At 42.6% G+C, this 72,089-nt stretch overlaps 1 protein-coding gene across 1 annotated transcript; it reads right to left on the bottom strand.

The window, feature by feature from the left end:
• Positions 1-31,357: 31,357 nt before the first annotated feature.
• Positions 31,358-61,906, bottom strand: LOC129868033 (globoside alpha-1,3-N-acetylgalactosaminyltransferase 1-like). Its single transcript, XM_055941605.1, has 11 exons — positions 61,052-61,906; positions 42,006-42,054; positions 41,826-41,861; positions 41,061-41,093; positions 39,476-39,511; positions 38,786-38,920; positions 37,656-37,707; positions 37,087-37,242; positions 35,990-36,114; positions 32,182-32,344; positions 31,358-32,089 (listed from the first exon to the last, which is right to left on the bottom strand). Exons 1-11 carry the CDS (start codon positions 61,134-61,136, stop codon positions 31,889-31,891), a joined length of 1,071 nt encoding a protein of 356 aa, XP_055797580.1. The 5' UTR covers positions 61,137-61,906; the 3' UTR covers positions 31,358-31,888.
• Positions 61,907-72,089: the final 10,183 nt, after the last annotated feature.

Raw genomic sequence — 72,089 nt, 5'->3', positions numbered from 1 at the left:
AGCATTACAGGGATATGGCTCTGAATATATACAGCAACACCTCCCCCATAAGCCTTACAGGGATATGGCTCTGAATATATACAGTAACACCTCCCCCATAAGCATTACAGGGATATGGCTCTGAATATATACAGCAACACCTCCCCCCATAAGCATTACAGGGATATGGCTCTGAATATATACAGTAACACCTCCCCCATAAGCATTACAGGGATATGGCTCTGAATATATACAGCAACACCTCCCCCATAAGCATTACAGGGATATGGCTCTGAATATATACAGTAATACCTCCCCCATAAGCATTACAGGGATATGGCTCTGAATATATACAGTAACACCTCCCCCATAAGCATTACAGGGATATGGCTCTGAATATATACAGCAACACCTCCCCCATAAGCATTACAGGGATATGGCTCTGAATATATACAGTAATACCTCCCCCATAAGCATTACAGGGATATGGCTCTGAATATATATAGCAACACCTCCCCCATAAGCATTACAGGGATATGGCTCTGAATATATACAGTAACACCTCCCCCATAAGCATTACAGGGATATGGCTCTGAATATATACAGTAACACCTCCCCCATAAGCATTACAGGGATATGGCTCTGAATATATACAGCAACACCTCCCCCATAAGCATTACAGGGATATGGCTCTGAATATATACAGTAACACCCCCCCCCCCCCCCCCCCCCCATAAGCATTACAGGGATATGGCTCTGAATATATACAGCAACACCTCCCCCATAAGCCTTACAGGGATATGGCTCTGAATATATACAGCAACACCTCCCCCATAAGCATTACAGGGATATGGCTCTGAATATATACAGCAACACCTCCCCCCATAAGCATTACAGGGATATGGCTCTGAATATATACAGTAATACCTCCCCCATAAGCATTACAGGGATATGGCTCTGAATATATACAGCAACACCTCCCCCCATAAGCATTACAGGGATATGGCTCTGAATATATACAGTAACACCTCCCCCATAAGCATTACAGGGATATGGCTCTGAATATATACAGTAATACCTCCCCCATAAGCATTACAGGGATATGAATATATACAGCAACACCTCCCCCATAAGCATTACAGGGATATGAATATATACAGTAACACCCCCCCCATAAGCATTACAGGGATATGAATATATACAGCAACACCTCCCCCATAAGCATTACAGGGATATGGCTCTGAATATATACAGCAACACCTCCCCCATAAGCATTACAGGGATATGGCTCTGAATATATACAGTAATACCTCCCCCATAAGCATTACAGGGATATGGCTCTGAATATATACAGTAACACCTCCCCCATAAGCATTAGAGGGATGTGGCTCTGAATATATACAGCAACACCTCCTCCATAAGCATTACAGGGATATGGCTCTGAATATATACAGTAACACCTCCCCCATAAGCATTACAGGGATATGGCTCTGAATATATACAGTAACACCTCCCCCCATAAGCATTACAGGGATATGGCTCTGAATATATACAGTAACACCTCCCCCATAAGCATTACAGGGATATGGCTCTGACTATATACATCAACACCTCCCCCATAAGCATTCCTGTCTCTTCTATAGATGTTATATCCTTGTATTGCTACTGATGTATGATCAAATTAATTATCTAAGTGACGCTCAGAAATGGCTAATATATGAATGTTATCTGATGTTAGCAAGTTATTGATTTCATTAACCTTATTTCTAAGGTTCCATATATTAATATGGGCTGTTTTCAACCCTTTCCTGGGTAGCTTATCAGAGATAGACTTAATATGGAAAAGAGCAAACAAAGCAAGAGAAAATAATATAAATTCAGCCGTCCACTAATCAATTGGTGTGTGTGTGTGTGTGTGTGTGTGTGTGTGTGTGTGTGTGTGTGTGTGTGTGTGTGTGTGTGTGTGTGTGTGTGTGTGTGTGTGTGTGTGTGTGTGTGTGTGTGTGTGTGCGTGTGTGTGCGCTGCGGGGTTGAAGCTATGAGGGGTTGAAGCCTGGTTCTCTCATCCCTTCCAGGCTTCTGGGAGGGAGGGTGGACAATGAGTCTGTCATAGCAGATGGAAGCAATGTCCCCACGCGCTCTGGCATCTTTCATGGCTGGGATCAGTTCTTTCCTCTTCTGGCGCACAGCTTCAGGATTAGTCCTCGTTGAGGAAGATATACGTTCCTCTCAAGTTCTTGGCTCTTTCCAGAACAGCTACCTTGTCCTTGAACCTCAGGAACTTGACCACTATTGGCCTGGGCCTGTCACCTGGACCGGTGGTGGGTTTTCCAGTCCTGTGGGTGACCTCCACCTCAATCTTCCTGTGGTCCATCTTCAGTTTCTCAGAGATCCTTTCTCTCACTTTTTCCTCAGAATCCGTACTGGTCTCATGTGGAGATTCTGCAATTCCCTCCACAACCATGTTGTTTCGCCTTGATTGTCCCTCCCAGCCACAATGGCTAACCGCGTCACAGGTTGTGTTCAAGAACACCTCGCTAGCTTGATGTCCAGCTAGCTAGCAGCTAGCGTAGCTGTGACACCAAATAGCTCCTCAGACCAGTCCTTGGACGGCAGGATCACTGGAAAGATACAAGTTGTCCCAGCAACTGATGCCAGCTACGTCGCGGGATCCAACATAAGAAGCTAGGTAGCTACCAAGAACTTTCTAATATGGAGTTGGTTCTCCCCTTTGCTGCTATAACAGCCTCCACTCTTCTGGGAAGGCTTTCCACTAGATGTTGGAACATTGCTGCGGGGACTTGCTTCCATTCAGCCATAAGAGCATTAGTGAGGTCGGGCACTGATGTTGGGCAGTTAGGGCCTGGCTTGCAGCCGGCGTTCCAGTTCATCCCAAAGGTGTTCGATGGGGTTGAAGTCAGGGCTCTGTGCAGGCCAGTCAAGTTCTTCCACACTGATCTCGACAAACCATTTCTGTATGGAGCTCGCTTTTGTGCACGTGGGCATTGTCATGCTGAAACAGGAAAGGGCCTTCCCCAAACTTTTGCCACAAAGTTGGAAGCACAGAATCATCTAGAATGTCATTGTATGGTGTAGGGCCCCCAAAAAGGCTAAGGCCGGCTCTGACTGCATTTGTGGGTATAGATGTGGGTATAGATGTGGGCATGAATGTGGGAACGGATGTGGGTATGGATGTGGGTATAGATGTGGGTATAGATGTGGGTATAGATGTGGGTATAGATGTGGGTATAGATGTGGGTATAGATGTGGGTATGGATGTGGGTATAGATGTGGGTATAGATGTGGGTATGGATGTGGGTATACATGTGGGTATAGATGTGGGTATAGATGTGGGTATAGATGTGGGTATGGATGTGGGTATAGATGTGGGTACACAGACCCCCAAGCCACTGTGGCCCCTCATGATGAGTTCATATTTTTTTGTTGCCCCCACCCCCACCAAAATTGCCCTGATATGAATGTATGGTTGAAAATTTGACAAAAAATACCTATTTTCAACGTCCATAAATAATGTATTTTCAACATCTGGAAACCAAAAATGTGCCTAAATTTGAGGTGTTGGAAAAGACATCTAAAGACGTATTTTCAACATAATTTATCTCACTGTGTAGCTTATATTCAAACAGTTCCGTAGTAGAAATATAACTTCCTTACCCTCGTTTGCATGGTGACACAAATAGATATACCGTTTGCCTTTTCCATTCCCAGTATTTAGCGACTCTGGGATGCTGGCCTTCTAGGCAGAACGTGCAAACCTTCGTATTTAACCAAGAGTTGCAAAGAAAAACCCATATCTCAGACTGGCCAATAAAAAGAAAAGATTAAGATGGGCAAAAGAACACAGACATTGGACAGAGGAACTCTGCTAAGAAGGCCAGCATCCCGGAGTCGCCTCTTCACTGTTGATGTTGAGACTGGTGTTTTGTGGGTACTATTTAATGAAGCTGCCAGTTGAGGACGTCTGAGGCGTCTGTTTCTCAAAAACTAGACACTCTAATGTACTTGTCCTCTTGCTCACTTATGCACCGGGGCCTCCCACTCCTCTTTCTATTATGGTTAGAGCCAGTTTGCACTGTTCTGTGAAGGGAGTAGTACACAGCACTGAACAAGATCTTCACTTTCTTGGCAATTTCTCGCATGGAATAGCCTTCATTTCTCAGAACAAGAATAAACTGAAGAGTTTCAGAAGAAAGTTCTTTGTTTCTGCACATTTTGAGCCTGTAATCGAACCCATAAATGCTGATGCTCCAGATACTCAACTAGTCTAAAGAAGGCCAGGTTTATTGCTTCTTTAATCAGGACAACAGTTTTCATCTGTGCTAACATAATTGCACCAGTGTTTTATAATGATCAATTAGCCTTCTAAAATTATAAACTTGGATTAGCTAACACAACGTGCCATTGGAACACAGCTGATAATGGGCCTCTGTACGCCTATGTAGATATTCCATAAAAAAAATCTGCTGTTTCCAGCTACAATAGTAATTTACAACATTAACAATGTCTACACTGTATTTCTGATCAATTTGATGTTATTTTAATGGCTGAAAAATGTGCTTTTCTTTCAAAAACAATGACATTTCTATGGTAGTGTGTGTATAGATAGAATCTGTAGAGAGTGTGGTGATCACAAATATGTCACATCTTCTGCTTCTGTCACTCACTGCTGTACCAGTTGCTGTAGATCCCACTCTTTGAGGGCTTGGTATCTGTAAATTAGATTTCTACACTGACTTGCCTTTTGGACCATGATATTTGATAAGGACCGAGAGAGAGGAGGGGGAGGGGTTGAGAGAACATTCCTATCACTTGTTGTGAGCTCAAGTGTGAGCTAGAGGGATAGAAGGTTAGAGGGATAGAAGGTTAGAGGGATAGAAGGATAGAGAGATAGAAGGTTAGAGAGATAGAAGGTTAGAGAGATAGAAGGTTAGAAGGATAGAAGGTTAGAAGGATAGAAGGTTAGAAGGATAGAAGGTTAGAAGGATAGAGGGATAGAGGGATAGAATGTTAGAGGGATAGAAGGTTAGAAGGATAAAAGGTTAGAGGGATAGAAGGTTAGAGGGATAGAAGGTTAGAGGGATAGAAGGTTAGAAGGATAGAAGGTTAGAAGGATAGAAGGTTAGAAGGATAGAGGGATAGAGGGATAGAATGTTAGAGGGATAGAAGGTTAGAAGGATAAAAGGTTAGAGGGATAGAAGGTTAGAGGGATAGAAGGTTAGAGGGATAGAAGGTTAGAGGGATAGAAGGATAGAGAGATAGAAGGTTAGAGAGATAGAAGGTTAGAGAGATAGAAGGTTAGAAGGATAGAAGGATAGAAGGTTAGAAGGATAGAGAATGAAGGTTAGAGGGATAGAAGGTTAGAGGGATAGAAGGTTAGAGAGATAGAAGGTTAGAAGGATAGAAGGTTAGAAGGATAGAAGGTTAGAGAGATAGAAGGTTAGAGGGATAGAAGGTTAGAGGGATAGAGAGATAGAGAGACAACAAAAACTTAGAAGTATAGGTAAGAGGAACGAATGGAAGGGTGGAGAAAAATGTAGGAACCATAACAACTAAAACAACCATAACAACTATAACAACCATAACAACTATAACAACCATAACAACTATAACAACTATAACAACCATAACAACTATAACAACCATAACAACCATAACAACTATAACAACCATAACAACTATAACAACCATAACAACTATAACAACTATAACAACCATAACAACTATAACAACCATAACAACCATAACAACTATAACAACTATAACAACTATAACAACCATAACAACTATAACAACCATAACAACTAAAACAACCATAACAACTATAACAACCATAACAACCATAACAACTATAACAACTATAACAACTATAACAACCATAACAACTATAACAACCATAACAACCATAACAACTATAACAACTATAACAACCATAACAACCATAACAACTATAACAACTATAACAACCATAACAACTATAACAACCATAACAACCATAACAACTATAACAACCATAACAACCATAACAACCATAACAACCATAACAACTATAACAACTATAACAACTATAATAACCATAACAACTATAACAACCATAACAACCATGACAACTATAACAACCATAACAACCATGACAACTATAACAACCATAACAACTATAACAACCATAACAACTATAACAACTATAACAACTATAACAACCATAATAACTATAACAACCATAACAACTATAACAACTATAACAACTATAACAACTATAATAACCATAACAACTATAACAACTATAACAACTATAACAACCATAACAACTATAACAACCATAACAACTATAACAACCATAACAACCATAACAACCATAACAACTATAACAACCATAACAACCATAACAACCATAACAACCATAACAACTATAACAACCATAACAACTATAACAACCATAACAACCATAACAACTATAACAACTATAACAACTATAACAACTATAACAATCATAACAACTATAACAACCATAACAACCTAAACAACCATAACAACCATAACAACTATATCAACCATAACAACCATAACAACCATATCAACTATATCAACCATAACAACCATAACAACCATAACAACCATATCAACCATAACAACCATAACAACCATAACAACCATAACAACCATAACAACCATAACAACCATAACAACCATATCAACCATATCAACCATAACAACCATAACAACCATAACAACCATAACAACTATAACAACCATAACAACTATAACAACTATAACAACTATAATAACCATAACAACTATAACAACTATAACAACTATAACAACCATAACAACCATAACAACCATAACAACCATAACAACCATAACAACTATAACAACCATAACAACTATAACAACTATAACAACTATAATAACCATAACAACTATAACAACTATAACAACCATAACAACCATAACAACCATAACAACTATAACAACCATAACAACTATAACAACTATAACAACCATAACAACTATAACAACTATAACAACTATAACAACTATAACAACCATAACAACCATAACAACTATAACAACTATAACAACTATAACAACTATAACAACTATAACAACTATAACAACTATAACAACCATAACAAGTAAAACTTAGAAATGAAAACAATTTCAAATCGTTGTATTTTATGTACTCTGCATACCCTTATACACTTGCTCTCTTAATTAACCCTCGATTCTCTGTCTCTCTGCATCACTCTCCTCCATTTCGCTCTCCCTCTTTCTCTCTCTCTCTCTCTCTGATAGCAGCTAATGAGAATGATTAGAGGTTGCTAATTAAGCTAAATCCCTCCTCTTCCCCCTTTCATGTAACTTCTCCACTCTCCCCTCATCTCACATCTCTTTCCTTTCTACATATTCACCAAATCTCCCTCGATCTGTGCCAGAGCCTGCTTTCCCCACCCCCCTCTCTATCTCTCTCTCCTCCTCCCCACCCCTCTATCTCTCTCTCTTCCTCCCCACCCCTCTATCTCTCTCTCCTCCTCCCCACCCCTCTATCTCTCTCTCCTCCTCCCCACCCCTCTATCTCTCTCTCTTCCTCCCCACCCCTCTATCTCTCTCTCTTCCTCCCCACCCCTCTATCTCTCTCTCTTCCTCCCCACCCCTCTATCTCTCTCTCCCTCCCCACCCCTGTCTTTCTCTCCCTCCCCACCACTCTGTGTCTCTTCCTCCCCATCCCTCTCTCTCTCTCTTCCTCCCCACCCCTCTCTCTCTCTCTTCCTCCCCACCCCTATCTTTCTCTTCCTCCCCACCCCTATCTTTCTCTTCCTCCCCACCCCTCTCTCTCTCTTCCTCCCCACCCCTTTCCCTCTCTTCCTCCCCACCCCTATCTTTCTCTTCCTCCCCACCCCTCTCTCTCTCTCTTCCTCCCCACCCCTATCTTTCTCTTCCTCCCCACCCCTATCTTTCTCTTCCTCCCCACCCCTCTCTCTCTCTCTTCCTCCCCACCCCTCTATCTCCCTCTCTTCCTCCCCACCCCTCTATCTCTCTCTCTTCCTCCCCACCCCTCTCTCTCTCTCTCTTCCTCCCCACCCCTCTCTCTCTCTCTCTTCCTCCCCACCTCTCTCTCTCTCTCTCCCTCCTCACCCCTCTCTCTCTCTCTTCCTCCCCACCCCTCTCTCTCTTCCTCCCCACCCCTCTCTCTCTCTCTTCCTCCCCACCCCTCTCTCTCTCTCTTCCTCCCCACCCCTTTCTTTCTCTTCCTCCCCACCCCTCTCTCTCTCTCTTCCTCCCCACCCCTCTCTCTCTCTTCCTCCCCACCCCTTTCCCTCTCTTCCTCCCCTCCCCTATCTTTCTCTTCCTCCCCACCCCTCTCTCTCTCTCTTCCTCCCCACCCCTCTCTCTCTCTCTTCCTCCCCACCCCTCTCTCTCTCTTCCTCCCCACCCCTCTCTCTCTCTCTCCCTCCTCACCCCTCTCTCTCTTTCTTCCTCCCCACCCCTCTCTCTCTTCCTCCCCACCCCTCTCTCTCTCTCTTCCTCCCCACCCCTCTCTCTCTCTTCCTCCCCACCCCTTTCTATCTCTCTTCCTCCCCACCCCTCTCTCTCTCTCTTCCTCCCCACCCGTATCTTTCTCTTCCTCCACACCCCTACCTTTCTCTTCCTCCCCACCCCTCTCTCTCTCTCTTCCTCCCCACCCCTCTCTTTCTCTCCCTTCCCACCACTCTGTGTCTCTTCCTCCCCACCCCCCTCTCTCTCTCTTCCTCCCCACCCCCCCTCTCTCTCTCTCCCTCCTCACCCCTCTCTCTACCTCCTCACCCCTCTCTCTCTACCTCCTCACCCCTCTCTCTCTCTCCCTCCTCCCCACCCCTCTCTCTCACTTCCTCCTCCCCACCTTCGCTCTCTCCCTCTTCCTCACCCCTCTCTCTCCCTCCTCACCACTCTCTCTCTTCCTCCTCCCCACCCCCTCTCTCTCTCTTCCTCCTAACAGCCCCTCTCTCTCTCTCTCCCTCCTCACCCCTCTCTCTCTCCCTCCTCACCGCTCTCTCTCTCTCTTCCTCCTCCCCACATCTATCTGTATCTTCACTTCTCTTCATAACTCAGAGACAGAGAGGGTTCTGAGGGCAGTTGACTGACAGCTGTATTCTCTGTTCTGTCATATGAAGGCACACATGCACACGCACACGCACACACACACGGCTGACGCTTGTGTCATATGTGTTTTCTTGGCCATTATCTACCTCTCCTTCCAGGGACAGAGGGCCAACTCACAGCTGAGTAGGAGGCATCGAGGCTGAGCTGTGAGTGGCCATGTCCCCCACCCTATTTGGATAACTGGGTCACTGGATTGTAAGCTCCATAGATAGAAGTGTGTGTCTGTGTCTGTGTCTGTGTCTGTGTGTGTGTGTGTGTGTGTGTGTGTGTGTGTGTGTGTGTGTGTGTGTGTGTGTGTGTGTGTGTGTGTGTGTGTGTGTGTGTGTGTGTGTGTGTGTGTGTGTGTGTGTGTGTGTGTGTGTGTGTGAGAGAGAGAGAGAGAGATAAGGAAGGGAGAGGAGGGCAAATTATTGTCGAGCAACGTTTCGAAGAGGAAAGGAGAGTTGCTTCACGTTCGTTTTCTGTCAAGGTTATCTACTTCCTCCTTTCACTCCCTCTCTTCCTCCCTACTTCCCTCTCTACTTCCTCCCTACTTCCTCCCTACTTCCCATTTATGTGGCTAGGGATCAAGTTAATCAAGGGCCAATAATCACCAATGGATACATGAGTTCCCCCACACAGACACAGACACAGACACACACACACACACACACACACACACACACACACACACACACACACACACACACACACACACACACACACACACACACACACACACACACACACACACACACACACACACACACACACACACACACACACACACACACACACACACACACACACACACACACCCCTCTGGTCCTGGCTGATTTTTTGCCTCCCTAAGAGGCAAAATTATGTTGAAAAAGACATCAATGTGTCACGCCCTGACCATAAAGAGTTTTTATTCTCTGTTGGTTAGGTCGGGGTGTGATTAAGGGTGGGTTATCTAGGTGAATTCTATTTCTATGTTGGCCTAGTATGGTTCCCAATCAGAGGCAGCTGTTTATCGTTGTCTCTGATTGGGGATCATATTTAGGCAGCCATTTCCCCTTTGTGCTTTGTGGGATCTTGTCCAGGTATAGTTGCCTGTTAGAACTATTGTTAGCTTCACATTTCGTTTTGAGATTTATTGTTTTGTTTTGCTGTGAGTTTCACTTTAGTAAATAAAGATGTGGAACCCAGATCACGCTGCGCTTTGGTCCAGTTACTATGACGATCGCGACACTATAATACATATTTTTCCAAATATTGGAGTTAGGTTCATTTTAGGTTCTGATTGAAAAGTGAAAAGATGTTTGGAGTACATTAGAGTAAAGTAGGGTACAATACAATACATTATACTAAACTATACTTTACTGTACTGTGTTCTACTGTATTGTATTGTACTTTTATGGACTGCACTCTGCTGTGATTTACTTCCTTGTGAAATATAGACGTCTATGATTGGTTCAAATTTGGTCCAGTCAAATGTTTGGGCCAAGTCAAGGCCGGTCCGAACCGGATCAAATCTAAACCAATCATAGACGTCTATATTTGGGTTAAATATATAGGCCTATATAGGCCGGACATAGCCGGACATAGATATAGGCCGGACATAGATGTCTATGATTGGTTCACATTTGGTCCGGTGCGTGGATGTTGAAAATCAAGGCCGATCCGGCTCGCACCAACAACAAAAAAGACATCGGCCCGTGTTTACTGGGGTTTAATCCTACAGTGTCGGCTGCAATGGAATGTTCTGAATGTCCAGCCAAATGGTACCATTTCTAAAACAGCCAGTTGTATTGGCTTTATTAGTTCTGATTCCTGTGACTAATCATTTTGTTTATTTTGTTTTAGTTCTGAATATCAGGCTACCCAACTTTATCAGGAGTTATCCTATTGGCAATGAGAATCCATGTGCGTGAAATGCAGAAGTATAAATTTTTTTCTCTCGCTATGATCATCTCGTAAAAATTGAAAAATGGATACCAACTTGAAAACACTGAATATCATGACAGTTTAGCTCACGCGGTGAAACTCCTAGACAGCAGGTGTGAGTAGCCTGATTTTCCATTTCATATTGGCCATTTCACGTTTGTCCTGTCCTGTTGACCTGTCCTGTTGACCTGTCCTGGTAACCTGTCCTGGTAACCTGTCCTGTTGACTTGTCCTGTTGACCTGTCCTGTTGACCTGTCCTGTTGACTTGTCCTGTTGACTTGTCCTGTTGACCTGTCCTGGTAACCTGTCCTGGTAACCTGTCCTGTTGACTTGTCCTGTTGACTTGTCCTGTTAACCTGTCCTGTTTTTAGGATGTGATGTTTGTTAAAGTGCCACATTCACATCAAAAGCAAATGTTTTATTTGACCGGGTGGAATTTAGGTTAAGCTATTTGATCGGAGAAACGTGTATGATGTAAAAGAATGTCTGTCATGACATTGTCATAAATGTGATGTCAACTGCGGCCTGTAGGCTACAGACAACACCGTATAGTATTTGTACCATAGGCTACATGCTACAGGCTACATGCTACAGGCTACAGGCAAGACCGTATAGTATTTGTACTATAGGCTACATGCTACAGGCTACATGCTACAGGCTACAGGCAAGACCGTATAGTATTTGTACCATAGGCTACATGCTACAGGCTACATGCTACAAGCTACAGGCTACAGACAAGACCGTATAGTATTTGTACCATAGGTTACAGGCTACATGCTACAGGCTACATGCTACAAGCTACAGGCTACAGACAAGACCGTATAGTATTTGTACCATAGGCTACATGCTACAGGCTACATGCTACAAGCTACAGGCTACAGACAAGACCGTATAGTATTTGTACCATAGGTTACAGGCTACATGCTACAGGCTACATGCTACAAGCTACAGGCTACAGACAAGACCGTAGGCACTGTGTATGAGTGAAGTACATTGGTTTGATTTACAGCGATTTGTGTTCAGTATTGGACTAATTATTTTTAACAACCTCTGTCTCTCTCTCTCTCTCTCTTTTCCATTTCTTCTCTCTGCCCCCCCGTCTCCCGTCCCTCTCTCAATTCAATTCAATTCAAAGGGCTTTATTGACATGGGAAACACATGTTTACATTGCCAAGCAATATTCTATGGAATAGACAATAAAAGGGAAATAAACAAGGGAAACATTAGTAAACATTACACTCACAAAAGCTGTAAAATAATATAGCCATTTCAAATGTTATATTATTGGTTATGTACAGTGTTGAACAATGTGCTAGTAGTTAAAGTATGAGAGGGAAAATAAATAAACAGATAAATATGGGTTGTATTTACAATGCTGTTTGTGCTCCACTGGTTGCCCTTTTCTTGTGGTAAGAGGTCACACATCTTCCTGCTGTGATGACACGCTGTGGTATTTCACCCAGTGGGAGTTTATCAATGTTTGATTTGTTTGTTTTTTAAATTATTTGTGGGTCTGTGTGATTTGAGGGAAATATGAGTCTCTAATGTGGTTATACATTTAGTAGGAGGTTAGAAATTGCAGCTCAGTTTCCACCTCATTTTGTGGGCAGTGTGCACATATCCTGTCATCTCTCGAGAGCCAGGTCTGCCTACGGCGGCCTCTAAATAGCAAGGCTATGCTCATTGAGTCTGTACATAGTCAAGGATTTTTTTATTTTAGGGTCAGTCACAGTGGTCAGGTATTATGCCACTGTCTTAGGGCCAAATAGCATTATAGTTTACTCTGTTTCTTTCCCGTGTGTCAAATAGTATCTTTTTTGCTTTCTCATAATTTGGTTACGTCTAATTGTGTTTCTGTCCTGGGACTCTGTGGGGTCTGTTTGTGTTTGTGAACAGAGCCCCAGAACTAGCTGGCTGAGGGCACTCTTCTCCAGGTTCTTATCTCTGTAGGTGAGGGCTTTGTGGTGAAATGTGTGAGCATTGCTACCTTTAGGTGGTTGTAGAATTGAACATCTCTTTTTCTGGATGTTGATAACTAGTGGTTCCTAATTCTGTTCTGTATGTTTTGTTTTGGAGTTTTACACCAAGTATTATTTTGCAGAATTCTGCATGCAAAGTCTCAATTGGATGTTTTGTGAATTCTTGGTTGGTGACTTGACCCCAGACCTCAGAACCAATAGGTTTTAACCTGTGGTGTTGATGTTAAGACCGAGGTAAAAAAAAAATAGTATAATTCTTTGTGTGCTCTAGGTATTCTCAAACTGGGGTACGGGTACGCGTAATTCCGTCGGGGGTATGCCAAATATAAATGTAATTCACATTTGAATTTAAAAAAAGATATAATAATAATACATTTATTTTCTTCACATTTTCAAACATTTATATTTTCCAACGGGTCTAAACATTTGGGTGAGTTTTTTTTACCTGACCTGAGTAGCCTCGTTTCACTGCCAAAAATGTAACCATCTAGTGTTCAGCGAAATAACAACACAATGTCAAATACAGGAAGTCTAGTCAAATAATTAACATCCAATCACATTAACCGTTACTCTCTCGTGGGAATTCCACTAACGGTCCATACGTAGCCAAACGTAGCTGCTGCTCATGTTGGTATCTGTACTGATGGAGCAAAAGCCATGACAGGGAGACACAGTGGAGTGGTAATGCGCGTACAAGCAGTTGTTCCCGACGCCACTTGGGTACACTGCAGCATCCACCGAGAGGCTCTTGCTGCCAAGGGAATGGCTGACGGCTTGAAAGACGTTTTGGACACTACAGTGAAAATGGTTAACTTTGTTAAAGCAAGGCCCCTGAACTCTCGTGTATTTTCTGCATTATGCAATGATATGGGCAGCGACCATGTAATGCTTTTACAACATACAGAAGTGTGCTGGTTATCAAGGGGCAAAGTATTGACACGTTTTTTTTAATTGAGAGACGAGCTTAAAGTTTTCTTTCCTGACCATAATTTTCACTCGTCTGACCGCTTGCATGTGGACGAGTTTCTCACACGACTGGTCTATCTGGGTGATGTTTTTTCTCGCCTGAATGATCTGAATCTAGGATTACAGGGACTCTCCGCAACTATATTCAATGTGTAGGACAAAATTGAGGCTGTGATTAAGAAGTTGGAGCTCTTCTCTGTCTGCATTAACAAGGACAACACACAGGTCTATCCATCATTGCATTATTTTTTGTGTGCAAATGAACTGAAGCTTACGTACAATGTCAAATGTGATATAGCGAAGCACCTGAGTGAGTTGGGTGCACAATTACGCAGGTACTTTCCCGAAACGGATGACACAAACAACTGGATTCGTTATCCCTTTCATGCCCTGCCTCCAGTCCACTTACTGATATCTGAACAAGAGAGCCTCATCAAAATTGCAACAAGCGGTTCTGTGAAAATAGACTTTAATCAGAGCCACTGCCAGATCTCTGAATGCGCTCAGAGTTTCCTGCCTTGACAAATCGTGCTGATAAGACACTGATTGTCACGCCTGCTCCTGCTATTCTCCCCTGGCGCTCGAGGACGCCAGGCTCCCCAGCATTACTCACTCCTGCCACCATCATTACGCACTCCTGCCTTCCCCTCGTCACGCACATCAGCAATTATTGGACTCACCTGGATTCAAACAGCTCTGTCATTACCTCCCCTATATCTGTCTGTTCCCCCGCTCTGTTTCCCGGGCTTCAGCATTGATTGTCATATGTCCTTGTATACCCGTGTGCTGACACTGTTCCTGTCTTGTTCCATGTTTGTTCCTGATTAAATGTTTGACTCCCCGTACCTGCTTCTCTACTCCAGCATCGGACCTTACACTTACACAAGCACAGACTACAGACTGTGTGTGGGAAATGATTTAAGACTTTCTCCAAAACAACCCAACATAGTATGTGCATCCTTTCAAGCACACCCTTCTCATTAACCTGTGGTGAGTTATTCACAATTTATGATGAATAAATAAGGTTTTATATGTGAGATGGCTAAATAAAGAGCAAAATTGTTGATTATTATCATATTATTATTTGAGCCCTGGTCCTATAAGAGCTCTTTGACACTTCCCATGAGCCGGGTTGTGACAGAAACTCACTCATTCTTATGTTTAATACATGTATGGTATAGTGTGTGTCTGTGGCAGGCTTACAATGATGGCAAAAAACAACATTTGAGAGCGTTCTGACCCTGCTGCTAGAGGGGGTACGCTGTTGGTGGTTGAATGTTTGAAGGGGTACGGGACTATAAAAAGTTTGGGAACTACTGATCTAGAGGATTTGCAACCCATCTGTCAGATGCAATGTGGGCATGCCCACATTATTTTAGCCATGCATGTCCCGTTTTGGACGTGCGTAAAACCCCCTCCATGGTGTAGGCCTGCGTGTTCATGCCCATCATGAATAAGGAGATGAGAACCTTGGTGAATACCGGTGAACCTTGTATTTAGAAGTTATCTGTAACCTGTAACAATAGCTTATTTTCCGTTTCATATGTTCGAAACCCATTTTACATGTATTTATTGTTGTTGTTGAAAAGAAAATCGATTGCTTGTTTTTTTGTTTAGTTTTATTACAGCTAATCTTATTATACTGAACAAAAATATAAACGCAACATGGAAAAATTTGAAATATTTTACTGAGTTAAAGTTCATATAAGGAAATCCGTCAATTGGAATTAATTCATTAGGCCCTGATCTATGGATTTCACATGACTGGGCATGGACATAGTTCTACCCACTGTGGAGCCAGGCCAAGCCAATCACATCTCATTTTTCGCACAAAGGGGGCTTTATTACAGAAATAAACAATCCTCACTTTCATCAGCTATCCGAGTGGCTGGTCTCAGACCATCCCGCAGCTGATATGAAACCAGACGTGTAGGTCCTGGGTCAGTGGAGGTCCTGGGCTGGCGTGGTTACACATGGTCTGCGGTTGTGAGGCCGGTTGGACGTACTGCCAAATTCTCTAACAAGACTTGGAGGCAGCTTATAGTGGAGAAATAAACATTACATTCTCTGGCAACCGCTCCGGTGGACATTCCTGCAGTCAGCATGTCGATTGTATGCTCCCTCAAAATGTTAGACATTGTGTTGTGTGATTAAAATGTGTGGTTTTTTGGCCCCAGCACAAGGGCCACCTTTTTCATTTCAAATGTTTATTTAACCTTTATTTAACTATGCAAGTCAGTTAAGAACACATTTGTATTGGCAATGATGGCCTACCAAGAGACAAAAGGCCTACTGCGGTTTGATTGTGAAGCTTCTCAAACGTATCCTTAATCTTCCTTTCTGTGTGCTGGGTCTGGATAAATAAAATAAAAAGTGTTTTACTTCTATAACTCTGGCAGATCTTGTCCTCCATGGCTCACTCAGCTTTCTTACCTTACTATGTATTCTCTGCTGTTTGATCACTAGTGACTACGCCTTCACTAAAAGGCATAGAGCTTCACCTATAAGCCATGCTGTGCAGACTTGAGTTTCTTCTGGAAATTAAACAAAACTTATTACACGATTCTGTGTTTGAAAACATTGGGCTCTATTTTAACTAACCTGACACAATGGTAAACCTAAGGGCTCTATTTTAACTAACCTGACACAATGGTACATCTAAGGGCTCTATTTTAACTAACCTGACACAATGGTAAATCTAAGGGCCCTATTTTAACTAACCTGACACAATGGTAAATCTAAGGGCCCTATTTTAACTAACCTGACACAATGGTAAACCTAAGGGCTCTATTTTAACTAACCTGACACAATGGCAAACCTAAGGGCTCTATTTTAACTAACCTGACACAATGGTAAATCTAAGGGCTCTATTTTATTAACTAACCTGACACAATGGTAAATCTAAGGGCTCTATTTTATTAACTAACCTGACACAATGGTAAACCTAAGGGCTCTATTTTAACTAACCTGACACAATGGTAAATCTAAGGGCTCTATTTTATTAACTAACCTGACACAATGGCAAACCTAAGGGCTCTATTTTAACTAACCTGACACAATGGTAAATCTAAGGGCTCTATTTTATTAACTAACCTGACACAATGGTAAATCTAAGGGCTCTATTTTATTAACTAACCTGACACAATGGTAAACCTAAGGGCTCTATTTTAACTAACCTGACACAATGGTAAATCTAAGGGCTCTATTTTAACTAACCTGACACAATGGCAAACCTAAGGGCTCTATTTTAACTAACCTGACACAATGGTAAACCTAAGGGCTCTATTTTAACTAACCTAGCGTAATGGTAAATCTAAGGACAGTTGGTAGCGTTATAGGTTCAGTGGCGTTTCAGAAATATTTTTGCTGTTTTCACTTTCACAATTATCGGTGGACTTGCTGGTGTTGGAGCCGAAGGGCTGTGTTTTGATGAATAAACAAGTTGTGAGTGTGCCAAGGTTGGGCCCCTCACTGGCCAATTAAAACGTGATCAATATGGATGCTTTAACTGATGTATTTACGGTCTTTCGTGTGTTGCCTCGGAATCAACTCCAATGTCAGTTGTAGTTTGTTAAATGGCCAAAATGAAATATCAAATGAAATGAAAATGAAATAACAAAATGTACACGTATCTTTGCTAAATACATTAACTTGAACTCATACTCTTGTGAATTCTATGGTTTTTACTAGATTACTTGTAGTTTTTCATGTTGTCTGTCTGTCATTTTTGTAATGACTTGGTGCTGCCTATCTTGGCCAGGACGCTCTTGAAAAGAGATTTTAAATCTCAATGAGCCCTTCCTGGTTAAATAAAGGTTTTAAACATATATATAATAATTGCCGTCCACATTGTTCTAAGTAATTGCATGGCTTCAATAGCATTCACACTGATATTATCACGTTTCAAGGTAAGACCCAGATGCAGACAACGTCGAAGTAACAACAGTTTATTAATCGAACAGGGTCAGGCAAAAGGTGAAACAGATCAGGGTGTGACAAATATAGGGGCAATGTCTACTGTAAATTATATTATTGCTGCACATGGACACAACAAACATTGTCAATAAGCAAGATTCTAATTCTAGTCAAATTCTAAAAGAAAAATAGAATATATAAAATAGAGAAAAAAATAGAGTATGTCACACTTACAGGCACCATCATTTCTCCCCGTGGCCAGCTAGATAGCTGGCTAACGTTTGCTAGCTAGCAAGCACAACGTTGACTTACTGCATGTTTCCTTAGCTAACCTAGCTAGATAGATGGCTAACGTTTGCTAGAGCACAAGTTGATGTATAGAGTTGATATAGTGTTGTTAACCTAGCTAGATAGATGGCTAACGTTTGCTAGAGCACAAGTTGATGTATAGAGTTGATATAGTGTTGTTAACCTAGCTAGATAGATGGCTAACGTTTGCTAGAGCACAAGTTGATGTATAGAGTTGATATAGTGTTGTTAACCTAGCTAGATAGATGGCTAACGTTTGCTAGCTAGCAAGCACAAGTTGATGTATAGAGTTGATATAGTGTTGTTAACCTAGCTAGATAGATGGCTAACGTTTGCTAGCTAGCAAGCACAAGTTGATGTATAGAGTTGATATAGTGTTGTTAACCTAGCTAGATAGCTGGCTAACGTTTGCTAGCTAGCAAGCACATTTTTGATCTGCTCTAAATTGCTCGTAGATATCTAGCTGTGTGACCTAAAAAAAAACATCACTGAGATAATATTGTGATTATAGGCTTTATGGCAGCCTCTGAGTGTCATAGATAATACATTGAGGGCAGATTCGTGAACGTTATGTTTCCACCATTACTACCGAGAAAATGGCTTATTTCTAGCAGTTGCACACCCTTAGTGACAAACAAACTAAACAAAACAAAGTCAAAGTCTTCTCAAGCTTTGTTGATTTCAAAAAAGCTTTTGACTCAATTTGGCATGAGGGTCTGCTATACAAATGGATGGAATGCGGTGTTAGGGGGAAAGCCTATTACATTATAAAATCCATGTAGACAAATAACAAGTGTGCTTTTAAAATTAAAATTGGCAATAAAACACACAGATTTCTTTTCTCAGGGTCATTGCGTGAGACAGGGATGCAGCTTAAGCCCCAACCTCAACAACACATATATCAATGAATTGGCGAGGTCACTAGAACAGCCTGTAGCACCCGGCCTCACCTTACTAGAATCTAATGTCTACTGTTTGCTGATGATCTGGTGCTTCTGTCACCAACCAAGGAGGGCCTACAGCAGCACCTAGATCTTCTGCACAGATTCTGCCAGACCTGGGCCCTGACAGTAAATCTCAGTTAGACCAAAATAATGGTGTTCCTAAAAAGGTCCTGTAGCCAAGACAACAAATACCAATTCTATATAGACACCGTCGCCTAGACAGATGAGCTTGAGTTTCTGAGGCAAGGGGAGTCTGAAAATGACTGTTCTCTGTCCTGTAAGAAGTTCCTCAAAGCCAAGTAAAGTAAAGGATCCATTAAGGATATTAGCTTATAAAGTGGATATCCAGGAGATTCCTTGGGTTCCCAGATTCTCTCTAGACAGAGTTTTTTTTATAGAAGCTGTGTCCACACAACAAGAGAACTGGATCTCTGAAGGACAGGTCATCTGGGAGTGACCAGGATTTGGCTGCCATTTTCCTCCATCAGCCACATTCCAGAATTTATTTTGGTCTTTAAGGAAAGTATATCTCCTTGCTTTTCTTTTCTCTTGTTGCTATACCGCTCTGTAATAATGAAACGCTGTACGTTATTAATCTAGTAGCTAATGTGAACTGTTGCAGGACATGTTGTTCCTGTAGTGTAGGGATTATCTAGTTCGCCTCACATGCTTTAGGCCAACGGTTTTATAGGCATTGAGCATTGGAAATAAACTTTACAGTAATGTGCTGTAAAGGCATTTACGAGTAAGCCAGGTGTCGCTGAACATTCCACTTTGTGTCACACTTCTTTTCAATAGGATGGACGAGCTCCTCTCACAGCTGCCTCACTTAAAGTTCCTCTTACACGTGTGTGTGTGTGTGTGTGTGTGTGTGTGTGTGTGTGTGTGTGTGTGTGTGTGTGTGTGTGTGTGTGTGTGTGTGTGTGTGTGTGTGTGTGTGTGTGTGTGTGTGTGTGTGTGTGTGTGTGTGTGTGTGTGTGTGTGTGTGTGTGAGAGAGAGAGGTTTTACTTGGAGTAAACCCTAAGACGGGATTCAAATAAGAGCCTGGAGGTCTGGTGCACTGTTTCTGTTCTACCTGATAATTCATTGCACCCACCTGGGTGTCCCAGGTGTAAAAATCAGTCCTTGATTCGAGAGGGGGAAATGAAAGAGGTCCAGATTTGAATTTGCCTGCCCTAAGATCACTAACACTCGGCCAGTACTTACATTCTGAAAGGACACGTGTAACAGGACTATGACTCATTTTTTAATGGAATTGTGATCTTCATGTATTTAACCTTGATTAGGCCTATATAGCAGAGGTTAGTCCAACTCACGCTCTTGTGATGAGGTAGCCTTGCCTGTCACCTCACCCTCAGTCTAAGAGGGAATTATTTTCTTGGCATGATGGTTGAAACACTGGTTTCACGTGGTAGACCTCCCCCATAACACTTACTAGATATGCAACCGTAAACAACGTAACATTTGTGTATACATTACGACAGTGTTCAGCCTCTAGCCATCCACTCCCCTCTCTCTGTGAACCACAGAGATCAATAGAGGACTCTAGTACCCAGAAGCCCGTTATAGGTATGGGTAGCACCATTGAGGACTTTCACCACTGGGTGGGACTTCCTATGGGTTAAGGAAGGATCACGTAATTCCATCCAGGTCATTAGGAGGGATCAGCCAATGAATTATACATGTGAGCAAAACATTCCATAACTGCAGGTGGCAGAAAATAGTGAACCTTGGCTTTTATTCCTATTCAAACAACAGCCTCCAGGTGGCAGTATGCACCCCCTCGTGTTGTTTACCAACTCATACACGTAGTAGAAGAAGAAAATGGACCAGATGAAAATGACTCTGCCCATGCTCTCACAGACACCATAATGGGACAGATACTAAGGTGTATCCTGTAACTACCTCTATGCTGTGAACAGTTGAGGTAATTTACGACAGACCTAGGATCATATTTCCTTAACCCTAATTCCTAACCATAGGCATTAGATAATAACCTAACCACATTTCTGGGATCAGATTTCCTTAACATTAGATACTAACCTAACCACAGTGTGTGTGTGGGAGTGTGTGTATTCCTAAAATAAATGACAGTGTCTATCCACTAGATGGAGCCAGTGAGCTGCTATGAACATTTCTCTCCCTCTCTCCCTGCTTGAGGTACATGTTGCTCCAACCACAGATCTAGGATCAGAATTCCCTAACCATATTCCTAACCCTAGGCATTAGATACTAACCTAACCACAGATCTAGGATCAGAATTCCCTAACCATATTCCTAACCCTAGGCATTAGATACTAACCTAACCACAGATCTAGGATCAGAATTCCCTAACCCTATTCCTAACCATAGGCATTAGATACTAACCTAACCACAGACCTAGGATCAGAATTCCCTAACCCTATTCCTAACCATAGGCATTAGATACTAACCTAACCACAGATCTAGGATCAGAATTCCCTAACCCTATTCCTAACCATAGGCATTAGATACTAACCTAACCACAGATCTAGGATCAGAATTCCCTAACCCTATTCCTAACCATAGGCATTAGATACTAACCTAACCACAGATCTAGGATCAGAATTCCCTAGCCCAGTGGTGGGGAGTAGTGAACTACATGTAATTCAACTAGTAATTGAACTACATTTTTACGGTAGCTTAGTGGTAGTTGAACTGAATTCTAAACTTGGTAGTGTTTTCAGTATTTCATTACTACTGGAATTACACACCACTTTTGTTTTTTTGCAAAGATTAAATAGACCATGGGGGAAGTAGGCAAGAATTTCCTTTCTAATTCTCACTTGAAACATCATTTGTGTATTTAATTGGCTAAATTACACATTCTGTTAACATCGGACTCCAGACTGATCTGTTCTTGCTATTTAAAATCTGACTCCAGACTGATCTGTTCTTCCTATTAACATCTGACTCCAGACTGATCTGTTCTTCCTATTAACATCTGACTCCAGACTGATCTGTTCTTCCTATTTAACATCTGACTCCAGACTGATCTGTTCTTGCTATTTAAAATCTGACTCCAGACTGATCTGTTCTTGCTATTTAAAATCTGACTCCAGACTGATCTGTTCTTGCTATTTAACATCGGACTCCAACGTGATCTGTTCCTGCAATTTAGAGTCTATGACATTTCAGGTTTAGATCTGATAATTTATCATGACGTAGTTTGGATGTAGTGAACTACTTTACCCAAGTAGCTTTAGTTAAATAAACTATATTAAAGGGTAGAATTAATGTAGCTTTAGTTAAATAAACTATGTTAAAGGGTAGAATTAATGTAGCTTTAGTTAAATAAACTATGTTAAAGGGTAGAATTAATGTAGCTTTAGATAAATCAACTATATTAAAGGGTAGAATTAATGCAGCTTTAGTTAAATAAACTATATTAAAGGGTAGAATTAATGTAGCTTTAGTTAAATAAACTATATTCAACGGTAGAATTAATGTAGCTTTAGTTAAATAAACTATATTAAAGGGTAGAATTAATGTAGCTTTACTTCTTCCAGTGTGAAGTAACTAGTAGCTTAGTCAACTTTATTTTTAAAGCAGATTCCCCAACGTTTCCCATAACTCAGTCCTGGGTACCTCAAGGGGTGCACATTTTGTTGTTTTTCCCTAGTGTAAGTTTTAACTTTACGTCCGTCCCCTCGCCCCGACCCGGGCGCGAACCAGGGACCCTCTGCACACATCAACAACTGACACCCACGTAGCATCGTTACTCATCGCTCCACAAAGGCTGCGGCCCTTACAGAGCAAGGGGAACCACTACTTCAAGGTCTCAAAGCGAGTGACGTAACCGATTGAAACGCTATTAGCGTGCACCACCGCTAATTAGCTAGCCATTTCACATCCGTTACACTAGCACTACACAGCTGATTCAAATAATCAACTCATCAAGCTTTGATCATTTGAATCAGCTGTGTGGTGCCAGGGCAACAACAACAAAAAAACTGTCCTAACACACTTAAAACACACCTAAAACACACCTAAAACACACCTAAAACACACCTAAAACACACCTAAAACACATCTAAAACACACCTACAACACACCTACAACACACCTACAACACATCTAAAACACACCTAAAACACACCTAAAACACACCTAAAACACATCTAAAACACACCTAAAACACACCTAAAACACACCTAAAACACACCTAAAACACACCTAAAACACACCTAAAACACATCTAAAACACATCTAATTCCACTAATCAAAGGGCTTAGTGTGTTAATGCATTAACTGATATCTCCAGGATTGGGAAACTGCCCCTGAACAAGGCAGTTAACCCACTGTTCCCCTGAACAAGGCAGTTAACCCACTGTGCCCCTGAACAAGGCAGTTAACCCACTGTGCCCCTGAACAAGGCAGTTAACCCACTGTGCCCCTGAACAAGGCAGTTAACCCACTGTTCCCCGGTAGGCCTGGACATTATCATCACACGCGTTTCCCTTCTGAAATACTTCCTGTAAAAAGACGGCTCATCCAGGAGATTCCTTGGATTAGTTACATTAAGTGCAGCGTTAGGCAGATAGGCTGCAGCAGCTATATTTTCATGTCATCTGACCATAGCATCAGTTCCAATCCAAGTGTCAAAGGTCACGCCATGGTTAGCGTCTACATAACATACATATAATTCAGAGTCACTTGATGCTATATATATATACACACACAATGAGAAATGGCTTTTTATAGTTTATTGAGTACACTTCATAATGTTTCTAACTCGACTCCATCAGAAGTTATGATGGTTTAAACAAGCGTGACTTGCAACTTCTCCCCTTTATTCTACAGCAAATGATATCTCCATTAAAAGCATTAGATGACGGTAGGTAGTCTAGTGGTTAGAGTGTAGAGGCGGCAGGTAGCCTAGTGGTTAGAGTGTAGAGGCGGCAGGTAGTCTAGTGGTTAGAGTGTAGGGGCGGCAGGTAGTCTAGTGGTTAGAGTGTAGTGGTGGTAGGTAGTCTAGTGGTTAGAGTGTAGAGGCGGCAGGTAGCCTAGTGGTTAGAGTGTGGGGACGGCAGGTAGCCTAGTGGTTAGAGTGTAGGGACGGCAGGTATCCTAGTGGTTAGAGCGTAGGGGCGGCAGGTAGCCTAGTGGTTAGAGCGTGGGGGCGGCAGGTAGCCTAGTGGTTAGAGTGTAGAGGCGGCAGGTAGCCTAGTGGTTAGAGTGTAGAGGCGGTAGGTAGCCTAGTGGTTAGAGTGTAGAGGCGGTAGGTAGCCTAGTGGTTAGAGTGTAGGAGCGGTAGGTAGCCTAGTGGTTAGAGTGTAGAGGCGGTAGGTAGCCTAGTGGTTAGAGTGTAGAGGCGGTAGGTAGCCTAGTGGTTAGAGTGTAGAGGCGGTAGGTAGTCTAGTGGTTAGAGTGTAGAGGCGGCAGGTAGCCTAGTGGTTAGAGTGTAGAGGCGGCAGGTAGTCTAGTGGTTAGAGTGTAGAGGCGGCAGGTAGCCTAGTGGTTAGAGTGTAGAGGCGGCAGGTAGCCTAGTGGTTAGAGTGTAGGGGCGGCAGGTAGTCTAGTGGTTAGAGTGTAGGGACGGCAGGTAGCCTAGTGGTTAGAGCGTAGGGGCGGCAGGTAGCCTAGTGGTTAGAGTGTAGGGCAGGCAGGTAGCCTAGTGGTTAGAGTGTAGGGACGGCAGGTAGCCTAGTGGTTAGAGCGTAGGGGAGGCAGGTAGCCTAGTGGTTAGAGTGTAGGGCAGGCAGGTAGCCTAGTGGTTAGAGTGTAGGGACGGCAGGTAGCCTAGTGGTTAGAGCGTAGGGGCGGCAGGTAGCCTAGTGGTTAGAGTGTAGGGGCGGCAGGTAGCCTAGTGGTTAGAGTGTAGAGGCGGCAGGTAGCCTAGTGGTTAGAGTGTAGAGGCGGTAGGTAGTCTAGTGGTTAGAGTGTAGAGGCGGCAGGTAGCCTAGTGGTTAGAGTGTAGGGGCGGCAGGTAGTCTAGTGGTTAGAGTGTAGGGGGGTAGGTAGCCTAGTGGTTAGAGTGTAGGGGCGGCAGGTAGTCTAGTGGTTAGAGTGTAGGGACGGCAGGTAGCCTAGTGGGTAGAGCGTAGGGGAGGTAGGTAGCCTAGTGGGTAGAGCGTAGGGGAGGTAGGTAGCCTAGTGGTTAGAGTGTAGGGGTGGCAGGTAGCCTAGTGGGTAGAGCGTTGGGCCAGTAACCGAAAGGTTGCTAGATCGAATCTCCGATCGAATCTCCGAGCTGACAATGTAAAAATATGTCTTTCTGCCCCTGAACAAGGCAGTTGACCCACTGTTCCCCGGTAGGCCGTCATTGTAAATAAGAATTTGTTCTTAGCTGACTTGCCTAGTTAAAACTTCTTGTGGCTGCAATCCCGCTAACGGGATCGATAGGACAACAGCCAGTGAAAGTGCAGGGTGCCAAATACAAACAACAGAAATCTCATAATTAAAATTCCTCAAACATACATGTATCTTATATCATTTTAAAAGGTAATCTTGTTGTTAATCCCACCAAAGTGTCCGATTTCAAATATGCTATTCAGCGAAAGCACTACAAACGATTATGTTAGGTCACACCAAACCACAATAAGCACAGCCATTTTTCCAGCGAAATATAGCAGTCACAAAAAGCAGAAATAGACGTAACATTTATCACTAACCTTTGATGATCTCCATCAGATGACACTCATAGGTCTTCATGTTACACAATACAAGCATGTTTTGTTTGATAAAGTTCATATTTATATCAAAAAATCTGAGTTTACATTGGCACGTTACATTCACTAGTTCCAAAAACATCAAGTGATTTTGCATAGCCACATCGATTCAACAGAAATACTCATCATAAATGTAGATGATAATACAAGTTATACGCATGGAATTATAGATATAGCTCTCCTTAATGCAACCGCTGTGTCAGATTTTTTTTTTTAATTTACGGAAAAAGCAAATCATGCAATAATCTGAGACGGAGCTCAGAACAATAGTCAAATTAGCTGCCATGTTGGACTCAACAGAAACCAGAAATGACATGATAAATGTTTCCTTACCTTTGATGAACTTCATCAGAATGCTGTCCTAGGAATCCCAGGTCCACAATAAATGCTTGATTTGTTCGATAATGTCCGTTATTTATGTCCAATTAGCTACTTTGGTTAGCGCATTTGGTAAACAATTCCAAAGTCTCAAAGCGCGACCACTATAACGTGACGAAATGTCCAAACGTTCCATTACAGTCAGTAGAAACATGTCAAACGATGTACTGAATCAATCTTTAGAATGTTGTTAACATACATCTTGAATAACGTTCCAACCGGAGAATTACATTACTTCAGTTGAGCGATGGAACGCAGCTGCCTATCACGTGAACGCGCGTGGTCAAAGCATGGTCAGCTCGTGGCAGTGGTGACTAATTCCTGTCTCCTTCGGCCCCCCTTCACATTAGAGTCATCAGACTTAGTTCTATTGACTGTTGACATCTAGTGGAAGCCGTAGGAAGTGAAAACTCATCTATATCTCGCTGCAATTTCAATGAGAGCTTGGTTGAAAATCTGCCACCCTCAGAAAAAATTCAAACAGGAAGTGGAACTTGAGTTCCATATGAGTTATGTTATACTCACAGACATAATTCAAACAGTTTTAGAAACTTCAGAGTGTTTTCTATCCAATACTAATAATAATAATATGCAAATATTAGCAACTATGACAGAGGAGTAGGCCGTTTACACTGGGCACCTCTGTGTACCTTTCATCCAAGCTACTCAATACTGCCCCTGCAGCCATAAGAAGTTAAATAAACATTATTATCCTTTTTAGGTTAATGATTGGACATTACTTTAAAACTTTTCATGTGTAAAACTGATATGTTTGCTGATTTAATTCATCTCCATTACCGAAAATCAACAAAAGCATTGATATAGTGTTGATATAGTGTTGATGTAGTGGTTGATATAGTGTTGATGTAGTGTTTGATGTAGTGTTGATATAGTGTTGATGTAGTGTTTGATGTAGTGTTGATGTAGTGATGTAGTGTTGATATAGTGATGATGTAGTGATGTAGTGTTGATGTAGTGATATAGTGTTGATGTAGTGATGTAGTGTTGATGTAGTGTTGATGTAGTGATGATATAGTGATATAGTGTTGATGTAGTGTTGATGTAGTGATGATATAGTGATATAGTGTTGATATAGTGTTGATGTAGTGATATAGTGTTGATGTAGTGATGTAGTGTTGATGTAGTGTTGATATAGTAAAATAGTGTTGATGTAGTGTTGATGTAGTGATGATATAGTGATATAGTGTTGATGTAGTGTTGATGTAGTGATGATATAGTGTTGATGTAGTGTTGATGTAGTGATGATATAGTGATATAGTGTTGATGTAGTGTTGATGTAGTGATGATATAGTGATATAGTGTTGATGTAGTGTTGAATATAGTGTTGATGTAGTGTTGATATAGTGTTGATGTAGTGATGTAGTGTTGATATAGTGATATAGTGATGTAGTGTTGATGTAGTGTTGATGTAGTGTTGAAAAAGTGATATAGTGATATAGTGTTGATGTAGTGTTGAATATAGTGTTGATGTAGTGTTGATATAGTGTTGATGTAGTGATGTAGTGTTGATATAGTGATATAGTGATATAGTGTTGATGTAGTGTTGATGTAGTGATGATATAGTGTTGAATATAGTGTTGAATATAGTGTTGATGTAGTGTTGATATAGTGTTGATGTAGTGTTGATGTAGTGTTGATGTAGTGATATAGTGTTGATGTAGTGTTGATGTAGTGTTGATGTAGTGTTGATATAGTGTTGATATAGTGTTGATGTAGTGTTGATATAGTGTTGAATATAGTGTTGATGTAGTGTTGATTTAGTGTTGATGTAGTGTTGATGTAGTGATTATAGTGTTGATGTAGTGTTGATGTAGTGTTGATGTAGTGTTGATGTAGTGTTGATGTAGTGTTGATGTAGTGTTGATGTAGTGTTGATGTAGTGTTGATATAGTGATATAGTGTTGATATAGTGATATAGTGTTGATGTAGTGTTGATGTAGTGATATAGTGTTGATGTAGTGTTGATGTAGTGTTGATGTAGTGTTGATGTAGTGATGTAGTGATATAGTGTTGATATAGTGTTGATATAGTGTTGATGTAGTGATGTAGTGTTGATGTAGTGTTGATGTAGTGTTGATATATTGTTGATGTAGTGTTGATATAGTGATATAGTGTTGATGTAGTGTTGATGTAGTGTTGATGTAGTGTTGATGTAGTGTTGATATAGTGATATAGTGTTGATATAGTGTTGATGTAGTGTTGATGTAGTGTTGATGTAGTGTTGATGTAGTGTTGATGTAGTGTTGATGTAGTGTTGAATATAGTGTTGATGTAGTGTTGATATAGTGATATAGTGTTGATATAGTGTTGATGTAGTGTTGATGTAGTGTTGATATAGTGTTGATGTAGTGTTGATATAGTGTTGATATAGTGATATAGTGTTGATATAGTGTTGATGTAGTGTTGATGTAGTGATGTAGTGATATAGTGTTGATGTAGTGTTGATGTAGTGTTGATGTAGTGATGTAGTTATATAGTGTTGATATAGTGTTGATGTAGTGTTGAATATAGTGTTGATGTAGTGTTGATTTAGTGTTAATGTAGTGATGTAGTGTTGATGTAGTGATGTAGTGTTGATGTAGTGTTGATGTAGTGATGTAGTGTTGATGTAGTGATGTAGTGTTGATGTAGTGATGTAGTGTTGATGTAGTGTTGATATAGTGTTGATGTAGTGATGTAGTGTTGATGTAGTGATGTAGTGTTGATGTAGTGTTGATGTAGTGATATAGTGTTGATGTAGTGTTGATACAGTGTTGATATAGTGTTGATGTAGTGATATAGTGTTGATGTAGTGTTGATATAGTGATATAGTGTTGATATAGTGATATAGTGTTGATGTAGTGATATAGTGTTGATATAGTGTTGATATAGTGTTGATGTAGTGTTGATGTAGTGTTGATGTAGTGTTGATGTAGTGTTGATGTAGTGTTGATGTAGTGTTGATGTAGTGTTGATATAGTGTTGATATAGTGTTGATGTAGTGTTGATGTAGTGTTGATGTAGTGTTGATATAGTGATGTAGTGTTGATGTAGTGTTGATGTAGTGTTGATGTAGTGATATAGTGTTGATATAGTGTTGATGTAGTGATGTAGTGTTGATGTAGTGTTGATATAGTGTTGATATAGTGATGGTGTGTTGATGTAGTGTTGATATAGTGATGTAGTGATAGTGATATAGTGTTGGTGTAGTGATATAGTGTTGATATAGTGTTGATATAGTGTTGATATAGTGTTGATGTAGTGTTGATGTAGTGTTGATGTAGTGTTGATATAGTGTTGATGTAGTGTTGATGTAGTGATGATATAGTGATATAATGTTGATATAGTGTTGATATAGTGATGATGTAGTGATGTAGTGTTGATGTAGTGATGTAATGTTGATATAGTGTTGATATAGTGATGTAGTGTTGATATAGTGTTGATATAGTGTTGATGTAGTGATGTAGTGTTGATATAGTGTTGATATAGTGATATAGTGTTGATATAGTGTTGATGTAGTGATGTAGTGTTGATGTAGTGATGTAGTGATATAATGATATAGTGTTGATGTAGTGATGTAGTGTTGATATAGTGATATAGTGTTGATATATATATAGTGTTAATATAGTGATGTAGTGTTGATATAGTGTTGATATAGTGTTGATATAGTGATGTAGTGTTGATATAGTGTTGATATAGTGATATAGTGTTGATATAGTGTTGATGTAGTGTTGATGTAGTGTTGATATAGTGATATAGTCTTGATATAGTGACGTAGTGTTGATGTAGTGTTGATGTAGTAATGTAGTGTTGATGTAGTGTTGATATAGTGTTGATGTAGTGTTGATGTAGTGTTGATGTAGTGTTGATGTAGTGTTGATGTAGTGTTGATATAGTGATGTAGTGTTGATGTAGTGTTGATGTAGTGTTGATGTAGTGATATAGTGTTGATATAGTGTTGATGTAGTGATGTAGTGTTGATGTAGTGTTGATATAGTGTTGATATAGTGATGGTGTGTTGATGTAGTGTTGATATAGTGATGTAGTGATAGTGATATAGTGTTGGTGTAGTGATATAGTGTTGATATAGTGTTGATATAGTGTTGATATAGTGTTGATGTAGTGTTGATGTAGTGTTGTAGTGTTGATGTAGTGTTGATGTAGTGTTGATGTAGTGATGATATAGTGATATAATGTTGATATAGTGTTGATATAGTGATGATGTAGTGATGTAGTGTTGATGTAGTGATGTAATGTTGATATAGTGTTGATATAGTGATGTAGTGTTGATATAGTGTTGATATAGTGTTGATGTAGTGATGTAGTGTTGATATAGTGTTGATATAGTGATATAGTGTTGATATAGTGTTGATGTAGTGATGTAGTGTTGATATAGTGTTGATATAGTGATATAGTGTTGATATAGTGTTGATGTAGTGATGTAGTGTTGATGTAGTGATGTAGTGATATAATGATATAGTGTTGATGTAGTGATGTAGTGTTGATATAGTGATATAGTGTTGATATATATATAGTGTTAATATAGTGATGTAGTGTTGATATAGTGTTGATATAGTGTTGATATAGTGATGTAGTGTTGATATAGTGTTGATATAGTGATATAGTGTTGATATAGTGTTGATGTAGTGTTGATGTAGTGTTGATATAGTGATATAGTCTTGATATAGTGACGTAGTGTTGATGTAGTGTTGATGTAGTAATGTAGTGTTGATATAGTGATGTAGTGTTGATATAGTGATATAGTGATGATATAGAGTTTAATATAGTGTTGATGTAGTCAACTAAGTAATTTATCAGATAATATGTTACATTAATGGATTATCACTAAAGAACCTCATGTTATGTAAGATCTTGACTGGCTGTGACTCTGCTACAAGCACTAATTAGAGATTTTGTTGCATGAAAAGGTACATTTAAACAATAACTTGTTTTGTATTGCATTCAAGCACGAACAGATACCTACAAAAACATACACTTGGCCCCTGATTGTAAGAAAGATATGGCCGTTTTTAAAGTGGGGAGTGTGACTGTTACCGTGCGACCTTTATCAAAGGCTCAGCGTCGTTATCCTCACAAGGGTAGGGTGCTGGAGTACAGAGGGGTTCTGATCATTTTAACTCATATCTATTTTATTTTTTTATTTTTTTATTATTAATTGTTTAACAAAATCTCTTTCTCTGAGCAATTGTATTATTATAATATAATTACCCAATTTTTTTGGAGCACAGGCTTACAATATAGTATTATTTATTTTATACAGTCTTTTTTCTCATCTTTATCAAACATGGCAAAACTGATGGACCCCATTGTACATAGGGCAAAGACAGCTAAGTCTGAGTTGGCACCCTAAATAGTGCACTTCTTAACCAGGAGCTCTAGGGTGTCGTTTCGAGCATAGCCTATGTCACAAAGACACTAAACAAGAACAAACCCATATTTCACTGAACCAAAAGTGCAGTGTGCAAAAATATAAAATAAAACCAGGTAAAGTAACAGTCTGTATTAAAGATAAGAGTTCTCTCTCCTCTCCTCCTTCCCTCTTTCCTCTCCTCCTTCCATCCTCTCCTCCTTCCATCCTCTCCACGTTTCTCCGCTCTTCCCTGCAGCTTGTGTCAAAGACAAATATTCTTTCTCTCCTCTCAGAGGTTCTCCCTGACCTCTGCCTTGTTCTTAATGACAGAGGAGAAGCGGACCAGTTTTATCTCCTTGGCATCCTGTCCTTTAGCGTCGTCCCAAACATACTCCGGTGACAGGAGCTTGGTGGGCTTGTTCCTCAACAGGTACCAATTCAGGTGACTCTCTTCCTGCCACACAGCCTCCACACCCATTGACTTATCCACCTAGACGGAGGAAGGGGGTAGAGGAAGGGATGGGGTGAGGTGAGTACTGTACGTGAGTGACTAACCGTATGCCTGCGTGCGTAAGTACCTACCTCCAGGTGCTCCCTGCACGTCTTGGTCAGCCGGTGAATATCCTCTAACGCTCCTCCGAATATGTTGGCCTGGTAGTAGAAGTCTCCCTGGTCCAAGGGTATGTAGGCTGTGGAGATGGTCCTCCGCTCGTAGGGGTACTGGCTCCGGGGGTCCATGTAGAACCTTCAAAAACACAAGACAGTTTTGTATTGTTACTTCACCTTTTTTTTAAAACAAAAAAAAGACCTTTGAGGTTAGAAACCATCTTTGCTAGGTAGACCTGACAAGAGGTCAACAGGAAGTAGTCAGCATGTTGGCGTATACAATAAAAGTTGAGTTGAGAGTTGTCAACAACATTTTCCTCCATCAGAGTTTTAAATTAGTAAGTATTACCAGGGGTGGACGCTGGCCCTTTAAGTAAGTAAGTATTACCAGGGGTGGACGCTGGCCCTTTAAGTAAGTAAGTATTACCAGGAGTGGATGCTGGCCCCTTAAGTAAGTAACTATTACCAGGGGTGGATGCTGGCCCTTTAAGTAAGTAAGTATTACCAGGGGTGGACGCTGGCCCTTTAAGCAAGTAAGTATTACCAGGGGTGGATGCTGGCCCTTTAAGTAAGTAAGTATTACCAGGGGTGGATGTTGGACCTTTAAGTAAGTAAGTATTACCAGGGGTGGATGTTGGACCTTTAAGTAAGTATTACCAGTGGTGGATGCTGGCCCTTTAAGTAAGTATTACCAGGGGTGGATGCTGGCCCTTTAAGTAAGTAAGTATTACCAGGAGTGGATGCTGGCCCTTTAAGTAAGTATTACCAGGGGTGGATGCTGGCCCTTTAAGTAAGAAATAATTACCAGGAGTGGATGCTAGCCCTTTAAGTAAGTAAGTATTACCAGGAGTGGACGCTGGCCCTTTAAGTAAGTAAGTATTACCAGGGGTGGACGCTGGCCCTTTAAGTAAGTATTACCAGGGGTGGACGCTGGCCCTTTAAATAAGTAAGTATTACCAGGAGTGGATGTTGGCCCTTTAAGTAAGTAAGTATTACCAGGAGTGGATGCTGGCCCTTTAAGTAAGTAACTATTGCCAGGGGTGGACACTGGCCCTTTAAGTAAGGAAGTATTACCAGGGATGGACGCTGGCCCTTTAAATAAGTAAGTATTACCAGGAGTGGATGCTGGCCCTTTAAGTAAGTATTACCAGGGGTGGATGCTGGTCATTTAAGTAAGTAAGTATTACCAGGGGTGGATGCTGGCCCTTTAAGTAAGTAAGTATTACCAGGAGTGGATGCTGGCCCTTTAAGTAAGTATTACCAGGGGTGGACGCTGGCCCTTTAAGTATTACCAGGGGTGGATGCTGGCCCTTTAAGTAAGTAAGTATTACCAGGAGTGGATGCTGGCCCTTTAAGTAAGTATTACCAGGGGTGGATGCTGGCCCTTTAAGTAAGAAATAATTACCAGGAGTGGATGCTAGCCCTTTAAGTAAGTAAGTATTACCAGGAGTGGATGCTGGCCCTTTAAGTAAGTAAGTATTACCAGGGGTGGATGCTGGTCATTTAAGTAAGTAAGTATTACCAGGGGTGGATGCTGGCCCTTTAAGTAAGTAAGTATTACCAGGGGTGGATGCTGGCCCTTTAAGTAAGTATTACCAGGGGTGGATGCTGGCCCTTTAAGTAAGTAAGTATTACCAGGGGTGGATGCTGGTCCTTTAAGTAAGTAAGTATTACCAGGGGTGGATGCTGGCCCTTTAAGTAAGTAAGTATTACCAGGGGTGGATGCTGGCCCTTTAAGTAAGTAAGTATTACCAGGGGTGGATGCTGGCCCTTTAAGTAAGTAAGTATTACCAGGGGTGGATGCTGGTCCTTTAAGTAAGAAATAATTACCAGGGGTGGACGCTGGCCCTTTAAGTAAGAAATAATTACCAGGAGTGGATGCTAGCCCTTTAAGTAAGTAAGTATTACCAGGGGTGAACGCTGGCCCTTTAAGTAAGTATTACCAGGGGTGGACGCTGGCCCTTTAAGTAATAAATAATTACCAGGGGTGGATGCTGGCCCTTTAAGTAAGTAAGTATTACCAGGAGTGGATGCTGGCCCTTTAAGTAAGTATTACCAGTGGTGGATGCTGGCCCTTTAAGTAAGTAAGTATTACCAGGGGTGGACGCTGGCCCTTTAAGTAAGTAAGTATTACCAGGAGTGGATGCTGGCCCTTTAAGTAAGTATTACCAGGGGTGGATGCTGGCCCTTTAAGTAAGAAATAATTACCAGGGGTGGATGCTGGCCCTTTAAGTAAGTAAGTATTACCAGGGGTGGATGCTGGCCCTTTAAGTAAGTAAGTATTACCAGGGGTGGATGCTGGCCCTTTAAGTAAGTAAGTATTACCAGGGGTGGACGCTGGCCCTTTAAGTAAGTAAGTATTACCAGGGGTGGACACTGGCCCTTTAAGCAAGTAAGTATTACCAGGGGTGGATGCTGGCCCTTTAAGTAAGTAAGTATTACCAGGGGTGGACGCTGGCCCTTTAAGTAAGTAAGTATTACCAGGGGTGGATGCTGGCCCTTTAAGTAAGTAAGTATTACCAGGGGTGGATGCTGGCCGTATAAGTAAGTAAGTATTACCAGGGGTGGATGCTGGCCCTTTAAGTAAGTATTACCAGGGGTGGATGCTGGCCCTTTAAGTAAGTAAGTATTACCAGGGGTGGATGCTGGCCGTATAAGTAAGTAAGTATTACCAGGGGTGGATGCTGGCCCTTTAAGTAAGTATTACCAGGGGTGGACGCTGGCCCTTTAAGTAAGAAATAATTACCAGGGGTGGATGCTGGCCCTTTAAGTAAGAAATAATTACCAGGGGTGGATGCTGGCCCTTTAAGTAAGTAAGTATTACCAGGGGTGGACGCTGGCCCTTTAAGTAAGTAAGTATTACCAGGGGTGGACGCTGGCCCTTTAAGTAAGTAAGTATTACCAGGGGTGGATGCTGGCCCTTTAAGTAAGTATTACCAGGGGTGGATGCTGGTCATTTAAGTAAGTAAGTATTACCAGGGGTGGATGCTGGCCCTTTAAGTAAGTAAGTATTACCAGGGGTGGATGTTGGCCCTTTAAGTAAGTAAGTATTACCAGGGGTGGATGCTGGCCCTTTAAGTAAGTAAGTATTACCAGGGGTGGATGCTGGCCCTTTAAGTAAGTAAGTGTTACCAGGAGTGGATGCTGGCCCTTTACGTAAGTAAGTATTACCAGGAGTGGATGCTGGCCCTTTAAGTAAGTATTACCAGGGGTGGATGCTGGCCCTTTAAGTAAGAAATAATTACCAGGGGTGGATGCTGGCCCTTTAAGTAAGAAATAATTACCAGGGGTGGATGCTGGCCCTTTAAGTAAGAAATAATTACCAGGGGTGGATGCTGGCCCTTTAAGTAAGAAATAATTACCAGGGGTGGATGCTGGCCCTTTAAGTAAGTAAGTATTACCAGGGGTGGATGCTGGCCCTTTAAGTAAGTAAGTATTACCAGGGGTGGATGCTGGCCCTTTAAGTAAGTAAGTATTACCAGGGGTGGACGCTGGCCCTTTAAGTAAGTAAGTATTACCAGGGGTGGACGCTGGCCCTTTAAGTAAGTATTACCATGGGTGGATGCTGGCCCTTTAAGTTAGTATTACCAGGGGTGGATGCTGGCCCTTTAAGTAAGTAAGTATTACCAGGGGTGGATGCTGGTCCTTTAATAAGTAATTATTACCAGGGGTGGACGCTGGCCCTTTAAGTAAGTATTACCAGGGGTAGACGCTGGTCCTTTAATAAGTAAGTAAGTATTACCAGGGGTAGACGCTGGTCCTTTAATAAGTAAGTAAGTATTACCAGGGGTGGATGCCGGCCACCAGTCTCCCCAGAGCTTCGGGCCCCACACGGCCGTGGAACCTCATGTCTACGTCCAGGCAGAATATGTAGTTCGCCCCCCGGTGGATGTGATCCTTAATGGCAGTCTGTTCCCAAATACATGATTGGTGGATGTTCAGTAGATATTAAATCAACGAATCAAATAAAACTTTGTCCTCAGATGGAAATTTTGTTTGTAGGGCAGGGCTAACATGATAAAAATACACAAAGTCCATAAAGTCTACTGTCAACAATATTTCAACTATCTAGTATGCACTAACACAATATGCATATCATCCTAACTTAACCTTAAACCTAACCCTAAACCTAAACTAAACCTACCCAAACCTATCCCTAAACCTAACCCTAAACCTATCCCTAAACTAAACCCTATCACTAGGCATATCATCCTAACTTAACCTTAAACCTAACCCTATCCCCAATCTAAACCTAACCTTATCCCTAAATCTATCCCTAATCTAAACCTAACCCTATCACTAACCCAATATGCATATCATCCTAACTTAACCTTAAACCTAACCCTAAACTAAACCTAACCCTATCCCTAAACTAAACCTAACCCTAACCCTATCACTAACCCAATAGGCATACCATCCTAACCTATCCCTAACCCTATCCCTAAACTAAACCTATCCCTAAACTAAACCTATCCCTAAACTAAACCTATCCCTAAACTAAACCTAACCTATCCCTAACCCTAACTCTAAACTAAACCTATCCCTAACCCTATCCCTAAACCTAACCCTATCCCTAACCGTTACAACTGATAGTTTGTTGACAGTTTGGAGCATGTGTAGATCAATCAAGTTTATTTTTTTATATAGCCCTTCGTACATCAGCTAATATCTCAAAGTGCTGTACAGAAACCCAGCCTAAAACCCCAAACAGCAAGCAATGCAGGTGTAGAAGCACGGATCATGTATAGTATTTCTATAGCTACTGTACTGAGAGAAGAGCTTGTTAGTAAGCATTTCATTCTACTATGTACAGTATGCTGTATCCTGAAAATAAACTTTAATTCAAATGTGATAACGATGTAATATATTATTTATAATAACCTGGATGAGCTCCATGCGGCGGAGGGATATCTCCTGCCAGCGGTCGAACTTCGGCACCCTCACAATGCTGAGCAGTCTGCCGACACCCAGAGTCACGTTGTCGGGCACGTCGCCGGGCAGGTCGGTGAACACGTAGTAATGCACGTCCAGCCCCACCTGGAATCAAATGGGATGGACTTTATCGATTTCAATTTAAAAGGATTTAAAACTAATTGAATGGACTTTCTATCGGTTTGAATTAAAAGGATTCATATGAACTGATTTAAACCAAATTGAATTAAGTATTTGGACCAATGAATAAGATCACATGGGCAGGGTGGACCTAGTCCTAGAGTAGTCTTTATAAATACAAGCCCAGAATGTTCCTTTAATGAGTAATCCCTTCATAAATACGGGCCCAGAATGTTCCTTTAATGAGTAATCCCTTTATAAATACAAGCCCAGAATATTCCTTTAATGAGTAATCCCTTTATAAATACAGGCCCAGAATGTTCCTTTAATGAGTAATCCCTGGACCTTCTTTAGACTATAACAGTCAATCCATTTGATAGACAGGTCCGGATTCTCACCATGAAGTGCTTCTCGGCTGACTCTAAGAAGTCCCGGAGAAAACGAGTGTATCTGCAAGGACAAACAGAGACGAAAAAACAAGTATGTGAAACGATAGAACTAAAACAGGTATTACATCTTCCAACGATGGATAGGGGGGGGGGGGGGGGGGGGGGGGATGAGATGCATCATCTGTGACAGATTCAGATATGTATTAATTACAGGGATCTGGAGAAAAGAAGAATGTGAAACGTTCAGGTATAGCACAAGCAAGTGAAAATGTTTACGTATAAGACAGTTTGACAAGACAATCTGAATTAAACATGAGATGGCATTAAATCCGGAAATATGACGCAAAAGGATTGATATAAGGCTATAGTGTAAATCCTAAATGGCACCTTATTACCTACTATAGACAACTACTTTTAACCAGGGCCCCTATGAGATAGAGTAAAGTAGTGCACTATACAGGAACAAGGTGCCCAGTGTAGCATATGGTTATCTGTGAAACTCACTGCTCAGCCCGAAGGGTCCCCCACTTGCGCTGCCGAATAGCTAGGTTTCAGTGGCGCGACGGAGTCAGACACTTCAGTAAAAGGAAGGGAGATACCTAGTCAGTTGTACAACTGAATGTATTCAACTGAAATGTGTCTTCCGCATTTAACCCAACCCCTCTGAATCAGAGAGGTGTGGAGGAGGGGGGGGGGCTGCCTTAATCGACATCCACTTCTTCGGCGCCCGGTAAACAGTGGGTTAATCGCCTTGCTCAGAATGACAGAATTTTAACTTGTCAGCTCAGGGATTCGATCCAGCAACCTTTCAGTTGCTGGCCCAGCGCGCTAACCACTAGGCTACCTGCCGTAGGGTGGTCTTGTGTGTTTGTGAGGCAGAGGTTCTGAGTTCGAGCCTCGCTATGAGCCAAATCAGTGGGGGACCGATACTCATTAACCAAGCAGCAAGACATCCTTAACACCAGTTGAGACACAAAAATAGTCCCCCCCATGATAAGGTTTTGAATAACGCAGACATTTCTTTTGGAGCCGCAAAAAAGAGGCCGCAAAATGTGCATAAAAGGCAGCACATGCACACCGGAAGTGATGTAAACCACTGCCTTTGCAACAGGTTACTACACATGGAGTCTGTGACTTACTTCCCTACGGCGAACACAGTGGTAGCGATGGTGAGGTTTTGGGACATAAAGGCCTCGTCTATGACCTCGGGGTCAAAGGTCCCCTCCCAGACTATAGGAGCCAGCCACGGGGTTACAGTCAGCACGTCAGTCCTCCTGAAGAAGGAAGGAAGAAAGACAAAGGAAGAAGGAAGAATGCGAAAGGAAGGAGAAGGAAGAAGGAGAAAGGAGATGGAGAAGGAGTAGAAAGTAGGATAAAGGAGAAGGAGATGGAAGAGGAAGTAGAAAAGGAGGTAGAAGGATAAAGGGAGAAGGATAAAGGGAGAAGGATAAAGGGAGAAGGATAAAGGAAGAAGGATAAAGGGAGAAGGTGGTACAAGAAAGGAAGTGAGAGAAAGGAGAAGGGAAGAACAACTTTTTTTTACCAGCCACGGAGTCGGCACTTCAGTCCTCCTGAATAATAATAATGACAATAAATAATAACGCACATTTTTATTTTCAGAACATAATCGTCAAGATAATCATCAAGAATCCGCATAGATAATCATCAAGGTAATCAAGATAAACAGCCATTAGTGGTAAACACTATGAGACATTATAAGTATGTACTTCATAGAATGTGTTTACCATAATGGTATAATAGAATACAGAGTAGAATGATAGAATAAACCTCTATTGAAATTCTGTTATCTGCATTTTGTTGCCACTTACACTGGTTCCATCAGTTTGGCTTGCTTGCGTTGTAATCTGAAAAATAGTGGAAGCGGGTTAACTTTCAGCAGAAACAGACTGATACTGAGATAACGATGTATTTTGTTCAAGGCTAAGACTTGCTTGGGTTACCCAGCTTGTTTGTGACATCATGTCACTCCTTCATGTTTGGAATCAAAAGGTGGTGCCATGGTGGCACAAACTGATCTGGGACCAGGCTACACTTGGTTGAGTCATTATTTTTAAAAAATAGATATCAATAGTAAAAGATAAGATCACTTTATTGGTCAATTGCACACAAGGTCCACCAAAATTTTGACTTCCACTTTTAACCCAACCCCTCGAAAGGACGCACATACGTAAGCTCGTCGAACATCTCATTCCAAAATCATGGGCATTAATATGGAGTTGGTTCCCCCTTTGCTGCTATAACAGCCTCCACTCTTCTGGGATGGCTTTCCACTAGATGTTGGAACATTGCTGCGGGGACTTGCTTCCGTTCAGCCACAAGAGCATTATTGAGGTCGGACACTGATGTTGGGCGATTAAGCCTGGCTTGCAGTCGGCATTCCAATTCATCCCAAAGGTGTTCAATGGGGTTGAAGTCAGGACAATGTGCAGGCCAGTCAAGTTCTTCCACACCATTTCTGTATGGACCTCACTTTATGCACGGAGGCATTGTCATACTGAAATAGAAAAGGGACTTCCCCAAACTGTTGCCACAAAGTTGGAAGCACAGAATCATCTAGAATGTCATTGTATGCTGTAGATTTCCCTTCACTGGAACTAAGGGGCCTAGCCGGAACCATGAAAAACAACCCCATACCATTATTCCTCCTCCACCAAACTTTACAGTTGGCACTACATTCGGGCAGGTAGCGTTTTCCTGGCATCCGCCAAAGCCAGTTTCGTCTGTAAGACTGCCAGATGGTGAAGCGTGATTCATCACTCCAGAGAACAGGTTTCCACTGCTCCGTAGTCCAATGGTGGAGAGCTTTACACCACTCCAGCCGACGCTTGACATTGCGCATGGTGATCTTAGGCTTGTGTGTGGCTGCTCAGCCATGGAAACCCATTTCATGAAGGTCCTGACAAACACTTCTTGTGCTGATGTTGCTTCCAGAGACAGTTTGGAACTCGGTAGTGAGTGTTGCAATCGAGGACAGACGATTTTTTACGCGTTACGCGGTTCAGCACTCGGCGGTCCCGTTCTGTGAGTTTGTGTGTCCTACCACTTTGCAGCTGAACCGTTGTTGCTCCTAGACGTTTCCACTTCACAATAACAGCTCTTACAGTTGACCGGGGAAATTCTAGCAGGGTATTAAGTTGACGAACCGACTTGTTGGAAAGGTGGCATCCTATGACGGTGTCACGTTGAAGAAGGTCACTGGGCTCTTCAGTACGGGCCATTCTACTGCCAATGTTCAACTATGGAGATTGCATGGCTGTGTGCAATAGCTGAATCCACTCATTTGAAGGGTTTTCCACATTTTTTTTTGGTATATATAGTTTACATGGCGGTTTTGGAGAGGTGCGGGGGGCTGCCACACCAGTATAGTACGGATACCCACACGTACTCACTCACCTGTGATTCAGCATAACCTGGTGATGCACCTGGCTGACAGATGAGAAGGAAAAGGGATGTAACAGAGATAGGTATCAAATGTAAGATAATTATCTAAGCATCTGTCCAAGCAGAAACACCTGAGTAGAGTATCCAGTTCGTAGTTAAGTCCTCTCGGTATTATCTACTGGTCTTATGTGATATATATATATATATATAAAAGACATTTAGCAGACACGTTTATCCAAAGCAATTTAGTCACGCATTATAGTGGAAATTACAATATTGTTATAATGCTATTATTGAATAAAACTGTTGTTTTATGCAATAGAATAAAGGGGTTGTTAGAATGCTCATCTGTGTGTGTGTTCTACTGAGGATGGGCCTCTTTGGGTGTTACCGCATTCCAGAGCAACTCAGCCACACCGGTGCATTGAATAAAACCGGTGAACCACTAAGTAGTGTCCCAAATACCATCTTGTCCCTATTTTTGTAAAGAAGTGTAGTACATAAGGAATCGGGTGACAATTGGGCCTATTCATAGTTATTCGTCACACCACAGGATCACCTTTCACGTCATGCAATAATTCACAACTTGCCAAACAGTGGCGTTGTGAAAACCAAACACAGAATTCTGGGGAGAGGCCAGAAAAAAACACCAGTTTATCCTGTTCACTACACAAATAAGACATCAAAACACAGCATCAAGCCAGTGTCCCCTTTAACCCAGCCTTAGCCACACCGTACAGTACAGCTTTCAACCAGCATGAGACAGTGTTTTCTTACTTGAGATACACGGATGCACAGTACGAGAAGACGAACCTTAGTTGAGAGGAGAATATACAATTATATAAAATCAATAACAACAATGATGCTTAAAAAAAAACATTTTTTTTTTTTAAAGACAATAATATAAAACTCAAAAAAGATCCCACATTTTGGCTGCAGCTCCTGAGACGTCCTTACCAGCAGATTCCCCCCGCCATTACTAAAGAAAGTAGAAAATGTTCACGTCCTGGGAAAAAAAAAGAAAAGTCATATGAAAAAGTACTATAACTTAGATTAGTGTATGAAAATATCATCGTATCTGTGTATTTGAATGTATTTGATGTGCAGACACGTAATAAATCTAACAATAAAAAAAAATGAGACTTTCACCTTTTGCATATTGTTACAAAACCTATTAACTAGCCTGCTAATATTGATAATAGTGGTGTGAACGTTTAACCCTGGTATCAAACGTTCACACCCCTAGTATCAATATTAAACAGACTAGTTAAATCGGCTTTGCAACAATATGCACCTCTAGGTGTAATAAATCCTCTAGGTTATATCAGCTGTGTCGGTGAACCCCTCCCGTATCTGAACTGGCTCCATAGAGGGCACAGCATGATCAGAGGTGAGAGGTCACATGGTCAGGTCAATAGGAAGTATTATTAAAGAGATGCTTTACATTGAAATACAGATAACTAGTAGTCCCAGAGTTAATGATTTTTTGCATTTCACCTCCTGATGATGACTGACAGTGTTAGAATAAAACAAGACAAGGCTTAAACATGCTCTCTCTCTCCCGACTACATTAGAAATCTTTATATAGACTATTGCTAAGTGTTTTGATGGCACTATCGTTTAACTTGCCACGTGTGTGTCATTACCGTGTGATGGAATATAAGGTGCCGCAGCCCAAGTCATCTTGGTGTATCTCATTTAGTGTTGCTACATCGGGCCCCTACTTTTATATAGACTATTGATAAGTGTTTTGATGGCACTATCGTTTAACTTGCCACGTTTGAGGTTGGCAACGTTTTGCTGTAGTTTCAGCCTACATGGAGGTCAAAGTAGCTGACCGACTACATTAGAAATCCTAAGTAGCCTTATAACCTAACATAACCTCCCCCCATGTTTGATTGTAGGGAAGTTGTAATTTTCTTTGAATGATTCATTTGGTTGTTGGTAAATATAGAAAGACCCCACTGTTGAAAGAGACACAAAGACCGACAGAACTTCTCAAAACACACCTAAAACATTTTGGGGGGGGATTATTCAAGAATATTGTAAGGGTGACCATATATTTGGCAGGAACTGTATATAGTATATCATCTTAAGGCATTATGTGATATAGCTGACATGCTTATTCTTTTCTTTCAGAACTTGACAGGAAACTCTATTACCGTTTCTATGCAACAGATTAGGGGAGGGGGGCTGGGTGATAATTATTTCACACAGGCAAAAGCAAACCCGAGTGCCTGTCAGTTTGCATGCCAACTCCATGTCACACAGTTGACGTGACAATTCCATAAGAACTTTAATCTTTCGATGTTTGAACGGGGCCCAAACATGTCCGTTGCTCTATGAACAATGGTCGGAGTCTAGGCCATTTGCTGTGGTCTGAGAGCTGTTGACTTTTGAAGTAATTCTATGTCTATAACCTTAAAAAGGGGTGGATTAGTAATTTAATTTGTTTAATCTGTTTCTTTACATTTATAACAGGTAGTGATTAATATTCAGGTTTAACTAGCCACTGCCAAACAAATGCTAATTGCCATTTCGTCACCAAACTGTCAATCTCCCCTCTTTGCCACATTTATGGCCAAATCATCTCTTGCATGGATTTGTCGGTCAATGATTTCACCTAGAATTGAATGGCAGTGGTTAGTTAAACAACACCCAAAATCGTGGACTGCTGAGCAATCCTTTAAAATGTGACATCATATCATGGAATCAATGGCCTAATTGACATGTACTTTCACAGAGGGAGTGCTCCACATGCTCCAGTTGATACCACACCACCTGTGCCGGGTGTATCATCACCATCTACCATCAACACAGAGATAATCCTGCCTTACAATGGATGTGCCCACCCTGCCACCATTGAAGGCCTGCACACCAAGGCTACTATTGCGTCAATACGGTGTCAAGATGTTTCAAGGATGGGGGTCCAACAACGCAGCAAGAGAGGCAATCCATGTGTGGGAGATCTTCACCACCTCACCTCTCTTCGAAGAGGGTGCTGTTCCCTGGCAACACCATAGACTACACTATGCACAACCAAAGGCTCTTTTCAGAGGGTGCTGTTCCCTGGCAACACCATAGACTACACTATGCACAACCAAAGGCTCTTTTCAGAGGATGCTGTTCCCTGGCAACACCATAGACTACACTATGCACAACCAAAGGCTCTTTTAAGAGGGTGCTGTTCCCTGGCAACACCATAGACTACACTATGCACAACTGTAATACCCGGGGTGTAGTGGAGGAAGGAGTCAGACGCAGGAGACAGAGAGTTCAGAGTAGCGTTCTAATTTAATTCCACAACCAGGTGTAACCACTAAACAAAAAAAAGGAGGGGGAGGAATACGACGTCACTCTACAATGAATGCTCCACCACCTAAAGGAGAACACGAAATACCATGAGACAACGTACATGAACCGTGACACACAAGCATGTACAACCTGTACACAAAACAAACCCGCACACCCAGCAGGCCGGGCTGCTGGGTAATAAAGCCCCACTAATCACCCTAACCACAAACAGGTGTAACCACTAAACAAAAAAAAGGAGGGGGAGGAAAAGTCAGTAGCAGCTAGTAGGCCGGTGACGACGACCGCCGCCCGAACAGGAAGGGGAGCCACCTTCGGTAGGAGTCGTTACAACAACCAAAGGCTCTTTTAAGAGGGTGCTGTTCCCTGGAAACACCATAGACTACACTATGCACAACCAAAGGCTCTTTTAAGAGGGTGCTGTTCCCTGGCAACACCATAGACTACACTATGCACAACCAAAGGCTCTTTTAAGAGCCATCCACACTGCACTAAGAGTATTCTTCCCAGGTACTCTTCATATAATGATTTAAAATGCCTTTATTTGTATGGCATGTTCAATAGAAACATGGCAGCAGCCAAAACACTACACATTTTTAAAAAACTTTGTTTCTATTGAACATGCCATACAAATAAAGGAATTTTAATTCATTATATGAAGAGTGCCTTGGTCCTCCTTTTTGATGAACAATTTACCTCTTTTACCAAAAAGCCCCTTCTGTCTACCTAAATGTACTATTGTGTACCTTAGTAGTGCTTTCCTTCCTCCTCTTTCTAAGAGTATTCTTCCATTTACTTAGCTAATGTCAACTGCAGTTATTTAATTCCCAGTTTCTCTCCCTTTGATTACTACTTCTCAGATGAGGGTGTTGTTTAAGGGTGTGATGTCTGTACAAAAACAACAGGCTATTTTAAGTCACCCATATTTAAAACAATTAGACACCTTATAACCCACACATTCATTTATCAATATGTTTGATGGATTGTGTTGTGCAGTAAGCAAGTTCAGATGTATAACTGTGGCTCCTTTGACCTTCAACAGAATAGGCAAGAGAAAACTTCTTTATTTATATAACTACGCTATATTGTTTGTCCTCGTGTGTCTGCAGCCACATAGTGTGGACACCAGGTGAGGCCACACACAGATTCCTGTTGAACAGTGTCTCTTCAACTACCTTATTTTCTCAATAACAGTCTCTCCTTCACTTCATCCTTCTCTCCCCCTTCTCCCTAAATCTTGTCGGTTATCAGCTGTGTCGGTGAACCCCTCCTGCATCTGAACTGGCTCCATAGAGGGCACAGCATGATCAGAGGTGAGAGGTCACATGGTCAGGTCAATAGGAAGTATTATTAAAGAGATGCTTTACATTGAAATACAGATGACTAGTAGTCCCAGAGTTAATGATTTTTTGCATTTCACCTCCTGATGATGACTGACAGTGTTAGAATAAAAACAAGACAAGGCTTAAACATGCTCTCTCTCTCTCCATCTGTCACATCTGCAGCTTTGTTTTGACGTGAGAGAGGATGCCAACCCCCAGTCCCGTCATCGCCCCATCACCCACTCTTAAGATACCATATGGGCCAACAGAGCCCAAAGGCTGGTTAGGAGACACCACTAGAGACAGTATTATGTAACTGTGATGAACTGAGAGAATATTAAGCTAAGTAGCACTGTAATTCATTAATCATATGCTGTCTTCCCTGCTCCTCTGTTCTTACCACTTCCTGTCTTTTACACTCTCACACCTCTCTCCCCACCTCTTTCTTCCTGTTTTTATAATGCACACCAGATGTGGATTGAAGTACAGATTTAACTTGTATTTATAATATTATTTTTAAAAATAAAAATAAAAAAAATATAAAAAATTAAATAAAATTAAATAAAATTATTTATAACACCTGGATAATGAACTTCTTTCAATAAAGCGTTTCACATTCTCCCCTGATTGAAATTAAGTCTAATTTGATGAAATACTACACCTATCCTGCGTTTATCAGATCAATGCAGATTACATATTGATGAGTATTTTACATAATGCATAGGAAATGTAGTGTACTGTTTTTTTTTTTAAATTCTATTTATGTATATATGAATTACAAATCAGCCTTAAACTAGTTAAAATCATGTTTCTAGTCTATTGCATAGTTACAATGTGTAATCATAGATGGACCAGGATTGGTGACCGTTGTTGATGTGTGCAGAGGGTCCCTGGTTCGCGCCTGTGTCGGGGCGAGGGGGCGGTCTAAAGTTATACTGTTACACGGAGTGAGAACGGCCCATATAATAGGCGGTGTAAGAGGAAAGCCCATAAAATTGTAAGAGACTCCAGTCACCCAAGTCATAGGCTGTTTTCTCTACTACCGCACAGCAAGTGGTACCGGAGCGCCAAGTCTAGGACCAACAGGCTCCTCAACAGCTTCTACCCCCAAACCATAAGATTGCTGAACAATTAATAAAATCGCCACCAGACAATTTACACCCCCCCCCCCCCCTTTTGTAAACTGCTGTTTTATCTATGCATAGTCACTACATGTACAAAATACGTCAACTAACCTGTACCCCAGCACACTGACTTGGAACCGGTTCCCCCTGTATATAGCCTTGTTATTCTTACTGTTACTTTTTAATCATCAATTTTTATTTTTTTGTCTACTTAGTAAATATTTTCTTAACTCTTCATGAACTGCACTGTTGGTTAAGGGCTTGTAAGTAAACATTTCACTGTAAAGTCTACACATTGCATAGTTACAATGTGTAACCATAGATGTCCCAGGACCAGGATTGGTAAACACTGTTGAAGTGTATAATTGTAATACATACATGCAGACAAAGCATCATTCAAAGACTGGAGTTTGATACTCTTGGTATTGGATATGACTGAAAAAGAATGTCACAGACATTCATACCTGAACCGCACCTTTATTTGCCAAGGTAGAGCACATGATCAGTAAATATATTCAATGTACAGGCTACAATGTGAGGATCTCATGTATATATGGCTTCTAATCCTTAGCACAATAAAGTTCAACTGTATTCTACTCCATCCATAGGCTTCATTAATGCCATTCAGACTGTTTTGAAATGGATACAGACAGAGCTATGATAGCTGAGGTTCATAACTAGGTTCTGAACTAATATTTATACCAAACGTTTGGGTCCATGCACAGATCGGCTACATAGCTAGCTACACATCCAGAAGCATACAGGTATTTTTTATCCTCCACTACACAATAATCAAGAAAATGGTTAGCTAGCTACATTACTTCAGCTGCATGTCATGGCAAATACCAGCAAGGCAAGCATACAAAATGTACATTAAATTTGAGGTAAATGCCTAGGCTAGCTAGATTATTTACATCCACTATAACACAAGACGACAGCCTGGTTTGCTGGTTGTTTCGGGAGTCACTGAAACATAAAGTATAAATAAATAAAACATTAAAACAACTAGAATTACAATTTCAAACTCATGTCACAAGACCCATAAAGTTAAATTTTAATGACAAAAAAAAATATGCGTAATCATTTGTCTCTTCATTAACTAACATAGACATCGAGGAAAACAAAAATCCTAACAGCAAGGCCAACTAAATAGGTTGGAGTGCATGTATGGCACTTTTTACATGTGTGTGTGTGTGTGTCCGTGTATGAGCATTTGAGAGTGTGTGTATATGCATGTGTACAAACACCTGCACGGCATCAGCCTCAGGCAAACCAGCATTAGCTGTAAAAACACTGCCCCTCAGTGTCATTCAATTTTACTTTTTTGTAATGTTTTATTTTGACATTGGGTTTTTTTCCCCGGCTCAGTATTCTGTCACTCACGGGGACACTACGTCACCACAAAATCCACGGGGAGAGCTCGGAAATTCAAGCCCCTTGGGTGATGTCATAGAGTTACATTAGAAGTGCCCATCCAAGAAGGCTCAAGTTCATTGGGTCACAGATAGAATGATGTCACATCACGTTATATCTACAGTATCTTTGATTGGACTGATTTGATTGGACCATGTCAATACCATAGTTTAAAAATCTTAGCTAGCAAGCTAGGACAAGCAGTCATCGTCATGAATAAATTCAACAATTTACTGACAAATCCTTTTCAACCCTTGTCATATGAAGAGAAACTATAGATAAAAACGTATCGGTGCTCATCGACCATTGGGGCATAAACATTACACAATACGTCGGAAATTGCAAATTCAACAATGACTGGTTTGTAAAGGAATCAGTGACTAACTGCAAGCATTTCAAAGCAATCACTATCCTGCTATTCAGTGGAGAGGGTGTGTGGTCCAAGTCTGGGTTTAAGGGTCTCTTTTCCCATTTACATGCAACACCATGGGCCAGACAAGGATGAATACATTGGCCATGCTGTCAATCGGGGCATGACTTCTGCAGCGATCAAAACATCTGGGAAATCTATACTTCTGCGAGTTCAAAACTGGAAATTCGGGGGGAAAAAACGAGCTCAGAAGGGAAAATACGTTTTGAACGGTCATCCAACTCAGAATTCCAAGTCTGGAACTTGGGCCTCTTTCTAGAGCTACGACCTGAATATCTCTGATGTCATCATGATTCGACCTTGTTCCCCCCCACTCTTGTAGAGTCCTTGCCCCAACGAACTTGTCACGATCGTCTTCGTGAGAAAGAGAGGACCAAGGCGCAGCGTGTGCAAAATACATCTCTTTTATTGAGAGAAGGGAATAAACACGAAACGAACACTGAATACAAACTAAACAAAACAACAAACGACCGTGAAGCTAAATAACGTAAGTGCACAGACAAGCAACAAATGTTCAACATAGACAACACCCCACAAAAGCCTACTGCCTATGGCTGCCTTAAATATGGCTCCCAATCAGAGACAATGAATGACAGCTGTCTCTGATTGAGGACCAATCTAGGCAGCCATAGACATAACTAGACAACATTACTCTTCTCTGCCCCATACACATACAACACCCCTAGACACTACAAAACACATACATTCCCCATGTCACACCCAGACCTAACTAAAAAAACATAAAGAAAACAAAGAATACTAAGGCCAGGGCGTGACAGAACTGAGGATGTTCTGAGGGCAAAAGGTGGGGGGGGGGGGTGCAACTCAATATAAGGAAGGTGTTCCTGATGTTTGGTATACTGTGTGGAAGCCTCGCTGTGTTCAACCTCAGAAAAAAAAAATCTGTTTTGAATTTTGATCTCTGTACCATACGTAGAGTGAGAATGGTGCCTAGACAACTTTTGTCTGATGCCAATAGAAGAAGAAAAAAGCTCTAACAAAAACAAAATGCAGTTTGTCATTCCAGGGTCAATGTCTGACTTGAGTTAATAAACTGAAGTTAGCTAGTAACAAGAACATTATCCAGCCTGCATAGTAAGCATCTTATTTAAAAACAGACGACCAGAAACTATGCAAAATGATATTAACGACTGGGTCTGTCTGTAGCAACATGACCAAAAGAACTAACAACTTGATTTTTAGAGTCCGGACTAATGATGGAAGAATGACATTGTATGAATTTACTTATCAAAAATAACATTTTAATGAAATTATGTAATTCATTGTTAATTTGTAACAGTTTTATAAAAGCATTTAAAAAGCACACCTCCACTATCGAGTCCGGCCAAACAATGCCATTTACCTGTGACTGTATTCATGATACAGATCTGCTAATTGTGCCTTATTTCTTAAACAGAATTTATAAATGAGGCTAATTTATAATTTCTTTAATTATTTCTTAAACAGAATTATAACAGTTGAAGTCGGAAGTTTACATATACTTAGGTTGGAGTCATTAAAACCCGTTTTTACAACCAGTCCACAAAGTTCTTGTTAACAAACTATAGTTTTGGCAAGTCGGTTAGGACATCTACTTTGTGCATGACATCGCTATCTGTTTACAGACAGATTATTTCACTGTATCACAATTCCAGTGGGTCAGAAGTTTACATACACTAAGTTGAATGTGCCATGAAACAGCTTGGAAAATTCCAGAAAATTATGTGATGGCTTTAGAAGCTTCTGATAGGCTAATTGACATCATGTGTCAATTGGAGGTGTGCCTGTTGATATATTTCAAGGCCTACCTTCAAACTATGTGCCTCTTTGCTTGACATCATGGGAAAATCAAAAGAAATCAGCCAAGACCTCAGAAAAAAAATGTAGACCTCCACAAGTCTGGTTCATCCTTGGGAGCAATTTCCAAACACCTGACGGTACCACGTTCATCTGTACAAACAATAGTACGCAAGTATAAACACCATGGGACCAGACAGCCGTCAAACTGCTCAGGAAGGAAACGCATTCTGTCTCCTAGAGATGAACGTACTTTGGAGAGAAAAGTGTGAAAAGTAATTCCCAAAACAACAGCAAAAGGACCTTGTGAAGATGCTGGAGGAAACGGGTACAAAAGTATCGATATCCACACTGAACCGAGTCATATTACGACATAACGTGAAAGGCTGCTCAGCAAGGAAGAAACCACTGCTCCAAAACCGCCTTAAATAAGCCAGACTACAGTTTGCAACTGCACATGGGGACAAAGTTCGTACTTTTTGGAGAAATGTCCTCTGGTCTGATGAAACAAAAATAGAACTGTTTGGCCATAATGACCATCATTATGTTTGGAGGAAAAAGGGTGAGGCTTGCAAGCCGAAGAACACCATCCCAACCGTGAAGCAAGGGGGTGGCAGCATCATGTTGTGGGGGTGCTTTGCTGCAGGAGGGACTGGTGCACTTCACAAAATAGATGGCATCATGAGGAAAGTAAATTATGTGGATATATTGAACAACATCAAGACATCAGTCAGGAAGTTAAAGCTTGGTCGCAAATGGGTCTTCCAAATGGACAATGACCCCAAGCATACTTCCAAAGTTGTGGCAAAATGTAAACTTCTGACCCACTGGGAATGTTGTGAAAGTAATACAAGCTGAAATAAATCATTCTCTCTACCATTATTCTGACATTTCACATTCTTAAAATTAAAATGGTGATCCTAAAAGACCTAAGACAGAGAATTTTTACTAGGATTAAGTGTCAGGAATTGTGAAAAACTGAGTTTAAATGTATTTGGCTAAGGTGTTTGTAAACTTCCGACTTCAACTGTATATAATATAAATATTAAATATGTTTTTTTTGATACCCAAATAGCAGTCAAGATATGCTGAAATCCATGGATATGGAAATACTCATTGACATCAATACATAAATGCACATCAGATATGGGTGGGGGTGGGGGTCTTAACTACCTTTGCGAGTTTCAGACATGAAGATCATCAAGCCAAAATACCGGTCCACTCTAACAGAGGATCACCTGGACACCTGCTTGAGGCTAGCGATCAGTAGCTACAACCCAGACCATGCTAAGCTAGCTGACAGCATGCAGTGCAAATCATCCAATCAATAAGGATACATGAAATATTGGCAGGGGGAGGGGAAAGGTAGACCACATTAGGAAGAAGGTGGAAAAGTATTTATGTATAAAATGTAACTAAAGTCTTGGCACACTTGCCACTTGCACTCCACACTGTCCTTTCCCACCTGGACATAAGGAACACCTACGTGAGAATGCTGTTCATTGACTACAGCTCAGCGTTCAACACCATAGTGCCCTCATAGCTCGTCACTGAGCTAAGGACCCTGGGACTAAACACTTCCCTCTGCAACTGGATCCTGTACTTCCTGATGGGCCGCCCCTAGGTGGTAAGGGTAGGTAACAACACATCTGCCACACTGATCCTCAACACGGGGGCCCCTCAGGAGTGCGTGCTCAGCCCCCTCCTGTACAGCATGGCCAAGCGTGACTCCAACACCATCATTAAGCCGATGACACAACAGTGGTACAGTGGGTTGCTCCACAAAAAGTTTTGTGATTATGCTGCGGGACTTCGAGGTAATTTGTGGTTTAGTACGGTACCCTGCATCACCACTTCATTGCTCCAGACCACCACAAGGGGGAGTTAGAGCACTGATTATGCTTTTGGGTCCTACTGTGTGTCTAACTGACAATGAATGGGCGGCGTAAACCTAAATAGAAACTGATAATTGTGCACGACTTCAGTATTACTTACTAAAACGGTTTTTTATTATTTTATTTTGCTCTTACTGACACTCGCGACCGGTCACGTTATTCAGCGCCTGAGTGGTGCAACGGTCTAAGACACTGCAAGCTGTGTTTTCCCAGATGTTGGTTCAATACCTGTGCCGGACTGGACTGGGAGACCCATGAGATGACTGTAGGATTTTGGTTTCTAGCCCTCCAAAAACAGAAATAAATCATAAAAAAAAAAAAAAAAACTGCTTTATTTACAAATTAGTAACAATGTCTCACCCCATGTTCAAGAATGGACTTTTTTCCCCCTCGCTTCATTTTACGTTATTTTGAAAACGAAAATAATCTCCAAAATATTGTTCTTTTTTTTTTTTAAATAAAGTCATTATTATTATTATTAAAACGCCCATTTGATATTCTCACAGATATATTATTAACCCTGTTATTAGCAGGACAATATATATTGGTCATATTGGTCATGGCTCCTGAGTGGTGCACAGTTCTCCAGCTGCATCCTCTGAAAGCGCGCGAGGTTCAAAGGGCAGAGGGCAGAGGGCACGGAATGGGCCGCCAGAGTCACGCACAGAAGACAGACCTAGCCCATGGGGAAGGGAGGAGGGGGAAACGGGGAGAAGGCAGGAGGACTAAACGGGGAGAAGGCAGGAGGAGGAAACGGGGAGAAGGCAGGAGGGGGAAACGGGGAGAAGGCAGGAGGAGGAAACGGAGAGAAGGCAGGAGGAGGAAACAAGGCAGGAGGAGGAACCGGGGAGAAGGCAGGAGGAGGAAACGGGGAGAAGGCAGGAGGAGGAAACGGGGAGAAGGCAGGAGGAGGAAACGGGGAGAAGGCAGGAGGAGGAAACGGGGAGAAGGCAGGGAGAGGAAACGGGGAGAAGGCAGGAGGGGAAACGGGGAGAAGGCAGGAGGAGGAAACGGGGAGAAGGCAGGGAGAGGAAACGGGGAGAAGGCAGGGAGAAGAAACGGGGAGAAGGCAGGAGGAGGAAACGGGGAGAAGGCAGGAGGAGGAAACGGGGAGAAGGCAGGAGGAGTAATGGGGAGAAGGCAGGAGGAGTAAACAGGGAGAAGGCAGGAGGAAGAAACGGGGAGAAGGCACGAGGAGGAAACGGGGAGAAGGCAGGAAGAGGAAACGGGAAGAAGGCAGGAGGAGGAAGGCAGGAGGAAGAAACGGGGAGAAGGCAGGAGGAGTAAACGGGGAGAAGGCAGGAGGAGTAAACGGGGAGAAGGCAGGAGGAGGAAACGGGGAGAAGGCAGGAGGAGGAAACGGGGAGAAGGCAGGAGGAGGAAACGGGGAGAAGGCAGGAGGAGGAAACGGGGAGAAGGCAGGAGGAGTAAACGGGGAGAAGGCAGGAGGAGTAAACGGGGAGAAGGCAGGAGGAGTAAACGGGGAGAAGGCAGGAGGGGGAAACGGGGAGAAGGCAGGAGGGGGAAACGGGGAGAAGGCAGGAGGAGTAAACGGGGAGAAGGCAGGAGGGGGAAACGGGGAGAAGGCAGGAGGAGGAAACAAGGCAGGAGGAGGAAACGGAGAGAAGGCAGGAGGAGGAAACAAGGCAGGAGGAGGAAACAAGGATAAGGCAGGAGGAGGAAACGGGGAGAAGGCAGGAGGAGGAAACGGGGAGAAGGCAGGAGGAGGAAACGGGGAGAAGGCAGGAGGAGGAAACGGGGAGAAGGCAGGAGGAGGAAACGGGGAGAAGGCAGGGAGAGGAAACGGGGAGAAGGCAGGGAGAGGAAACGGGGAGAAGGCAGGGAGAGGAAACGGGGAGAAGGCAGGAGGAGGAAACGGGGAGAAGGCAGGAGGAGGAAACGGGGAGAAGGCAGGAGGGGGAAACGGGGAGAAGGCAGGAGGAGGAAACTAGGAGAAGGCAGGAGGAGTAAACAGGGAGAAGGCAGGAGGAGTAAACAGGGAGAAGGCAGGAGGAGGAAACGGGGAGAAGGCAGGAGGAGGAAACGGGGAGAAGGCAGGAGGAGGAAACGGGGAGAAGGCAGGAGGAGGAAACGGGGAGAAGGCAGGAGGAGGAAACGGGGAGAAGGCAGGAGGAGGAAACGGGGGGAGGGGGGGGGGGTAAGCATTAGAACAGGCTGCCTAAATACTTGTAGCCGTAGTCTGTAATATCTCTCTAGGAGCTGATCTGTCATCAGTACGGGAGACAAATGGCATGTTGTCACACGTTTCACTTACATTTATCATGACAACTATATATATATATATATATATATATATTTAAAGCAGATTGTAAGTATATCTAAATGTCAATGCTTATTGGAGATAAATTGCACTTGATTGTGTAACATCCTTATACAACGTCATCGGGTCTTTATTAGAACATATTAGAATACAAACTTTGGTTTGACAAAACATTCATAATTTTAAAAGCTGTGTGTGTGTGTGTGTGTGTGTGTGTAGCCTACGTGTATGTTATTAATATTTTTTTAATTAATAATTAATCTCAACTCCGTCCCGCAGGAGGTCTTTTGCCTTTTGGTAGGCAGTCATTGTAAATAAGAATTTGTCCTTAACTGACTTGCCTAGTGAAATAAAGGTTAAATAAAAATAAATAAAATGTAATAAAACAACATACTGATGAAAATAAAGGATATACCGGCCTTTAACAACATGTTAGGCATTAATTCATAAATGTGTATCTGTGTGTAAATGAGTGTTTTCACATTAGCCTACCTGGTTAAATAAAGGTGAAATAAAAATTAAAAAAAAATAAATTAGTTAAAATGCGAGCCTTCTGTCCCATGTGATGGATATACAGAGGCTTCAATAGGTTTCAACATGACAAGGTCCCTCAAACCAGACTTTCATGACAAATATTCCTGCCCCCGAGCCGATAGCGTCATAAAGACATTCAAAAACGCAACATCGCCTTATTGTGTCACACTGTGTATTTCTTTGTGATTCCTTGTGGACCAAACAGTAATTACAACAACAAAAAAAATGAAAAGATGTCAAAAGTTTGTCCTAATCTCAGAGTGCTGAAACCAACATAGTGTAATGAAACAGGCAGGGAGGAAACAGACAGGGAGCGGGTCTCGAACCCTCGACCTTCTAGCCCGAGGTCCGGCGCGCTATCGACTGTGCCGCAAAAGCATGCTCCAGCGGCAGAGTCGATGTCCGCGCTTATAAACCCAGGGTCGTTACAATAGGTAACCTTTAAATCAAGAGGGCACATATTGCACCATATTGCGACTGGACCAAACATTTCCTCGACACATGATTAGCCTTGCTCACAGTAAATACTGACGATATTTGCGAACGAGTTTAAACAACAACAAGATATACATTTTGTAGAAATAAAAAATACTACATATAGGGGGGGAAACATGAACGCGCCAAGCCATTTAGAAGGGGAATTAAATCATGCGCGTTCGCGACGGGAGTTCGCTTCTTCAAAATACAATTAAATGAAAAGATAAAAAAAAAAAAAAAAAACACAAAACGCCAACTCATTAAACAAGCCTTAACAATCTTATCTACTAAAATCACATCACTTATTATATCTACATGTAGACCCAATGACATCTAAGTACTTATTTATTTTAAGTGACTTGCTTTTTCAATTGTACTCACTTCTAGGCATTTTGACTGATGTTCCTGAAAATCACCTGGTCCCAGTTGAATGTACAGTATAATCTACAGTAGCGGTCTATACCCGTCACTGTACAAATACATGTTCCATTGTGCTTTCCTCTCTCCAGAAGTATGCACTTGTTCACTCTACTCAAGCAAAAAAAAGTATTGGATTGGTACAAGCATGGCTGGAGGGAGGTTCCACCCTAGTCCCATACTAACTTCTAAACAGACCCTCCCCCATATTCCTCACACCAGTCCGAGGGAGTGTATGAGTGTACACTTCTGAAAAGGGTAGAATATCAGTACGTAGCCTATTTCTTCTATTAACTAGGTTTATGTTCCAGCCCCCCCAACTAACCAATGTCTGTCTGATAATTTAATTAGTTATGTTAGCATCAAGTTTGTTCGTGCTGGACTGGAACAAAAGCCTGAAGTGTTCCGTCCAATAGAGCAGGACAAGGTCTCCCCCTGCTGTCTGTCTGTGTGAACTGCACTCCCGAACTCTGTCCTCTACACTTAGAAAAAAAAAGTGTTCCAAAAGTATTCTGCGGCTGTCTACACAGGTGAACCCTTTTTTTTCCCCCCAGGTTACACTCTTTTGTAGAACTGTAAAACATGTAGAACTCTCTGCAGAAATGGTTCTACATGGAACCAAAAGGTTTTCTTCAAAAGGGCTCTCGTATGGGGACAGCCGAAGAACCCTTTTTGGTTCTAGATAGAAAGAAAAAGTGCTAAGGGTGTACTGATACAGTTATACCACTCGAGAGCCAGTTTCCCAGACACAGATTAAACCTAGCCCAGGGCTAAAAATCATTATCCATAGAGATTCTCTACTGAACTCAATCAAATGTATTTATAATTAGCATGAAGCTTCTAAAGCCATGACATCTTTTCTGGAATTGTCCAAGCTGTTTAAAGGCACAGTCTACTTAGTGTATGTAAACTTCCGACTTCAACTGTATGTAAATAAAGGTATTTCAGTTTTTTTTTTTTATCTGTATTAAATTTGCAAAAATTTCAAAAACTTTTCACTTTGTCATTATGGGGTATTGTGTTTAGTTTGCTGAAGAATTCTGTAACAAAATGTGGGGAAAAAGTCAAGGGGTCTGAAAACATTTCCAAAGGCACTCAGTGAATCAGTGAATGAAATAAAATACTTGACTTGAGCTATATTTCTTTGAGGATAAAAGCAGGCCTGGACAACCTTCTTTACATGCAGCTCGACATTGAGGTCAGGGTCAAAGAAGACGTTTCTGGCCGTCGGCTTTACATCGGTGGACAAAGGACCAAAGTTATTTCAACCTGGGCTCTTGCACGGTGGTGGACAAACAACCTCTGATTTCTTATCAATGACGAAGTTCTCACACATCTAATATTTGATGTTTATTTAACCCTTATTTTACCAGGTGACTCAGAACACATTTGAATGTACAGCAACCACCTGGGGAATAGTTACAGGGGAGAGGAAGGGGGATGAATGAGCCAATTGGAAGCTGGGGATGATTCGGTGGCCATGATTTTTTTTGTTTGTTGCCAGGACACGCGGTTAACACCCCTCTTCTAACAATAAGTGCAATTGGGATCTTTAGTGACCACAGAGAGTCAGGACACCAGTTCAACGTCCCATTCGAAAGATGGCACCCTACACAAGGAAATGTCACTGCCCTGGGGCATCGGGATATTTTTTCTATACCAGAGGAAAGAGTGCCTCCAACACCACTTCCAGCATCATCTGGTATCCCATCCAGGACCAACCCTGCTTAGCTTCAGAGTCCAGCCAGCATTGGGATGCAGGGTGGTAGGCTGCTGTCAGCAAGACACTTGTAGCTAAATTGGGTCCTGGACTTTGACGGGCCGCCCCCAGGTGGTGAAGGTAGGAAACATCTCCACCCCGCTGATCCTCAACACTGGGGCCCCACAAGGGTGCGTTCTCAGCCCCCTCCTGTACTCCCTGTTCACCCACGACTGCGTGGCCATGAATGCCTCCAACTCAATCATCAAGTTTGCAGACGACACAACAGTAGTGGGCTTGATTACCAACAACAACGAGACGGCCTACAGGGAGGAGGTGAGGGCACTCAGAGTGTGGTGTCAGGAAAACAACCTATCACTCAACGTCAACCAAACTAAGGAGATGATCGTGGACTTCAGGAAACAGGACCATCCCCCTATCCACATCGACGGGACAGCAGTGGAGAAGGTGGAAAGTTCCTCGGCGTACACATCACAGAGGAGGCTGAAGAGATGTGGCTTGTCACCTAAAACCCTCACAAACTTTTACAGGTGCACAATTGAGAGCATCCTGTCGGGCTGTATCACCGCCTGGTACAGCAACTGTACCTCCCTCAATCGCAAGGCTCTCCAGAGGGTGGTGCGATCTGCACAACGCATCACCGGGGGGGCAAACTACCTGCCCTCCAGGACACCTACACCACCCAATGTCACAGAAAGGCCAAAAAGATCATCAAGGACATCAACCACCTGAGCCACTGCCTGTTCACACCTGTACCATCCAGAAGGCGAGGTCAGTACAGGTGCATCAAAGCTGGGACCGAGAGACTGATAAACATCTTCTATCTCAAGGCCATCAGACTGTTAAACAGCCATCACTAACACAGAAAGGCTGCTGCCTACATACAGACTTGAAATCATTGGCCACTTTAATAAATGGATCACTAGTCACTTTAATAATGTTTACATATCTTACATTACTCATCTCATATGTATATAGTGTATTTTATACCATCTACTGCATCTTGCCTATGCCGCTCTGTCATTACACATCTGCATACTTATATGTACATATTCTTATTCCATTCCTTTACTTAGATTTGTGTGTATTAGTTTAGTTTATTAATTCAACCATTTAAAAAAACAAGCACACATAAAACTTAAAAGCCATACATGCACATGAATAAAATCATGGAGGATAACACACAATAAAGTCTGGGACTTATTTCCATTGTGGTCCTCTTGAGACAAGATGGCTAGACAAGATCCAACACAGTACGGCAGTGAAATAATACAACAAAAACATGTATACGGTAGGTGTTGTGCAATTGTTAGATTACTTGTTAGATATTACTGCACTGTCAGAACTAGAAGCAAAGGCATTTCGCTACTCACATTAACATCTGCTAACCATGTGTATGTGACCAATAAAATGTGATTTAATTAGCTTGATCACGGGGTCTGATTGGTAAATAAAGCTGCTTGTCATCCGCATGGCAGTGAAACGGAATCATGATTGAGGATGATGTCACCAAGGGGAAACATACACAGGGAAAACATTATGGTGCCCAAAATAGGTGCTGGGGACGATACTGATCCGCCCGTGCTCAGTGAGAATCGTCTGCCACATAAACATGACCTGAACCAATCGATGGCAATGCCAGAGATTCCCACCCACCTCTCCAGCCAGTCGACAAGAATGTTATGATAAATAGTATCAAAACACACCACTGAAATCCAAAAGAACTAGGATAGAGAACTAGGATAGAGAACTAGGATAGAGAACTAGGATAGAGAACTAGGATAGAGAACTAGGATAGAGAACTAGGACAGAGAACTAGGATAGAGAACTAGGATAGAGAACTAGGACAGAGAACTAGGATAGAGAACTAGGATAGAGAACTAGGATAGAGAACTAGGATAGAGAACTAGGATAGAGAACTAGGATAGAAAACTAGGATAGAGAACTAGGATAGAAAACTAGGATAGAGAACTAGGATAGAGAACTAGGATAGAGAACTAGGATAGAGAACTAGGATAGAGAACTAGGATAGAGAACTAGGATAGAGAACTAGGATACAGAACTAGGATAGAAAACTAGGATAGAGAACTAGGATAGAAAACTAGGATAGAGAACTAGGATAGAGAACTAGTATAGAGAACTAGGATAGAGAACTAGGATAGAGAACTAGGATAGAGAACTAGGATAGAGAACTAGGATAGAGAACTAGGATAGAGAACTAGGATAGAAAACTAGGATAGAGAACTAGGATAGAAAACTAGGATAGAGAACTAGGATAGAGCATTCCAAGGCAATAGCAGTCATTACTGACTTTTAATGAAGCAGTTTGTATGCTGTGAAGTGAGTGGAAGCCCGACGATTTTTTTAAAATAAGCACACAAAAAAAGGCACCAATTGTTCGAAAACAACTTTTTCTAAACTATTGGATAAAATAAAGGAAGTTTAGAGTTTGGTCTGTCAATTATTCAGTGAGTCGGGGGTCTATGCTTTTTAAGAAGATGTTGGAGCAGAGCAGTTTTAAAATAGGCTGGAAAGGAACCAGAGGCCAGGGAGATTTTAACAAGAGACACCATGTTGGGGCCAACAGTAGGCATAACCTCTGAGTAGTCGAGTAGGGACCACGTCTAAGGGGCAGGAGGAGGTCTTCGTTGTGAGCTACACTATCAAGGAGAGACTCAAACGAACAAAAGGAAGCAGTGGACATCTCGGGAATAGTTGCCTGAAGTGTCCCCTGACCAGAAATACTGGTGTGGGTTGGCTACTGTCAATCTGGGATTCAATATGTCTATATTTTCTGTAAAGAATCGTGAAAACTGTTCAAATAGATCTGAGGATCGATAATATCACTATTGGAGGGGCAACAACAACACGATCAATTGTTTTAAAAACAGACTGTTCAAGTTGTGGCCGTTTTCTGAGATCAAGGTAGAGGCGTAGTCCGCAACGTTGTGATTTCTCAACATAGAATAATTGACGTTTGCAGGCCTTCCGTTGACGTTAAGCCTTTCATAAATTCACTTCTTTTTTTTTTACAAATGTGGTAATTTAACCAACGTGAGACTTTAATACATGACATAAATGTCATAAAACGGAAATTGTGAACAGCGGGGCAGGACGACAGATGTTTACTTAGTGCGCTCGAGGATTCGATCCAGCAACTTTTCGGTTACTGACCAAATTCAAACAACGCAGCGATTACTCGTTCATTACAACTCTTTGCAATAATCCATTTCTTCTCTTTATAACAATGCATCTTGAAATGTAAATCTATTTCAACTTACCCCTCATTCGCTCACGTGCTGTGGTACAGCAACAGTTGCCGACGGCAAAAAATCTCCCCACCACCACCATCTGAAGTCTCGTCATCAGTGCTTAATTTGAGCCGGATCCTCTCCGTTTTGGACTGTTTTGTTCCGGAGCCTATTTGGTTTGCGCAACATTGTAACTTATGTGTGAGACCAAGCGCGCCAGTATCTCTCACATAACAAACATGAGATTCACTTTTTCTATGATCTCTCTCCCTCTCTCTGCTCTGATAGCCATCAGCCTGCAACTCTCATCTCTCTGCTCTGATAGCCATCAGCCTGCAACTCTCATCTCTCTGCTCTGATAGCCATCAGCCTGCAACTCTCATCTCTCTGCTCTGATAGACATCAGCCTGCAACTCTCATCTCTCTGCTCTGATAGACATCAGCCTGCAACTCTCATCTCTCTGCTCTGATAGCCATCAGCCTGCAACTCTCATCTCTCTGCTCTGATAGACATCAGCCTGCAACTCTCATCTCTCTGCTCTGATAGACATCAGCCTGCAACTCTCATCTCTCCAGCGTTGCACTTCGTCATTTATTTCCTTATAGAATCGCGCGAAGGGTTCTGAAGGAACTGCATCACCACTGATAAATGTAAATACATTTGCCAAAGTTATATAATTACTGCTGTCTGTTCAGAAATAGTTCAGAATAGCCTACTACACCACGATAAGGCTCTTTTTTTTTTAAATAGCGTAGCTGTGAATTGTATCCCAACAATAAGGAACAGCCTTCGGTCGGGAACGCTGTTCCTTGTTAGGCTTTTGGCGCATCAGCCATCACAAGCGAGTGAGCTGCGCGTCATTGGGTGAGTCAGTGAAACTGGAAAGCATTTTTAGGACAAAGGGGTCTCGATGCCAGCTTCGGTTCAGCGGTCTCGATGCCAGCTTCGGTTCAGCGGTCTCGATGCCAGCTTCGGTTCAGCGGTCTCGATGCCAGCTTCGGTTCAGCGGTCTAGATGCCAGCTTCAGTTAAGCGGTTTCGATGCCAGCTTCAGTTAAGCGGTCTCGATGCCAGCTTCGGTTCAGCGGTCTCGATGCCAGCTTCGGTTAAGTGGTCTCGATGCCAGCTTCGGTTAAGCGGTCTAGATGCCAGCTTCAGTTAAGCGGTTTCGATGCCAGCTTCAGTTAAGCGGTCTCGATGCCAGCTTCGGTTCAGCGGTCTCGATGCCAGCTTCGGTTCAGCGGTCTCGATGCCAGCTTCGGTTCAGCGGTCTCGATGCCAGCTTCAGTTAAGCGGTCTCGATGCCAGCCTCAGTTCAGCGGTCTCGATGCCAGCTTCGGTTCAGCGGTCTCGATGCCAGCTTCAGTTAAGCGGTTTTGATGCCAGCTTCGGTTCAGCGGTCTCGATGCCAGCTTCGGTTCAGCGGTCTCGATGCCAGCTTCGGTTCAGCGGTCTCGATGCCAGCTTCAGTTAAGCGGTTTCGATGCCAGCTTCGGTTCAGCGGTCTCGATGCCAGCTTCGGTTCAGCGGTCTAGATGCCAGCCTCAGTTCAGCGGTCTCGATGCCAGCTTCGGTTCAGCGGTCTCGATGCCAGCTTCGGTTAAGCGGTCTCGATGCCAGCTTCGGTTCAGCGGTCTCGATGCCAGCTTCGGTTCAGCGGTCTAGATGCCAGCCTCGGTTCAGCGGTCTCGATGCCAGCTTCGGTTCAGCGGTCTCGATGCCAGCTTCGGTTAAGCGGTCTCGATGCCAGCTTCGGTTCAGCGGTCTAGATGCCAGCTTCAGTTCAGCGGTCTCGATGCCAGCTTCGGTTTAGCGGTCTAGATGCCAGCTTCAGTTCAGCGGTCTCGACGCCAGCTTCGGTTAAGCGGTCTCGATGCCAGCTTCGGTTCAGCGGTCTCGATGCCAGCTTCAGTTAAGCGGTCTCGATGCCAGCTTCAGTTAAGCGGTCTCGATGCCAGCTTCGGTTAAGCGGTCTCGATGTCAGCTTCGGTTCAGCGGTCTCGATGCCAGCTTCGGTTAAGCGGTCTCGATGCCAGCTTCGGTTCAGCGGTCTAGATGCCAGCTTCGGTTCAGCGGTCTCGATGCCAGCTTCGGTTCAGCGGTCTCGATGCCAGCTTCAGTTCAGCGGTCTCGATGCCAGCTTCGGTTAAGCGGTCTCGATGCCAGCTTCGGTTCAGCGGTCTCGATGCCAGCTTCGGTTCAGCGGTCTCGATGCCAGCTTCGGTTAAGCGGTCTCGATGCCAGCTTCGGTTCAGCGGTCTCGATGCCAGCTTCGGTTCAGCGGTCTCGATGCCAGCTTCGGTTCAGCGGTCTCGATGCCAGCTTCGGTTCAGCGGTCTCGATGCCAGCTTCAGTTAAGCGGTCTCGATGCCAGCTTCGGTTCAGCGGTCTCGATGCCAGCTTCAGTTAAGCGGTCTCGATGCCAGCTTCGGTTCAGCGGTCTCGATGCCAGCTTTGGTTCAGCGGTCTCGATGCCAGCTTTGGTTCAGCGGTCTCGATGCCAGCTTTGGTTCAGCGGTCTCGATGCCAGCTTCAGCGGTCTCGATGCCAGCTTCAGCGGTCTCGATTGAACTGTGCAAGGTGCGTCTCCAGTAGCTGTCTATATTGTGTCTGTCGCTCTGTCACTAGCGTTAGATACTAACCTATCCACAGATCTAGGATCAGATTTCTCAAACCTTGTACCTACCCATTTTTACATTGACATTTTAGTCATTTAGTAGATGCTGTTATCTAGAGCATCGTACAGTCATTCATGTTACGATAGCTAGGTGGAACAACCATATCAGTCATAGTGAAAACGTTTTCCCTCAAAGTAGCTATCAGCAAAGTCGCCTCTAATATGGATATTTTATTCTGCATAAGCATTAGATACTAACCTAACCACTCTCTCTCTCTCTCTCTCTCTGTGTGTGTATGTGTTTGCCTTTAAATAAACAACCATTAAATAACCGTGTACATCCACTAGATGGAGCCAGCGAGCTGCTATGAACGTTATCCTCCATCTCTCCCTTTGAGGCACATGTTGCCTTCAACTACAGATCTGAGATCAGATTTCATTTTCCATATTCCTAATTATGGGCATGGAATGATGGCATGTAAACATCCAACCAACCATCCAGGGTAATCTACATCGCTCTGATATTAACCCTTTTGTTTCCTCACGTCTCTCAGAACATTATCGTTAAACCCTTTTCCACCTGCACCAGATTGATTGTTAAACGGGTAAAGATGAACAGAAAATAAAATAATAATTGATTTAGTCTTTTTTTTTTTTTTTCGTTACATTCAGTACATTCAAATCAATACAAAGAAAGATACAAAATAATGTCACAGTGAAATATACATACAGTAAAAAAATAAATGTTTGCGTCTGCAATGCCACCCTATTCCCTTTAGAGTGCCCTACTTTTAACCAGGAAGTCCTAAGGTGGATAGGGTGTCATTTTGGATGTTACCTATGTTCAGTGGTGTAAAGTACTTACGTAAAGAATACTTTAAGGTACTACTTAAGTAGTTTTAATGGAGTATCTGTACTTTACTTTACTAATTATATTTTTGACAACTTTTACTTTTACTTCACTACATTCCCGAAAGAAAATAATGTACTTTTTATTACATACATTTTCCCTGACAACCCAAAGTACTAGTTACATTTTCAATGCTTAGTGGGACAGGAAAATGGTTCAATTCAGGCACTTATCAAGAGAACATCCCTGGTCATCCCTACTGCCTCTGATCTGGAGGACTCACTAAACATAGAACATCCCTGGTCATCCCTACTGCCTCTGATCTGGCGGACTCACTAAACAGAGAACATCCCTGGTCAACCCTACTGCCTCTGATCTGGAGGACTCACTAAACAGAGAACATCCCTGGTCATCCCTACTGCCTCTGATCTGGCGGACTTACGAAACACAAATGCTTTGTTTGAGGCCGGACTTGAACCCGATCGAACATCTCTGGAGAGACTTGAAAATAGCTGTGCAGCAACGCTCCCCATCCAACCTGACAGAGCTTGAGAGGATCTGCAGTTAATAATGGGAGAAACTCCACAAATACAGGTGTGTCAAGCTTGTAGCGTCATACCCAAGTAGACTTGTAATCACTGCCAAAGGTGCTTCAACAAAGTACTGAGTAAAGGGTCTGAATACTTATGTAAATTTGATATTTCAGTTTTTTTTTCATACATTTGCAAAAATGTCTAAATACCTGTTTTTGCTTTGTCATTATGTGGTATTGTGTGTAGATTGATGAGAGAGAAAAAAACGATTTAATCCATTTTTTGAATAAGGTTGTAAACGTAAGAAAATTGGAAAAAAGGTTTGTCGCCGTTTTGCTCCGATCCAACTTTATGATTACTTGGTCATTTAGTGTTACTCTATTTTCATGCTATTATTTTTCTTACAACCTACAAGAACTTTTGATCAGTAGATCGGTAGTTAATAAACCCCGAAATCCGGCTTCGACTTCCACTCATCTGCCCTGGGCTATCTTTATAAATTCCAACCCAAGAGAAAAACGCAGGCGTTACAGAGGCAAGAGAGGGAAGATCCTGGTGAGATTAAGGCGAAGGGGAAAACCAGTCACCTCTTCCCTCCATGAACTGTACAAGGCTATAAACAAGTGAGAAAACCCACATCCAGAGGCTGCCTTTCTGATTCCCAGCTATTTTAACTTGGCGTCACTAAGACACTTGATGCTCAACTTCCATCAACACGTCTCCGTCACCACTAGGGGGCGATAAAGTCCTAGACCACTTCTATTCTGCCCACAAGCAAGCATACAAGGCCCTCCCTCGTCCGTCATTCAGCAAATCAGATGCAAATCAGATCATGACTCGGTACTCTTGCTTCCTGTTTACAAGCATAAGCTCCATTTAGAAATGGTCTCTAGAATCAGAGGTTAAGCTACAGGACTGCTTTGCTAGCGTTGATTGGAATATGATTCGACACTCCCCCGATAACATCGACGAGCACCGACTTCATTAAAAAAATGTATCGGCTACATTGTCCCAACGGTGAGGGTTCGCTGCTTCCCCATTCAGAAGTCCTGGATTAACACAGAGGTTGGCACTAAACTAAAGAACAGGGCTACCGCACACAGAACTATTGTAAACAACCCTGAGGCTACGACCGAAGACAGGAATACGTACAAGAAGTCCCGCTATGACTGCTGCAGAGTCAACAAACGAGTAAAAGGACAATATAGTAACAAGGTGGAATCATACTACACAGGCTCCACCGCTCGCCAACTGTGGCAGGGGCTACATTCCATTATGGATTACAAAGGAAAACCCAACCGTGATCTGCCTAACAATGCCTCTCCCAGACGAGTTCAATCCATTTTTATGCTAGCTTTGAAAACAACAACATCAAGCCGGAGTGAGGGCCGTCACCGACCCAGAGGATTGGGTGATCTCACTCTCCGAGGCCGACGTGAGAAGGGTCTTTAATAAGGTCAACACCGGCAAGGTCGAGGGCCTCAACGTTATTCCAGGGCACATTCTCAGAGTAGGCGCAAAACAGCTGGCAGGCATATTCACAGTAATTTTCAATTCCCAGTCTTATAATCCCCACATGTTATAAATTGACTACCATAATTTCTGTTCGCAAGAACTCTAAGGTTTCATGCCACAATGGCTACCACCCTGTAGCACTCACCTCTGTAGTCACAAAGTGCTTTGAGAGGCTGGTTTATGACAACACATTACCTCCACCATCCCAGACCCACTCCAATTTGCATACGGCCCCAACATAGATGACGCAATCTCAATTGCTCTCCACACTGCCCTCACCCACCTAGATAAGAGGAATACCTATGTGAAAATGCATGTTCATGGACTACAGCTCAGCCTTCAACACCATTGTCCCCTCCAAGCTCGTCACCAAGCTTAGGACTGGGTCTGAACACCTCCCTCTGCAACTGGATCCTGGACATCTTGACGGACCGACCCCAAGTAGGAAGGGTAGGCAACATCACCTCCGCCACGCTTACCTTTAACACAGGGGCCACCACAGGGGTGTGTGCTTACTCCCCTCCTGTACTCCCTGTTCACCCATGACTGCGTGGCCACGCACAACTCCAACACCATTATCAAGTTCGCTGATGACTTGACGGTGGTAGGCCTGATCACTGGCGATGATGAGTCAGCCTACAGGGAGGATGTTAGAGACCTGGCAGTGGGATGTTGGAGCAACAACCTATACTCCACTGTGTGTCTGTGTTCTTTTGTCCCTCTTAATCTTTTATTTTTATTGGCCAGTCTGAGATATGGCTTTTTCTTTGCAACTCTGCCTGCCGTTGAGACTGGTGTTTTGTGGGTACTATTTAATGAAGCTGCCAGTTAAGGACTTGTTAAGAGTCTGTTTCTCAAACTAGACACTCTAATGTACTTGTACTCTTGCTCGGTTGTGCACCGGGGCCTCCCACTCTTCTCTCTATTCTCGTTAGAGCCAGTTTGCTCTGTTCTGTGAAGGGAGTAGTACACAGCGTTGTACGAGATCTTCAGTTTCTTGGCAATTTCTCGCATGGAATAGCCTTCATTTCTCAGAACAAGAATAAACTGATGAGTTTCAGAAGAAAGTTCTTTGTTTCTGGCCATTTTGAGCCTGTAATCGAACCCACAAATGCTGATGCTCCAGATACTCAACTAATCTAAAGAAGGCCAGTTTTATTGCTTCTTTAAATCAGAACAACAGTTTTCAGCTGTGCTAACATAATTGCAAAACGGTTTTCTAATGTTGTACGACTATGTAGATATTCCATAAAAAAGCTACAGCTACAATAGTCATTTACAACATTACCAATGTCTACACTGTATTTCTGATCAATTTTATGTTATTTTTTTATTTTAATGGACAAAGAATTAGCTTTTCATTCAAAAACAACGACATTTCCAAGTGACCCCAAACTTTTGAACGGTAGTGTATACATATATATATCCATCTCCTTTTCGTTCAAAGATGGTACAAGCCGGCTGTTCCGACCAAGATCAAACTGTTGAGGTTTCAGGATGGCCTGACTGGATTCAGGATGGCCTGACTGGATTCAGGATGGCCTGACTGGATTCAGGATGGCCTGACTGGATTCAGGATGGCCTGGCTGGATTCAGGATGGCCTGACTGGATTCGGGATGGCCTGACTGGATTCAGGATGGCCTGGCTGGATTCAGGATGGCCTGACTGGATTCGGGATGGCCTGACTGGATTCAGAGTGCTTCCAGATCTGTCTCTTTCAATCGAATGGCATGCACACATTGATCTTGTTCTAGTCTGGCTACACACTCTTCTTGTTCTAGTCTGGCTACACATTCTTCTTGCTCTAGTCTGGCTACACATTCTTCTTGTTCTAGTCTGGCTACACATTCTTCTTGATCTAGTCTGGCTACACATTCGTCTTGTTCTAGTCTGGCTACACATTCTTCTTGCTCTCGTCTGGCTACACATTCCTCTTGATCTAGTCTGGCTACACATTCTTCTTGATCTAGCCTGGCTACACATTCGTCTTGTTCTAGTCTGGCTACACATTCTTCTTGATCTAGCCTGGCTACACATTCGTCTTGTTCTAGTCTGGCTACACATTCTTCTTGCTCTCGTCTGGCTACACATTCTTCTTGCTCTAGTCTGGCTGCACGTTCTCTCCCCTCATCATCTCCTCCCTGCACATTTTCGGACAGGAAGATCAGGTCATTCCTGATAGGAGGAGATTGGAGCTCCTCCCCCTGTTCCAGGAGCCTCAGGTGCTGACTCATCCTGGTGGCCATTTGTGCCCCCGCGGCCTTAGCACACAGACAGACCTACCAGGAGTTTCTCAAGAGGGTTCATTAGGGGAAGGAGACGCATGGAAACTTTCCTAGAGGTTTCAGAGGAGGAAAATGGCTGGAAATGAAAGAGCTGAACTTCATGTTGATGGAGCTCAAGTTAAACACACTTATCTTATGTATTCAGGAATGGTTTGCTATAAAGACAAGATTGTAAAGCGTCTTTAATTTTCATGCAATGTTAAGAGCCCAAAGAGATTTTCAGCGTTTGAGTTAGATACTAGGCTACCACAGTACCAAAATGACTGGTATAGGTTAGGGAAAACACTGAAATATCACTGTCATTCTCAGGGCAGGGAGGGAAGGGGGGGGGGCGGGTTGTTAAAAAATACATTGAAATGTTGTGTTTGACTCCATGACAAGAACGTCGTGAATTGTTGCCACGTACCCCGCCATCAATCACCAAAATGTAGATTTTGTTGGAAGCATGAAGACTCATTGATGCAGCTCTGGGACCTTCTGCTGCAGTACAGACAGACAGAGTATAGTGTCTCGTATCTGGCACTGATAATCAACTTGTCTTTCTCTGTGTGTTTGTGGGAAGAGGGCAAAGGACTCAGTGTTCTTTCAGTGGAAGCTTCTACGTGTCAGACTGTTGCTAGCATCATGATTGCTTCCAGACGAGAATCTCAATCCGTCCTCTTTTTTCCTTACCTCTCTCTCTCTCTCTCTCTCTCTCTCTCTCTCTCTCTCTCTCTCTCTCTCTCTCTCTCTCTCTCTCTCTCTCTCTCTCTCTCTCTCTCTCTCTCTCTCTCTCTCTCTCGCTGTCTCTCTCTCTCTCTCTCGCTGTCTCTCTCTCTCTCTCTCTCTCTCTCTCTCTCTCGCTGTCTCTCTCTCTCTCTCTCTCGCTGTCTCTCTCTCTCCCCCTCTCCCTCCCTCTCCCTGCTTTCATATGACAGAGTTCCAGTAGCCTGTACCTCCGTTACCCTCTCTCTCTCTTCCTCTCTTCTTCCCCCATCTCTCTCTCTCCCCTAACTCTCTCTCTCTTTCACCCTGTCTCTCTATCGCTCTCCTCCCTCTCACCCCTCTATCTCGCTCTCCTCCTACTCTGACCCTGTCTTTCTATCTCTCTCTCTATCTCTCCCCCTCTCCTCCTACTCTGACCCTCCCTCCCTCCCCCTGTCTCTCACTCCCTCCCTCTCTCTTCCTAATCTGACCCTGTCTTTTCTCCCTCCCTCCCCTGTCTCTCTCTCTCTCTCTCTCTCTTCCTAATCTGACCCTGTCTCTTTCTCCCTCCCTCCCCATATCTCTCCCTCTCTCACCCTCGCTCCTCCTACTATGACCCTGTCTCACTATCCCCCTCCCTCCCCCTGTCTCTCTCTCTCTCTCCCTCGCTCCTCCTACTATGACCCTGTCTCTTTCTCCCTCCCTCCCTCCACCTCTCCCCCTCCCTCCTTTGACCCTATCGCTCTCCCTCCCTCCCTCCCTCCACCTCTCCCCCTCCCTCCTTTGACCCTGGGCTGTGTAGTTATGTGCGTCGTGTGTGCTACATGTATGATGATGTAATACAGGAATGTAAATGTTTTTGCTTTGGTATTCTGTTGGTTCAGATTCATTGTGTGTGTGTGTGTGTGTGTAATGGATTTGAGAGTTGACTGTCTGGGTTCTGAGTAGGGCTGGGGGGGGATTGCCAGGGACCTCACAATACAATGCAATATTATCATTGATACTTAGGTGCTGATTGTATTGTATTGTGATTCTCACCGTTCTATATGTTTTCAGTTCAATGCTGAAAACAAAATGGCTCCTTATTTAAAATATAAGATGAAAAACAAGATAAAATACGAGGGAAAAAACACCAGAGGTTTGGTGCAGGAATAGCCAACGAGCATAATGTTTCCATATTGTCAAAACAATACGATATATCGTTAAAACTGCGTAACTTTTTTATTTTATTTACTTTTTATCACTAGTTCTGAGTCTTTGTGGTGTGTTTGTGTGGTTGTGAATGCATCAAATGTTACTGGTCATACACAGACACACACACACACACACACACACACACACACACACACACACACACACACACACACACACACACACACAGACGTGGGTGTTTATGGATGTATTTGTGTGTGTGTTTGTCTTTGTTTACAGAGTCATTCCAGAATCCCAGAAATGGTCCATACGCCCATAAAAGCTTATTTCTCTCAAATGTTGTGCACAAATTTGTTTACTTCCCTGTTATTGAACATTTCTCCTTTGTCAAGATAATCCATCCACCTGACAGGTATGGCATATCAAAAAAGCTGATTAAACAGCCTGATAATTACAGAGGTGCTGGGGACATTAAAAAAGACCACTCTAAAATGCGCAGTTTTGTCACAACAACTCAATGCCACAGATGATGTCAAGTTTTGAGGGAGAGTGGAATTGTCATGCTGACTGCAGGAATGTCCACCAGAGCTGTTGCCAGTGAATTGAATGTTCATTTCTCCACCGTAAACTGCCTCCAACGTTGTTTTAGAGAATATGGGAGTACGTGCAATCGACCTCACAACCTTAGACCAAGTGTACGGCGTCGTGTGGGCGAGCGGTTCGCTGTTGTCAACGTTGAATGCCCCGTGGCGCTGGTGGGGTTATGGTATTGGAAGGCATAACGGACAACGAACAGCATTGCATTTGATCAATGCCAATTTGAATGATACCGTGATGAGATCCCTGAGGTCCATTGTTGTGCCATTAATCTGCCGCCATCACCTCATGTTTCAGCATGATAATGCACGGCCCCATGTCGCAAGGATCTGGACACAATTCCTGGAAGCTGAAAATGTCCCAGTTCTTCCATGACCTGCAGTCTCACCAGACATGTCACCCATTGAGCATGTTTGGGATGCTCTGGATCGACTTGTACCACAGCATGTTCCAGTTCCCGCCAATATCCAGCAACTTGGCACAGCCATTGAAGAGGAGTGGGACAACATTCCACAGGCCACAATCAACAGCCTGATCAACTCTATGTGAAGAAGATGTGTCGCGCTGCATGAGGTAAAATGGCGGTCACACCAGATACTGGCTGGTTTTCTGATCCACGCCCCTACCCTTTTCTTTAAGGTATCCGTGATCAACAGATGCATATCTGTATTCCCATAGATTATCCTTGTCACGTTCTGACCCTAGTTCTTGTGTTAATCTTTTGTTTTGTTGGTCAGGACGTGAGCTGGGTGGGCATTTCTATGTGTTGTGTTTCTATGTTGGGTTAAAGGGTTGCCTGGTATGGCTCTCAATTAGAGGCAGGTGTTTGGCGTT

This window comes from Salvelinus fontinalis, chromosome 13 (assembly GCF_029448725.1).
Source record: "Salvelinus fontinalis isolate EN_2023a chromosome 13, ASM2944872v1, whole genome shotgun sequence".
NCBI lineage: Eukaryota > Metazoa > Chordata > Actinopteri > Salmoniformes > Salmonidae > Salvelinus > Salvelinus fontinalis.
Note: the sequence above shows the minus strand (reverse complement) of the source record. Positions and strands in the feature narration are given on the sequence as shown.

What these genes read in the sequence shown, in the direction of transcription:
- LOC129868033 (XM_055941605.1), bottom strand. Translation starts at nt 61,136, where the DNA reads ATGACGAGACTTCAGATGGTGGTGGTGGGGAGATTTTTTGCCGTCGGC. An exon ending in GTGGCCGGCATCCACCCCTG is followed by an intron (nt 32,345 to 35,989) that starts GTAATACTTACT and finishes GTGTTTTTGAAG; the next exon opens with GTTCTACATGGACCCCCGGA. An exon ending in CGTGCAGGGAGCACCTGGAG is followed by an intron (nt 32,090 to 32,181) that starts GTAGGTACTTAC and finishes TCCTCCGTCTAG; the next exon opens with GTGGATAAGTCAATGGGTGT.